At 36.6% G+C, this 72,089-nt stretch overlaps 3 protein-coding genes across 7 annotated transcripts; 2 read left to right on the top strand and 1 right to left on the bottom strand.

Annotated features, from left to right (window-relative positions):
- The first annotated feature begins 12,908 nt into the window (after nt 1-12,908).
- On the top strand, nt 12,909-20,003 carry LOC127419810 (high mobility group protein HMG-I/HMG-Y-like). Of its 4 annotated transcripts, none has more exons than XM_051661565.1 (5): nt 12,909-13,063; nt 14,129-14,236; nt 15,834-15,923; nt 16,697-16,756; nt 18,010-20,003. In XM_051661565.1, exons 2-5 carry the CDS (start codon nt 14,147-14,149, stop codon nt 18,067-18,069), a joined length of 300 nt encoding a protein of 99 aa, XP_051517525.1. In that variant the 5' UTR covers nt 12,909-13,063; nt 14,129-14,146; the 3' UTR covers nt 18,070-20,003. The 4 variants fall into 4 exon arrangements, with proteins under 4 accessions (XP_051517525.1, XP_051517522.1, XP_051517524.1 ...); XM_051661562.1 differs by having other exon boundaries at nt 12,910-13,063; nt 15,831-15,923; XM_051661564.1 differs by lacking the exon at nt 12,909-13,063 and adding an exon at nt 13,692-13,846.
- Nucleotides 20,004-23,014: 3,011 nt separating this feature from the next.
- Nucleotides 23,015-43,374, bottom strand: LOC127419809 (small integral membrane protein 29-like). Its single transcript, XM_051661560.1, has 7 exons — nt 43,253-43,374; nt 40,242-40,450; nt 39,858-39,883; nt 38,925-39,030; nt 30,543-30,625; nt 30,038-30,165; nt 23,015-29,825 (listed from the first exon to the last, which is right to left on the bottom strand). The coding sequence occupies exons 2-5, from the start codon at nt 40,347-40,349 to the stop codon at nt 30,551-30,553; spliced, it is 315 nt and encodes a 104-aa protein (XP_051517520.1). The 5' UTR covers nt 40,350-40,450; nt 43,253-43,374; the 3' UTR covers nt 23,015-29,825; nt 30,038-30,165; nt 30,543-30,550.
- A 921-nt stretch (nt 43,375-44,295) lies between these two features.
- LOC127419805 (diphosphoinositol polyphosphate phosphohydrolase 1-like) lies at nt 44,296-62,455 on the top strand. Of its 2 annotated transcripts, none has more exons than XM_051661557.1 (5): nt 44,296-44,564; nt 51,791-51,901; nt 55,508-55,552; nt 55,735-55,819; nt 60,884-62,455. In XM_051661557.1, exons 1-5 carry the CDS (start codon nt 44,466-44,468, stop codon nt 61,039-61,041), a joined length of 498 nt encoding a protein of 165 aa, XP_051517517.1. In that variant the 5' UTR covers nt 44,296-44,465; the 3' UTR covers nt 61,042-62,455. The 2 variants fall into 2 exon arrangements, with proteins under 2 accessions (XP_051517517.1, XP_051517516.1); XM_051661556.1 differs by having other exon boundaries at nt 55,735-55,843.
- Nucleotides 62,456-72,089: the final 9,634 nt, after the last annotated feature.

The following is a 72,089-nucleotide window of genomic DNA, read 5'->3' as shown; positions in this document are numbered from 1 at the left end:
GTTTTCAGCTAACGACCCTGCATCAGTGTGGAGTGGCATGAAACAATTCACAAATTACAGGACTCCTACCCCCAACCCTGTAGGGAACCAACAACTGGCTGACGACCTGAATGTGTTCTACTGCATATCTGAAAGGCCCAATCTCACACCCCACACCCACTCTGACCTTCACTTCACACAAACACCAACACCTCCTGCAACCCCCCTCCTCCCCCCTCCTGCTACTCAACCTACACTTAAGATCTGTGAAGATGATGTGAGCCGCGTCTTTCGGAAACAAAAGACGAGGAAAGCTTCAGGCCCAGATGGCGTCTCACAAGCGTGTCTTCAATCCTGTGCTAACCAGCTGGCCACCATCTTCACACAGATCTTCAATAGATCACTGGATCAGTGTGAAGTCCCATGCTGCTTCAAACACTCAATCATTATTCCTGTCCCAAAGAAACCAAAAATCACAGGACTTAATGACTATAGACTTGTCGCCCTGACATCTGTGGTCATGAAGTCATTTGAGAGACTGGTGTTGGCCCAAGTGAAGAACATCACTGGACCCTTTCTAGATCCCCTTCAATTTGCTTATCGAGCAAACAGGTCTGTGGATGATGCAGTCAACATGGGATTGCATCATATCCTGCAACATCTGCACAGACCATGGACATATGCAAGGATCCTTTTTGTGGACTTCAGTTCGGCTTTCAACACCCTCATCCCAGCTATTCTCCGGACTAAATTATACCAACTCTCTGTTCCCATGTCTATCTGTCAGTGGATTACCAGCTTTTTGACGGACAGGCAGCAGCTTGTGAGACAGGGGAAACTCACTTCTAGCACCTGTACAATCAGCACTGGTGCCCCCCAGGGATGTGTGCTCTCCCCACTACTCTTCTCCCTCTACACCAATGACTGCATTGCCAAGGACCCCTCTTTCAAGCTCCTGAAGTTTGCAGATGACACCACTGTCATCGGCCTCATGCGAGATGACAATGAGTCTGCATACAGAAGGGAGATTGAACAGCTGGCTGTCTGATGCAGTCGAAACAGCCTTGAGCTGAACATGCTCAAAATGGTGGAGATCATTGTGGACTTGAGGAGGAACACCCCAACACTGACCCCCCTCACTATTCTAAACAGCACTGTGGCAGCAGTGGAGTCATTCAGGTTTCTGGGCACTACCATCTCAATTACCTTTTTGAACTGTTGCCTTCTGGCCGACGCTTCAGAGTTCTGAGCACCAGAACCATCAGGCACAGGAACAGTTTTTTTCCCTCAGGCTATCCATCTCATGAACAGTTAAATTGCCCCATTGAGCAATAACTATGTGCAATACACAGTTTAGTCTTTTTTATATTTATCGAACACATCCAACCTCTTCTGCCATTTCATTCCTCTGGAAAAAACAAACAAACATTTGCACTGTACATAACAGATTTGTATTTGCACTGTACACAACAGATAACAGATTGTATTAGATTTGCACTACCCATGTATATGTGTGTATGTATGTATGTGTGTGTCTGTACGTATGTGTATAATTATTTTTTATTTTTTATTTTTTATTATTATCTATGTCTTGCTGCTGTTTTTGTATTGTTTTTGTATTGTTGTACACTGGAAGCTGCTGTCACCAAGACAAATTCCTTGTATGTGTAAGCATACTTGGCAATAAAGATGATTCTGATTCTGATTTATATTTAGAGCCAAATAATATTGATTCAGTTTTGCCTAAATGTAGTAAAAGTTTATTTTCTGAAAGCCAATCTCTTACCTTATTTAGTTCTAACCTAACTACTTCTGAATCTTACAAGCATACTTATTTCAAACAAATAGCACAGATTCATCAGCATATAAAAAAGGTTACAGTCGCAAACACCTTGCATATCATTTATATAATAAAAACAAAACAGGATCCATTAAAATTCCCTGGGGAACACCATTATTTACAGGTTTCACCTCAGAAAGGATACCACAAACATGGAAATAAAAGCTAGTATTTCGTAAATAAATTTAGGTTTTATTCAACAATATTTATTTTTAAAAACATAAAGGTAAACACACCTTTAGTGTCATGACCTTAAGCACAGTTCTCATCAATGAAATCACGGACCACATTTACATGCACTTCTGAAAACGGTTTATTCCAGGGTTTTTGCAGAAATCAACATTCTGAAACGTCATGTATGTGGGCTTATGTGGCCATGTAAACACATAAGTGGCGTTCTAACAGGTTTTTGAAAAGTGCTCATGTGCGTGAACAGACCAGATAACAAACATCATAGGATGGAGCCCAACAGCAAGTCGACACAGCAGAAAGAATTAAATATTTATGGGAGTACAGTGGGAAAAGCACATACACTATAATCTATACCCATTTATACACACCAATGTAAAATATAGATGGTCCATCACGTTTGCCTATATGCATTGAGGGAATCCCTCAGGGCATAAGAGGGAAACCCCACTATTGAAGCACAAATCAGCTGCAGGTCGCGATAGAAAGTTAAGGAAACAAACACAGCAACAACTCTGGAATATCTGGGAATAAAGAGAAGCAAAGCAGATAAAGACGAATGCTTTTTTGATTTCGTCAACGAATTACTCACGTAATTACCAAAACAATGTTCCTCCACAAGTAACCTGCAGTTTTATGTTTCAAACGCTAGAGGGCCAAAAGTTACATAGTAACTTACGTGGCTTTAAAATGGGTACATTTAGTGACCTTTCTTAAACTCATCTTATTTATACATGAGATTAATTACTATATCCACCACATATACGTAATATTACAACTCACATCTGCACAGACAATGAAGCGAAAGAACTGAAACTGTCAACCCTGTTACCATCAACTCGGTTACTTTTTTTGAAGGCATAGCTAAATCCCAACAGATTTATCTTGAGATAGCAGTTCATTAACACTTAAAGAGATTTTTTGTCTGATAGAATGCTTAAAATCTTACAGAAATGTACTTTAAAAATCACCTTTTTGAAATGGAAAAGGCAATGATTTTATGGAATGACCCTGTTACAGATTTTTATCTGTGACCCTGTTACGATCAGATGTTTATTTCCTTTTAAAGCCGCACGTAATTTGCAATAGCTCAATGGATGATTGAAAGATGACCCTGATAGCACACGTTCATCACCCAGACGTCTATTTGATGTGTGTGTTTCTATCTGGAAGACATGTTCCTGGGTCTTAATGTTAAATGGGTAATTTTTCAAAATGGATACAATTTGTGTCCCTCATATACACATATAAAAATGACTTTTACAATGAAAAGCTGAAGCCAAATGATTTTCTAAAGACAAATAACTTTCTTTAATTTTTTATTTTCCCTGATAGCACACGTACATCTCCCAGACGTCTATTTGATGTGTGATGTTCCAGATACATCTGGAAGACATAGTTTTTTAGGTTGTTTGTTCATCTGCAATACATCTAAGACATTCCCTCTCGGATATCAAATAAACATTCAGCAGATGTCTTTGAGAGATGTTTATGATTTAAAATGTTTGTAAATATGATCTTTTTAAGATGTTTAGCAGATTTTAATTACACAGGACACAGGATTTTGTAACTGCAGTGAGAAGCAAGAAGACATTGTGAAAAGACATGCGGTATGCATGAAGGAACTAGGTGAAATATAATATTTTGCAGAATGTTTATTTTAATATGGAAGTCCTAAGATTGTGAAAGAGACTGAAAATGCAGTGATGTGTGCAAACATAACTAATGTACTGGAAAAAGCAATGCTAATGCTAATGCTACAGTATAGAAAGGGCAACTTCTTACTCTTTTGGAAGAGTGCAGGTAATTAATGGAAACAACATAGGATGTATATTTATTTAATTACTCTTAGTTGATCCTGTAAAAGTTGCCAAACTGATTTTTTTGTTGCTTATAATAATCTACAATTTATAGTACATATAGGCTAGGATAAGGTAATAATGAAGATGTAGCATATATGCATATGCATGTGATGCAGAAGTTTTCTATGTTGAGTGTTAATATTAATGAATACATGTTATACTTTTTATTTGCTTTATGCAAAGTTCAGAATTGCTTCATGTTCATGAGACTATATTACATGAAGTATGTTAATTTATGAATATAATAGTATGTATGATAAATTATGTAATCTCGAAGCATTAAAAATCACTCAATAAATGGAGTGCTTACGTTGGAAACTTGTTTAATAAAGGATCTTTATTATGCACTTTACAATAAGTTTCACTCTCAGAGGTTACTAATGTTGGAAAGTCATTAATAAATGGTTCACATGTGTTCACTTTACATTAAGGTACACATTTTCATTTACTAACGTTTGTAACTCATTAATAAATGGTTCACAGGTGTTCACTTTACATTAAAGGTGCAGTATGTAAGATTCAGAAACCCTTGTTATTAATGACACCTGTGACCGTTAAGTGAACTGCAGCCAGCTACCTGTTGCTCATGCTCACGCTCGTGCACACACTCTATAGGGACGCGAGCGAGCGAGCATCGACTAAAACAATGACGTAACGTACAAAGAGACAACGTGATTCACCGGCATCATGCTAACAGATGAGGTAGCATAATTAAAAGTACACAGTTATGATTGTTTTACTACAAACTTTGAGACTGTATATTATATTTGACTCTGTTATATTGAAGTGTGGATATAGGTCTGACTATGCAAGACTGAAGTTTGAAGTTATCACTTTTCTTTGAATGATACATTGACTGCATTTATACGATAGCCTAAGTCAGTGTTAGCTAGCTAGCCAGCTTTATCAATAGCTGTTAGCTAAATTTAGTGGATGATGACAGTAGCTGTTTATAAAATAGACTGTACATTATAAATATGTTGAGACAATTCAGTATTGATGTGATTCCATCACAACTGTCATTTTATATATCAATGCGCTATTGTTTTATAATAATATATTGTATATATTTTCTGTATAACCAAGTCAATCCTGAGTTGATATTTTGTGTGAACAAAAAGACACAAATCCGCCCGTTTTCTCATTGGAAATAGGTACATTTCAAAATATCACTGTCCTGGTCACAAAAGCAAAGTTTGTGGGGAATAATAGCCATTTTCTATACTTTTCAGGCATAAGCAATTAGGAAATAACACTTACTACCCAGAAGAAAAAGGAAAAAAAAAAGAAAAAAAAATTGTTACACAGTGTTATTATTATTATTAGGCTATTATTATGAAAAGGCATATACAAGGCATATTTTATTAATAGAAACTATATATGTAAGAGTAACATTTAAAAATGGGCATTTCATTTAGTTTTGACGCACTTTCGGTTTAAGCCCCACCCACAGCCGGTTCTATCTGAATACAGAGACAGATACAGATAATTTTGTCATATGAACATACAGATACAAATACAGATAATGGCTTCGCTGCACACCTCTCCATCCGTTAAAACCTCATGCTGCTCTCACTTTCTGTCCGTGTGCCAGGCCACCGTGTTTATGTATGAATGTTAATGTGTGACTCACGTCAAGATCCAGCGGGACTCAAAAAACACAGAGCTGGACTGGATAGTTTGCCCTACATCTGTTTGCTGGTTAGCCTGCAGACGTCTGTGATTAGCATTGAGCCTAAGCAGAAACAAAGCCAACAAAGGACAAGAGAAAATAGCTGTGGTGATCTTAACTAAACCAGCTTAAGCTTACTCTACAGATACATCTCTTATGAATGGATATATCACTTGTTCTGTGCTTGAGACAAATTATTTAGCATGATGTATTTTCAAAATGTGTGCATTAGCTTTACAATCTCCTGCAGCCTAGGGACTTTGTTTCAGTGTGCAGTTCTCTTACTTTCAACATTGGATGCAAGATCAAGCAAATGCTAATAAATGCAAAGTTAATTATACATTTTCGGCTGAATTTTATACTTTTATTTTTTGCAAATAACTGTAACAAATTCTAAATATGAGTGTTTTTCTTTTCAAGGTAGTATATGCAAGTTAAAGTTCCAGTCCACCCAATGGGTCAAGGTTTAGCTGGTCAGCATGGGCAGCCTCTGTTATGCTGTAACCATGCCATTATTCAAGCAAAATGCACATTCTTACAGCTATTGAAAACTAGGAGGTTTTAGATAGTTCTTTTGTGTGACCAGAGACTGTTCAGCTAGACGGAGCACTTGTATTAAAATGAATGGGAGAAATTGGAACTCTAATAGCCAAAGACCTTTCAGATACAGACATCGCCTGACAGTTAACTTGAGAATGTGCATTTGCATTAGCTAGACCAACCGGGAAAATAGTGTTTTTTGCATGATATGAGCTAAAGAAGCACAATATATGATAACATTGTTGTCATATTTTACTACTGATTTAAAATATGTGATTTGCTCATAATCTTGACCAACTGTTTTGGAGATTTCAGTCTGTCCCTATTCAAGAGCTACCTTGTATCCATAGAAAACTTTTGCCTGGGAATGTTCACAAGATGGCCGCCGACTGTACTGACTTGCCTTGAAATGCACTTTGGTGTAAGGCCCTGTTGCAATACCCACATTTGCGGTCTTGATACTGAAGTGTGTGTGCACGCGACACCGAGTAAGTGTTCAAGACTGTCCCAGGTCTAAAACATGCCAAAGCTTAGTGCACTTAACCCACACTAAATCTACACTAGCCCGAATACCACTTCAGAGCAGTCTTTCAGGCTAAGCGTATCATAGAGTTCATCATGTCCAGGAGCCGACACCCTACCTACCCAATCAGTCTGGGTATTTTCTCCATGATGACATGAAGGAAAGCTTTTCAATATAAGTTATTTATTATAAGCAGATAGTAAAACGTAAGTGAAGCATATGTTATTGTTTTATGTATGAATATATTAAGCATAAAGCACAATACAACATTCACAATTGGTTGGGATGACTTAACAGTATTATCTTTATTACTAGATATTTATAAGTATCTACAGTGTATACCTCTTTGTTATCCTTCTCGCCTAATTAACACCTTATTTTTTTAATCTCGCCTAATACTGCTGGTGATTTTGGTCATAATATGCTACGGTTACCCTCTGATATTGTATTCTCGGATTAATTTTGTGAAAAGAATTTATGTAAGATCATGAAATATGCTTTTTATATATCAGCCAGTGTGGCATACAGTATACGATTTAGTAAATGTTGTTTTTAAAATGTTATTAACTACTACCACTATTTCTGTCTCATTTGTACATGCATTTATGTATGTAAAGTATACGTTTTAATGCTTTTTATTTGTTGTATGAAACCACATACTGATAAGTTGTTTAAAGTAGTCTTTCCTCCACCAAAGTGCCCTCAACAAAGATGGACGATATACTTCTAGGGAAAACAAAGAATGGGTGTAATGTCATTCTGAGTCAAATCTGGCCAGAAATATGGTGTTTTTTAGTCTGAAACATCTCGCCAAAACAAACTTTCAGAAAAACCTTCTGCCAGTTGTTAAACTACCATCCATGTCATTGGTGAGTGTGACCCACTGAAATTTTTTTTATAATTAAGCATATTTCATGATCTTACGTGGATTCTTTTCACAAAATTCATCCAAAAATATGGCCACATATAGTGAGTTAGCATTAGCATCATGAATACAGAACATAAACATAACTACTGCATATCTAACTTTAAATCATCATTGAGTACTCAAAACAGCTTCTTTTACTGATCTCGTGTGTATTCTATTTATAAAATGAGGCATGTATTCATTGATAACACATTTTAATGTCACATTGGTTTAACATTGTTGTCAGCACAATGTGTGACTCATATTAAAATGCTTTTCTAAACACTGACCCCTCTACAAACTTTAGCTTTGAAAAGATAGATAAAAGAAAGTGAATATCTGACAAATGTGTTGATTTGAAAGTTTTGACAACCTGAATAGATTAAGAAATGTCTTTCATTATGGAGAGATGAATATTGTTTAAATAAAAAATGCATTTATTTAAAAATATATATTTTTTATACGTGTTACCATTTGAAGGTTTAACAGAAACAAAATGCAAGAGAATGAATATATCTAAATTGTGTGCAGTGTGGTTTAATGGGGCGTAGGGGGATGGAGTACAGGAAGAGAATGTGAGGAAATGTGTGAAAAACATAAGTGAGTAGTTAGTGTGCCAGAGGAGCACATGCTGAGCAGAGTGTCCACTGAGGGAACAGTACAGCTGTTCATTCATGCCTCTTCCTTTTGCCAGAGGTATAGATGTTTGTACGGATGACAAATGCCTTGGAAAGAAGAGCTGTTTATATTTAGTTGTACAGGAAGCTGGTGAAAAACAGTGCAAATATGAGTCAACAGGAATCAAGTCATTTGTCATCAAGACTCCCTCTTTAACTTATAAAATTCCTCCAGTTTCAAATTCCAAAACAGCTCCTTTGTAGTTCATACTGAAAAAACGTAATAAATGATTTGAATAATAGATACAGAATGACTCACAAGCTATGTTTTGAACAGCATACTACCACACTATTCATACTATTTCTGCAGTGTATAGTATGCATACTGTGCACATTATAAAAAAAAATGTTTTTCATGGAATACCCAGATGACCTACTACTGTATTTTCCAGTAATAAGGAGTATATAATGTGCACACTGTACTGACTACAGTATCCCATAAACTTTCTTAGCTTATTATTTGATCAAACTGCCAAATGTAAACATATTTTTATGGAGCCCTTAGAGGACAGGGAGAGAATTTATTTACTGAAATAGTTTTACTGTCACTGTTCTGGTAGGCCTGCAGGTTTATTTTGTTTGTTTTGTCATTTTCTCTCCCCTCGTGTTTCGCAGGTGCACTTGACTGGCATGATCGGCATTTCCATGGGAATGTTCATTGTTCTCAGGGCGGCGCCGATCATGCCACTGATTGCTTGTCGAGCAACACCTGTTCCATCCTGATTGCACTCCCTAAGTATGCCCTCATGTTTCTTTGTCAGATTATTATGCTAAGTTGAGTACTAACCTTGCTCTCCTTGTCTAGTTGGTCCTGTCTTGTCACTCTGTTGGTTTGCCCACGTTTTTCGGGTTTTGGTTTGCCTTCCAGTTTTCAGCCTGGCAATCCACAAAGAATTCCGCTCTATGCCCACTTGCCGGGGATCTACTCTTGTTGTTGCTCACATTGTCCACTGGACATCTCTCTCATCGCCAAGCTTCTACGGAGGATTCTGCCAAGCTCCTCCTGACTTCCACAATGCACACACTCCACTGACAAACACACTACTCTCTACTCTGCACGGTGGCGCATTACTGACATTATTAATAAATATTTTTGGAACTGTTACCTCTGCTCCTGGGTCATTCAGTCCAGCACCTACAAGTTACATTTACATTTCCTCACAATACCTTTATCTAACCTTTACAAAAATTAACTACAGTTTTACTACAGTAACAATAGTTGAACTATGGTATTTGTAGTAAAATCATGGTGCCACAAAATTTAACATGGTTTTACTACAGTAATCATATTTCAGCCATGTTATTTGCAGTAAAACTGTAGTAATAGTACAGGAAATTGTAACCAAAGTTATGGAAATAAAAAATCATTCAATTTGCAAAAAAATAAATAAAAAATAACATGGCTTGTTTTAAAATAGTAACACCTTGCTTAATTTGTGGCACATGTACCATGGTTTTTAAAAACATGCATCTTACCATAAAAAATGGTTACATTTGGTGGTAAAATTTTAAAATCCATGCTTGTACCACATAGTACAATGGCGTTACTTTAGTAAATCTTTAGTAACTATTATTATTATTATTTTAATTAAATTTTTTTGTAGAATCATTTTTTTGTTTTTTTTTACACTTTTGTTTCCCTTTATTATTAGATTAATTTGTTTGTTTGTTTTTTACTATGGATACAATAGTTGAACTATAGTTTCCGTAATAACCATGGTTAATTAAGTGATGGATAAAGGTATTGCGAGGGAACTCAACATAATTGCAAGGGAACGCAAAAATATCACAGAAAGTTACTCCGTCTCAAGGAGGTTTAATCGAAAGTAAAAAACTCACACCAGTGCTGCTACATTCATTAAATACTGTGTATTTCATGTACATCGTCTAAAGGTCATGTCTATATGTATTATATATTTAATTTTAGACGTGTATATTTGTGTATATTTTTCTATACATTTCTTTTTCTCTTAGTGTACATTTACTTCGTACTACAAGTTGTGGAGCGAACACATACGATTTTCACACACTTTTAAAACTGTACAATGTAATGTATGTAAAATATTGTAATGTATGTGATATATAAATGTGATTTTATTTTATTTGAATAACTTTTTATTTCTGAGATGAAAACAATGTCACTGACTGAATTAAAAACACAACACGATGAGGTAATGTAACAACAAAGTTGCAACAAAGTAAGCTCCATTTTGTACATAGACTTGTCTGTAAACAGCATGAGGGAATTAGTCAAACATGTAGGAAATGCATACTCTTACTTTGCATGGGATATAGTAAGGATGGTAAGTATGAGATTTTGCATTTAAAACATGTCTCAATTGACCAAATAGCCCATTGTAAAGAGACTGGTCATTAATTTGCTCCAGAGGCACTAAATGATGCTGTGCTTATACATGTATTTGCAACACAATATGCCTATAGACTCAAGCAGGGGAGCCAATTGCAGCAGCATCACACCTTGCTTTGTCCTGTAAATGTAAAGAAAGTCTAGCCTATTGCCTTCCTGCCTCTCAGACAGTCACAGGATTTTTCTCTTTATCTGATTTTAGTTTGAGTTGCATATATAATAAGACCCCTTCAGACTGAATTTGCAACCATATCTGCCAATGGTGTGAATTCTGTGAACACCAACATTAAAGTACCTTTAAATTTACTTGACAACCTGGCTACAACACTGTGGTGAAATATTGCACTTCCAGATAAAAAAGTCTATAATGCTTTAATGTATGAAGGAGACGAAAATAATGCTTAACTCTGGATTTCCCATTATAAAGTTACGAGATGTTCTGCTGTGTAGTAATAGAAGGCATTTGAATCCATCCAGATGTTCATGTAACCATTGTTGAATTTGCGTAGAATTGTGTTTGAGGTGTATTTGTACTTTAAGGTTGCCACACTTCTTGACCAATGAATTTCCATGACTTTTCCAGTCGTTTGTGATTATTGAATTAGGATTTAAAAAATGATTTTTGTAAAGATTTCACCCACAAAAAGCAATTTCTAGATAATGAAATATTTAGAGATGAGCATAAATAGAACTTTATATGCACTATAGAAATTTCTGAGATTAATATATATATATATATATATATATATATATATATATATATATATATATATATATATATATATATATATATATATTATTACTTTTTGTGACTTTTCAAGGCATGGAAATTACAATTGACATTTTTCCTAATATTTCCAGTCTTTCTATGACCATGGGAACCCTGATTATACCATAATAAAGACATTATAAGACCGAAGCTCAAGTAAACTGAACTTAATTTTTAAGTAATGTTAACTAGTTACAGAAGTAAATGTAACTCATCTGTGATTAAAGTATTGTTGTTTTTATTAAATTTAAACTGGGTTATAGCACATCTTATACAGTATAAGGGAAGTTATGACTGGACTCTAAGTTAGCTTTATGGTATATTGGATTCTTCTCAGTACTTCTTGGTGCACATAAATCCACACTTTTGTGATGTACAACTGAGTGAAGAAGAATGGCTCAAATTTAACAGGCTCCAACTTCACTAGGTATCAGCCTAATGGTGACTTCACACAAATCACAACTATCAACCAGCTACAACAAAACAAGAACAATAGTAATAGGAATTAATACTATATATACATTTTTAAGTAAAAATTATTATTTTTCTACATAAGTTCCCATGTTTAGACATACATACATTGTTTATTCAAGCACAAAGGCATATGGGTATTGTACTTGATAATTTTGAGGTAGTAGTACTCAAAGCCAAAGTTTAAAGAACGTATATATTTGAGTTCTGATTCCAAAATTTGACATTTCAAGTACTGTTTAATTAGGACCACTTAAATGATTTTATTAATGACAACTTTAGGATTTGGAGAGATACGGAAACTTAATTAAAACTAGTAAGATTAGTAAAAACTTAAGCTTAAATTGATTAAACTATTTATTATTATTATTTTACTACCATACAGATAGCATACAGATCCCCCCAAAATAACAACTGACAACAGGCATAATAAAATAAACCTGTGGAAACGAAAGAAAATGGAAGATGATTTGTCAGATTAAATAAATGTGCTTTGGAGCTTTGGCTTTTCACACAGGTAGTTTTCAAATGGTTAACCAGTAACCCACACACAGCTTTGTAATAAGTATAGTTTTACACCTGTAGTTATATACTTAGAAATAGTTCAATAAATATTCTACATAAAAAAAATAAAAATAAATAAATAATAAAAAAAAACTGCATAAGCATGCATTCATATAAAACAGATTTTATGGGGATACAAAAGCAAATTGTAGTAGGGCCTACCTTAAAAAATGTGGAAGATTAAAAACGTTTTCAAAAGAAAAATCTAGACATTTTGCTTTTGAATACAAAATGTAGTTAACAAAATAAAGATGTTAAAAATACATTAAATCATTGTTTTTATTTTTTAATATATATATATATATATATATATATATATATATATATATATATATATATATATATATATTTCAGTTAAAAGTCATAATTAACTTCCACAGGGCTAAATATGTAATTTTCAAGTTTTGCCCTTAAAATCTTTGTATAAATATTGTTTAATTATTATTATTTTTCATAAATCTATTTATTCCAATCAAAGAACGCAACGCTATGTTGCGTCATCCTGATTGAGAGGAAAATCCACTAATGACGTTTGTGGGGTATTGAATATTCAAACACATATAGTCTCCGCCCACCGCCCGTGTATTTCCCTATTGGAAGAGCCCGTGAAACTCCCGAAAGCGATTGTTGTCTTTCTTTCATTCGCAGCATTCACACCGCATCGTGTTTTTACACGCATTGGAGCTCTTCTTTTCTAAAGGGGTAAGAGTTCAATCTTGCTTTCGATTTAAAGCTCTGTTTAGTATTTTTGTCTCCTCTGCAAAAAAAAAAAAAAAAACAACTCACAAAAATAAATGAAAGAGGAATAATAGTTTCAGTTTTAAAGGCGAGATTAGGTCACGTTTTTCAAATTGGCGGGCTCGTGGGGCTCCTGTTTATTGTTTACGCGACGAGATACTTCACAAAGAAACTTTCCTCTGCATAGAAAAGCACAAACACTTTTTTAATTATTATTTATACAAATTATCCATTGTTTCTGTTTTAGACCATTTTCAAAGTAATTGATCGCATTATTTTTTTATCCAAAAGTATACAAATTCTGGCTCAGTATAGTATTTTTTAAATTGAAGAAAAATTAAGCATAAACTAAGTACATCATTATTATACTAATACTAATGTAAATGGGTTACCGTTTAAGAGAGAAAAACTAAGCAATCCAATAATGAGTTCTTCGTATTCAGAAACTTCGTATTTATAACATCTTCGACTATAAAAAACAACAATAGTTTCTTTATGAAGACTTTTTGAAACTGTGTTTTGGTTCCAGTTTTCTTGCCATTTGTAATATTGTAAAGGATTACAGGTCTTCACGGCGTTCTCACGCGCTCGGGGATTTAAAAGGGCGCGAATCTCGCGCTGCGTGTTCGTGTTCCGGTTCGTGCTGGAGCTGCGGGGTTTCCGTAGAAACCGCCGTTCGCCTTTTCGCTTTCTAAGCTCCGCCGCAGCGCTGCGAACTTCCGAGGGATCGCCTTTCTGCCGTTGAAGGTATTATAAATCCGATTATTTAAACGGATCCACGGCGATTGAACTTTGCCATTTCTAAATGAACACACGACGAGTTCTCTGTGAGCGCGAGTTCGGGCCTAACGCGTGTTGTAAACAAACGAGAAGCCGGTCGGTCCGCGCGCTCTTCCGTTATCCTTAATGTAAAGTTTTATTTTTCACTCGATAACTACGGACTCGTCGCGTATTATTGATCCTTTTGTATTAAAAACAAAATCAGTTATCACGTTATATTGTATGTTAATCGATTGACTCTTCATGCAGGTTTCCCAATAAAACAACATGAGTGATTCTGGCAAGGACACTGTGGCTCAAAAAGAGAAAGATGGAGCAGAGAAAAGAGGACGTGGAAGACCCCGAAAAACCCCACAGGTACTGCAGTGCTTTCTGAAAGCATTCTGGCCTTTAATGAACTACTATTTTGCATATTGGTGCAATAAAAACACTGCTGTTTTGGTTCAAATGAGGCATATGTGTGGTGGTTTTTGTGTTCTTGCACATGGGCTGATGAGGAAACCTAAACCTGCTTTCATAGTCATGGACAACCTGGCAATATCAGGGAGTTTTAAAAATGGATGATTTTTATAAGTCCTGGAAATTTCTACAGAAATAATATAGGTCTTTTTTTGTTATTCATGGTTTGTGATCTTAAATATTTTTTATGTGCCATAAATTGCTCTGAGTACAATCTCTATAAAATTATTTTTTAAAAATTCTAATCCCAAGTTTTGCAGGAGAGAGAGACTGAAAAAAAAAAAAAAAGACCTAATGAAAATGAATTGGTTACAGGGTGTAGGAAGCCTGAAACCTGCATTTCTTTCTGTTGTAATACTAGAAATATTGTATGCATAATACAGAATATATGTTGCAGAATATTTTCTCTTGTGATTCATTCAGCATTGCACATACATATCCTCCAGAGCTTCATGTGTGTAATGGTCATTTGGAGTGGCAGGATGACCAAGGCCTGAAACATGATCTCTTTAAACCAGAAGTAACCCACTTGCACTGTTTCAGATGCTCCCCGATTGGCTGCTGGGAAATGCCAGCGCCTGATTGGCCCACCAGCCGTCACTCATGGGGGCTCACAAGGGCATTGGGTTTAAGGTTTCTATTGCTCACCAGTGTAATCAGAGTTTGTGAGTAGTAATCCTTGGTCACCATCAGACAACTAGATATATGACTCCTAGTTAACACTAACCAAACTAGTTTATTTTTGCCAAATTTTTCTTGTTGAGCTCCAACATGCAGTATTAAAGCTAATGAGTAGTTTGATTTTATATCTGTGGGCAATGTCCCACACTTCACAAGCTAAAATATTGTTTAATTGCACTATTTCTGAGGACATTCTACTATTTGAGGAGAAAGCACTCGCTCTTCCACTGAAAGCATGCAAGATTAAAGCTTTACTGTAAACAACTAGTAATATAAAACAAGACAAACATTTGATATTGCCTATCATCTCTTACTGGCTTAAAAAGAACGGTAGATGCAGGTAAAAAATGTAAAAACACTGAAGTTGGAGCAGCTGAAATGTGGTTCAGGATACAAACCGTGCTGCAGTTTAGAAAATAAAAAATGAGACTGTTGTGCAACAGCTAACATTTTTCCTCCCACACTTTAGAATGGTAGGCTTGAAGTTCATTGTTAATGTGTGCAATTCTTTCACAAACTGAATGAAATGTCTTAAATTATATTCTTTTCTCTCACTGATGTAAACTTGGTTTCCTGTTCTTGAGGTAACACGGGTTTGAAAAAACTGTTTCAGTTTTTATCATGTCTTAGAGGACATTCTTTACACAGTGTCTGGGTTGCCCACTTAACTTGTAAAACTGATCATCTGAGAATTGTTTGTGAACTCCATTTCACCTGTAAATGGTTACTGATGACTGTTAGTTATCCTTTAATATCAGGAGTTATTTGTTCAGTGTTTGGATCTCAATTTACATGTGATGTCTTCTCGCAGCAGGAACCAAGTGGATCTCCAACACCGAAGAGACCCAGAGGAAGACCAAAGGGCAGCAAAAACAAGCCAAGCGGCGCTGTAAGCAAGAGCAAAGTGAGTAGACATGTTTCTCAGCTGCCATCTGATAGTACAGCAGCTACATGGATCTAAAGACAACAAAGCAACTGGCATACATTTGTTTAACTTGGTTGCCGGCCCTCAACTTACAAAAAACCCCAATAAAAATTCTGCTTCAAGTTAGTCAAATGCAGGCTGTTTTTTTTTTTTAATATTCTAAATTCGTTGCTTTAAAATGTAAGTTATTGGTATTTACAAGCAAATGTTGGCATCTAGATGTTTTGTCGCTCCCAATTAGAATTTTGGTTTTCTCTTTAAAACCACTATAATAAGATCAGTCTTGTTTTTGTAAAAGCCCACAAATAAAACCCACTTCTCTGTTCCGGTTGACTCTCCTGACTGCATGCTAGTTTCCTGTGGCGTATCAAGCGCTGTGCATTGCAGGTGCACAGGCAGCAGAGCAGTCTTCAAGATGATAACCCCACCCCCACTTCCACTCTTCCTTCCCCTCCATCTATTTTCATGATAACAGCTGACCCACCAACCCTTCCCCCCCATATGCACAGTGCCTTTTGCTATTGTGTGTGCGTGTGTTGGTGTCTCACCCGGTTGTACCAGCTGTCTCTCAGCTCCGGACCAGGTGGCCAGCAAACTGGAGTGTACTGCGTGCTGCTCATGTCCGTTTCCAATATAATGGCCAATGAACCCGCTGCCCTCGGGCCACCTGCCAAAAGGAGCTCAGCAGCGGCCTCTTGTGCTCGTCTGCAAGTTCAGCACTCTTACATGTTTATTCTATCGTTCTCTCTCAGAGAGCAGCGGCAGCTTCGGCACCTGCAGGGACGAAACGCCGTGGAAGACCCAAGAAAGTGGTGAGTATCTTGCTTGTGCTCCACCCAATGCACTTTTTATAATTGTGTGGGTTTTTAGTGTGACAACCTCCCTTTTGGAAACATTTGGGTGAACTGTAAAATGTGTGTATTTGTGAGATGGGAGGTTGCTGAGGCCAACAAAAGCATTTAGCTCCTTATCACAAGGGATTTCTTGAAGCAGTTAATCATCCTCCGTATCTCTTGTAGGTTTTGTTTGAGGACACATCAAATGTCTCTAACTTTATTTTGATGTTTAGTCAGTTTGGCATGTAATCAGGCAGAACCCAGTACCGCCCCCTGTTTCCTAGACTGCTCTGTATGTAGTCATCGGCCCTGCATTCCTGTCACATGAGGCACAATCCTGGCACTGGTTTTCCTCATTCAGACATAGTCCACAGGAATCCTGCGAGTTGAGTCACAGAAACCACTCGCTTTGAGTCTAACTGCTCATCATGGCCACCTTTTTAAAAGCCAGAATGTTTTCTATAATCATCCAAACAGCTCACCTTTTAGATTTATGAAGTTTTAGCACAAGTCTTTTGGGCATTTCCACAATGTTTAGCATAGTTGTTTGGAGATTAAGGGAAACATGAGAACGTCAAGTCAGTGACTAATTCATTCATGAAGGGTGATTTCCATGGGGTTATTTATTTTTTTTGTGCATGTTAAAATTATTAGGGGTGGGGTGAAATCAGTACTTGAAAGATGTACAATTATTTATTTTACCTCAATACTGTCAAAATATTTTCACTCCAAGATTGAATTTTTTTTGTTGTTGTTGAATTTCACATTAAATTTAAGTAAATGGATCGCTTGACCACTGCTTGGAGCAAGTCCAAACCAGAAACAAAATCCGAATGAGCTAAGAATATAATTGCACAAAGCGCCAAAATCCAATGCGGATGAAGGAGAAACGGGATTGTGATCAGTTTTGAATCAAAATACACTGGTCGTAAAGAATCACAATATTATCTATCATGACCAAGATATCAGTACATTACTGTATATTGCCAGGTTTGTCTATTTCTGCCCCTAAGAGTTTTGGTAAATTGTCAAATCATGGGATTTCCATAATCACCAATTAGATTATTTAATGGTCTTAACCTTCATCTCTAAACATTAAGATCAGAAAAAGGTTTAAATTAAAAATGAATTGCACATTGATTAATTATATCCTGTGTTGTATGGCTTTTGCATGTTGTAATGCAGATATAGATGTTTTCTCATTTTATTGTGTTTTGCTCTTTTTCCAGGAGGAGGAGCAGCCATCTAAGTCCTCAGAGGAAGAGGAGGAGGAGGAAGAGGAACAGTAAATAGCAACTCACGCTACCTCACAATCCAACGTTATTTCTTCCTGTTGACCAGAGCTGGACTGAATCCCTCCCCCTTACACTAGTGCAAACCCTCCCTCTCAAATTCACCTGTACGCTCTAGTGCCCCCAAGTGTCAGGGAGGCCAGCACACTTCCTGCGCCTTCTGTGTAACACCACTGGAAAAAAGACTCAAAATACTGTATGTTCATTCATGGATGCATGCAAACGTGTATGCATATGTCTCGCACTCACTGGGTAATTGGTTGAAAGCATCTGTCATTTTATACTGGACAAAGATATGCTCCGTTGGCAACCTGACATAAAACGATTGCGAAATACTGAACGTTTTTTTTTTTTTTCCTCCTGTACAAAATTTCCAGGCATCGTAAGAATTCAAGTTCGTTATTTTTACGAGATCTGGTAGGCTGTGTGAAATTCATGTCATTGTATACTGGACAAAGGTGAATTGACCTACTCGTTTGTTTTTACTTGGGTTGTGTGTGCGTGTGCGATTTTTAACTCTGTCTCCAGATATACTTTTTAGCTACTCTGTGAATTGAGCTAGAAATAAAATTGAGTGTACTTCTGTGTGAGCATAATCTCTAGAGGACTTTAAACTCGTTGTAATCAACATATCATTAAATGTTTTCTGTTTTGATTTTCATATCACCCTCTGCTGACCAGTCACCATGAAGATTTCACAGATTTCCATAATTCCTGAAATTTTGGGGGTGTGCAAATACTATTTAGTTCCCCTTCATTCTCGACACAATCAGATTTTGCCTAATGGATATGCTAGGAAACCGTTTGCTTGTCTCAACATTTTTGGAAATGTTGAATTTGGCAACAACGATCGATTTAGGAAGAGATTAATGGCAGATTAATCTTTAAAAAAAAAAAAAGGCATCAAGTGATTTTAGACACCAGCAATACTTTTAATTGTACATCGGTCCCTAATTTAAGAAGCGACAAACCAAGAAACATAAAAAAAAAAAAAATAGATAATTTCATTTGCTCTCAAGTTCCTTATAAACCTCCCAGCTACATTACTCCTGTCCTCTTACAGTCCACTCCGAGACCTTTGATCATTTAGCTTTCGCCCAATTTTTTTTTTTTTTGTGCTTGTTTGACGTGTTAAATTCCATGTCAGGGAACGCTGATCGGTCCAGTGACTGGGTCTTCTCTCAGAACTTTGCTGCTACAAACATGGTTAATTAAACCCGGAATACTGCAACCAGGTCAGTTCTACTCTGGACTTGACCGTCATGTTCATACCTCACTGTACAACAGCCTATGACGGATTAACTCCTCTCTTCTTACCTGACTATGTTCAACTGGTCTCAGTGCAGCCTTTGGCAAGAGTGTTTGTTTCTTTCCAAGTGCAGTGTCTGATCCATTCTCTTTAGTGTGGTTTTCAGTTTGTCTTTAAGTTATAACTGGTTTTGCTTACAGTGGTGTACACATCGATGAACAGAAACTTTGTTTTTCATATATATCCATCTGGACATGCCACAGGAATTACTGCATTGAGTCAAAGAGATGCAAAACATGTTCACAGACTGTGGTATAGATATAGGTTTTTAGTTTGTGTTTTGTATACGTTACTCGTTTGGTGCACTGAATTAATTTCTTAATTTGATGTATTATGGACAAAATGATTTTGTGTTGCACCTAAAGGTTAGGGCTCCTCATTTTGTAATAAACTACATCCTGCTAGTTGCTTAGCTCTGAGCCACCATTTAATAGATTATGGTACTTCAGCTGTTAGACACAATAGTTTTTAACATACCCCCTCAATACTGATGTCTTTTTAATGTGCCCATGCACAGAAATGGTTTGGGATCAGTCTTTTCAATGTATGCACTCTGCATTTTCTATTGTGGACTGCAGGAATTTATATTCAAAATGGTAATAAAGTTAAGGATTCGTACATATTTTGGTGTGTGATGTCCTGTAACATTTTCTTCTGTGGACTCCTGGGGGTCCATTTAGGTACTGCAGGGGTCCTGATAAACTTTGTCTACATGTGTATTTAAGGTTGAAAGAAACAACCTCTTAAATCATGGTTTACTCTACCATGATTATAAATTTAAGAGTAATAAAGATATCATAGAAAGCATTCTTAATGGTTACAATAACATGTGAAATTGTACTGCAGTTCTATCAAATGACTTTTTACTAGTTGAAATTCCATTTTTAGATGTCAAGAATGTGTATTCTTCAGAGAATGATCAGTGTTGGGTAATCTGCAAGGTCTGGCAGCCCATCAACTTTGAAAACCTGTTTAAATACGCTTGAATATGTGGACCCCACAGCTGTCAGCTTATACAAGGCCCCCTCAATAGGGCCCTGTGACCAGTGTTGGGGAGTAACGGGATTACATATTTAAATTAAGTAACTTCCACTACAGTTACAATTTAAATCACTGGTAATTAGAATATTTACATTCAAAAAGTATTTTGATTACTGAAGAGATTACTTTGCATTTTATTGTCATTTGATTCATTTAATATTTAGTCCTTTCAGATGGAAAACATTTATACATATAAATGATGTGATCCAAAGTGCATTTGAACAGTGGTGAAACACTTTCTTATGATGTGTTACATTCATACGAGCAGAGAGAGAAGTAAGTTTGAAGTAAGTTTGGAGCAGAAGAAATAGAAATAAACCTTGTGTAAATTGTCATCTTTACGCTAAGCTAAAATGCTATTTCTAGCCATTTTACATGCACGTTACCAGGCAGGATCATATTTTTTTTATTCACATTGGATCATAATTTCTTTTTTTCTAGTAAGACCTTTGATATTAGGGCAAAAATCCTATTCTTGATGATAATTTTTGTATTGTTTTCCTGTAAAAAATATCTAAAAATCCTTAAAACAAGATCAATTTGATTAATCTTGTTTTAGAAACAACTCTGCATAAGATATTTAGATTTTTCAGAGAATGTATTTTTAACATGTGTATTTTGTCTTACTGTACTGGCAGAGTTTTTATAGTCAAAACAAGTGAAAAAATCTACCAGTGCTGAAGAAGTAATCCAAAGTATTTAGAATACATTACTGACCTTGAGTAATCTAACGGAATACGTTACAAATTACATTACTCTTTAAAAATTTGAATTTTCTGACTATTATTTCATATAGGCTTTATAGGGTTAAGCTTTGTGCTTTGTATGAAAAGTACTGTTGAACAAAAACATTTAATATACTATTCCTTGCTATAACTGCATTTCTTCCAATATTACAAAAAACTGGGTTAGGTGGTTGGGAAAATGATGATATTGATATTTTATTTTGTGTGGTACAAAAATACTGACCTAGAAATGTAAAGTTTGTCAAGACGACCTGTAATGTTGGTTTAATAAAACCTTGTCTGAAAGTTTAAAGTAGTTTTAAATGCTTGAAGTTAAAATTTTACAGGTCTTACAGTAAGAGAAAGAAAGAGAGCATCTTAAAGCAGATTAAAGGGCTTGTAAGTTTTGACCTCAAGAACATTCAAAAACAGACTCTTAGATCATTTAAAAATTCTGTTAATATAATCTACCCTAAGGGATTTTGGCTTACATGTTGCCTTCACAAGGCTTTTCGATGGGAGAATAATAATGGTAGCCAAGCTGTAGGGTCATTGTTAACAGATTGCTAACATTGCAAATGACTTTTGAGCCCCAGACCTTTCAGCCCTTTGAAGCTCTCACAATGGAGGGTAAAGTCTTTAAAGTAAATAGGGAATAGGGATGATCACTTCTGAATGGAACGCACCCCATCTTTCAGATAAGTTAGAAAAGATATAGCAGCGTGAGCCAGAACTGCCTGAACTCTTTGCCAAGTTTCACCAAACACAAATGTACATGCTGTAGGAGTCTATTGTTAAATTCTTTATATTTAAAGTGTCTGATGATGTTAAAATATGTCATAATGTATTACTGCCCCTTTAAATATATGCATGTTTACATATTTATTACACAAGTATTTACATTATGTATAACAGGGGTATTCAATCCGGTCTCTACATTTCCTTCCCAGCAAAGGTCCGGACAATAGCTTCCATGGTGTCAGTAGTCAGTATACTGTAGATATGAAATGACATATGGAATGCTTAATCAATTTTATGAAATAGTTATTATAAATATGCAAGTTGGCAGCAATAGTACTTTGTAAAAGAAAAAATCATAAAGTCAAAACAGTCTCTTCAAAATTAGGCAAGGATTATGACATTGGGGCCCCAGAGACAAAGTAATGGGGTTTGGGGAATATTCTACCAAAAGATTACAATATCGTCACGAGACTAATTTGCATAAAAGAAAATTGGGCCCGGGGGCCCTTGCTAGTCATAATCCGCCCCTGGCTCTGAGGCACGTTTCGTTGCCTGTGGTTCTTTGATTGGTGGATCTTTCTCTGCTGCATCATGGGTATTGTAGTTGTTTTAAAAAAAAAAAAAGTTTCAGCAGACAAAAAAACTCCAGTAACACTGAATTTTCAAGTTGTGGAAAAATAGATGATCTAGGAGCTTTATAAAGTGCATGTCATTGAAGAGACTGCAAGTCCATCCCTCACAGCCTCATTTTCATTCCTGTCAAAAATAAAATATGGCGCTACTGTGAATAAGGTCTATAATGCCCCCTTACACTGACAGTGATGCAATTGCTAGAGCGCCTCCAAGTCTGTTCTGTTGGTTGTCATTAGGTTATTATCAGGTAGCAGATCACTGTCTGCACTCATCTACTCCGCTTTGTCACATCGCCCAATGGTCGCTGTCACTCAAGTCTCCTCAAATTGTCAGCTTGCAATGAAAATGAATGACTTCTGTGCACTGTCCCTTCAGACTAACTAAATAAGAAATATGATATAATAAAGCGTCAACTTTAATAATAGAGATTCAACAAAAAATACACAAATAGGCTTGTAAAAATAAACATTTTGTCATTACATGGGTGGTAGCTTAAAAGATGGAATGGTGACACACAGTTTGCATATTTTAAGCTGACACTTGAACTAGAGGATCTCACAACTGTGGTCATGAAAACATTTCAGCATTTAGCTTTCTGACATAAGTTTTGCCTGTCCTGCAGATGGACCCATATAGTTTGCCTAACAAGTCTGTTCAAATGGGTTAAACCTGGTACAGCATTACAAAATCAGGACTCGTTTTACACCCGCCTGCATCCACTTTATCGACTTCAACTCGACTTTGACTTTCCATACAGTCAACCAACTCCAACAATTTTAGAAACTCCTGAATATAAACATCCATCCTTACATGTGCCACTGACACACTCACAATTGTAAAAATAATTGTTTTATGGGAATACAAGAACCACAATACTTCTGTGATCATTAAGAAACAATAAAACACCCCATTACAAAAAAATGGTTGACGTCAGCTCATTTCAACAGGACTTAAATTACATACTTAAAAAGGCCAGTAAAGACAGCACTTCCTTAAAATATTGACAAAGTTTAACAATTCCTTCTGATTCATTTCTTCAGACCAGGCATCATTCACAGTACCTTCAACACTGCATTGTATTTAAAAAGAAACTGGAATATTTAATCATTTTAGTGTAATACTTTTGGAAAAAGGAACTAACCTCAAAAATGAGTTTAAGGAGGAGAGTCCTTCACAATCCAGTGACTCCATTCTGGTATGAAATGCTCACTTTTTATCATCCAATCAATTCCAGATGGATAAAATCCACACACACAAACACACACAAAAAAGGCCTAAATTTTCAACTATGTCTATGTCACATTACGGAAGTAAAATGGCTTGTGAGTGCTGTATCAGTTTGACTTTTAAAGCATGCTGTGGATTCAATAAAAGTTTAGCATATTTGACAGCATTTGTGGCATAATGTTGATTACCACAAAAATAATTTAAACCTGTCTCTCATTTATTTAAAATAGAAAAAGCAAAGTAAGGCACTTGGAAGTGAATGGGGCCAGTCCATAAATGTGAAAATACACAAAAGTGTATTTTGCACAAAAGTTTCAAAAGTATGTCCACAAGATGTAAACAATATATGCTTAGTAACCTTATCTGTGTAAAGTCAACACGATTACATGGGAAGTCCAGATGTTGCTGCAGAATATTCCAGTACCCTGACATCGGCCCCATTCTGCAGAGTTACTAACAAGCGTCATCTCCAATCAGACATTTTATTTAGCATCAATTCAAATGTATTAACCTTTTCATGTGGCACTACCGATAGCATGTTGCTCGAGCATTCTCAGAGACATGGGTAAACCGGGAAGTAATCGTATTCACATAATCAGTGACAAGCTCAATTCGGAGCTTGCATTTTCTCTCTAAGATTACATTTTTACTCCACTGATGGTTAGGTTTAGGGTTGGGGGCAGAACTGATAAAACCAAATAAAAACAACTCACTTTTGGTGCCACTCTGTGGACATTTCACCAAAAACTAGAGCTCACATGTGCCCATACTTTCAAAAAACATTTCCAGCTTCGGCCACTGGGGGCAGTGGTTTAAATTTCGGTTAGCACAGACCGATTTCAGCAGCTGAAGAACTTTTGACCTACTGTCACCAAATTCACAGTGAGATCATGGTGCGTTCAAGTCCTTTCTCTCTTTTTCACATAGTGTTGGCAGAAAGCTTTTTTAGCACCAATGCAACAAAATAAAAGGAAAGCCACGCATTAGGTGTGTAATTGATGCTTTATCTACCTATTTTATCATTCTTGTGCGACCACATTTAATGATGGGAAATGTAGTTTTGTTGAAAATGCTTGTCGCTGCATAAACCAGCTTAATGAGTCGTACGTTTTGGCAAGTTTTATCGTTATTCTACCGTTAACAGTTATTCTAAACTGCTGTCAAAATCCTCAAGTAAAACTGAATTATTACCAAAAACAATTTACTTCCACCATGATTCTTAAATTGACACTCCCAACTCAACTTTTATGACTTTGTGGTGCCGTTTATGTGCGCTCGTAAATAGGATCTTTCTGACATGAATGCACCATCAGTCTGGTAAAGTTGTATCCAATATTACAACTTCGTAGTCATGACGAGGCAACACTGGTAAACCCTTTAAGCAGGTACATGTAACGGCAGTATATTTTATCCCACACAATCATGTTAATACGTAAAATGTTTATGTATTAAACATTTTACTATTTTAACATTTATGGACTGGCCCCATTCACTTCCATTGTAAGTGCCTTACTGTAAAAAATACATTTTGTTGTAATTATACCACAAATGCTGTCAATTGAGCTTAACTTGTATTGAAGCCGGAACATTCCTTTAATGAATACAAATAAACAGTACTTAGTGCAGCAGTTTAATCAATAACAGTACATTAAACAGTAGGTTTTCATTCAGGGGCAATAATCAATAGTGCTCAACTCTGAACATACACTACATGGCCAAAAGTATGTAGACACCTGAACACCACCCCATATGTGCTTGTTGAACATTTAATTTCAAAACCATTGGCATTAATATGGAGTTTGTCCTCTTTTGGCTGCTATAAAAGCTTCCACTCTTCTAAATGATTTGCTCCCATTCAGACACAAGAGTATCAGTGAGGTCAGACACTGATTTTGGGTGATGGGATCTGACTCACAGTCGCTGTTTCAAAGGTGTTCAATTGGGTTCAGGTCTGGACTTTGTGCAGGCCAGTCAAGTTCTTCCACACCAGACTCATTTAACTGGTGGCATCCTATGACAGTGCCATGTTGAAAGTCACTGAACTGTTCAGTACTCCTCATTCTACTTTTTGCTTGGCTGTATACCTCATTGCATGTACCTGTTAGTAGGGTGTAGCTAAAAATAGCCAAACATGTAAAATGAGAAGGGGTTGCCCATATACTTTGGCCAAGTAGCATTCATTGGCTTCGCTTTGGTTTGAACTCCTACCATCAGGTGTGGAACACATTTGCACATGATGGGCTGGAGGTTTCTAAATGTGGAACGTATCTTCAGTATGTTCGAATTATCCAAACAATCCAACCACTATTTTCACTCAGTAACACATCTTTAACAGCAAGTACACTCTAGCTACTGTAAAACAAGTCACTAAACACATTTCATTTTATCCAAATAAATAAAAAACAGCAAATAAATATTGCTCAATCATTTTGTACCATCCCATTGTGGTAAAAATCTCAATCACATGCAGGCATTCTCCTGACATTCCCAGGGCATGAGTTTGTCCAGGGTTAAGGGAATGGAAGGCAACAGCAGCTTTAAACACAAAGAGTCATTTGACTGACTAGTTCTGGTGTTTTTATGGAGAATGAAAAAGAAAATAAATTTTTCAGAGAGCTGTGACAGTTTAAAGCAGTGGTTCTCAACTGGTGGGTCATAAGTCACGGCCAAAAAATGGGTTGCAGGTCCTTTAGGGTCGCAATGCTAAATGCAAATAATAAAATGCAACTAACCATAAAAACTTAAATAATTATAGTATGTGTCCACTGGTGCGGAGAGTGAGCAGGCATTTTAAATTCATTCTCAATGGGAGCTGAGCGACACGCTCGTGCGAGGGATTGCAACCAGTGAGGGACGAACGGTAAGAGCGTCAAAAGTTGAGAAATGCTCAACTTTATGCAAATGACAGTGAAAAATGCCTGTGTGGTAAAGGCAGCGACGTCTGTTAAAAGAGTTAAAAAATTGGATGATACTGCTTGAGTTCTTGCTGTATTCAGTTCTTAAATCACATTTGCTGCTTTTTATTCATGTATTTTTATGCAAATGTTGGGATATAACATAAAAATGCTGGATGGAAACACCAAGATCCAAAAATGCACATAAAACACATATACATTTGCTGGTGGATACATTTTATTTTCTCGAAAAGAAGACGTGCATAAACTGGAAACACATTTACCACATAAATTCCTAGATGCACGTCAGAAAAGTTACATAACTTTGCCTCAAGTCATGTGACTGAACAATTCACTCAGAACTAAACTAGCCAGCAGACTAATATCATAAAAGCCTGCCATCAAAATGATTGGTTAATATTACTTACCAGAACTGTGTGGCGCGCTTTCGCTCAAGATATAAGACATCGGCCGCTGAACGCTAGCAAACATGAAGTTTGTCAGTGCATTTTGTCTGCACGCTCTAATCCACAATTAATTCATTACATTTAATAAAAGAGCCACATTTTGGGAATATTTCCCCTGAAGCGATGATGATCTCTTGAACAAATGGGATGGAAATGCTGCTTTATTCGCAAATTGTTTTTGAGGTATTCCGATTTTTTGCATAAATTATATTCTTAACTTGGATGGAAACATGATTATTCTTACATATTACTACATTACTATATTTAATTTAGATTTCAAATGCAGTTAGTATGCTCTCACAGGGATTAGACTATTTAGACTAGTTAACCAAAGTTACATTGGTTAATATAAGTTTAATATTTATATGTTGGACATTCAGAGACAAAGTTAATTTTTTCCACTGTAAACATGCATATATGGTGATTTGATTGACTGTACTGAAACAATCTTATGCCACGTTCCATTCAAAGTTGGATGTGTTATATTCCTACTTGATATTTCCGATTTCCGAACAAGCATTCCATTGCCCAAGATGACAAATAGGGAAACATAACTGCAATGCTTCCGTTAGCTTAGCAGGTGGAGACAGTGTTGTGCTGACGCCGGCTTCACCCCACGTACCTTTAAAAGCTTCTCCTTGGCTCATACATGTAAACACTATCATGAGCATCGAGCGCTCTGTTTGTAGCAGATGACAGTGAACAGAGCACAAATTCACTTTGTAGCACGAGGCACATACAGAGTACATACTTATTTAATTCAGTAGCAGGCTTTTGCAGTTTAATTATCACTGAGTAATGTAATGGACTGGCTTTTTCGGACTGAAAAGCTACCATCATCACACAGAAACACTTCAAAATAAAAGCTCTGTCAAAATAAAAGCTCAATTTAAATGAAAAATGTATGACAGAAATATATCACAATTGTAAAGTTATGTAATATTCACTGTATTACTACTACTATTACTACTAATAATAAATCAATGGTAATTGTATTATATTTACGCAATATATTACATCTGTGATGCTCTGTTATGCAGCACTTTATTTGACAAAGTACAACTCCAGTGTTGTATTTTGGATTGTGCTGTGAGGTTCTGTATATAAGCACTTTATCTGATAAAAAATAATACAACATTATGATGAAAATTTATTGTTATATTTTAAATTGATTAAAGTTTTATTAAATTCATTAATTTAAACATCATTTTGATGATAAAATTGAAATAATCTGTTGATATGAAGTTCCGAAAAAATAAAACAAAAAAACTTGGTATCGGCAAGTATCAGAAAGAAAGTATCGGTACTCGTACTCATTCTCAAAAAAAATGGTATTGGGACATCCCTAGTACATAACACACCCATCTCTGCAAATGTGTGCTAAACAAGATTTATTATCATATAATGTAGGAACTTTGACTCATTTATGTTTTGTTTTTTTGCTTAAAAGTGAATGCTTATCATTAACTTTGTTGAGGATTTTCGCACGAGTTTCCAAGTTGGCCATTCGGCTTCAATTGCCATTCCTTTGCACTTATACTAGAAGGGGTTGGAAGTGACGTAGACACTTTTTTTATACCTATACCTCTGCACACTATGCAGAGGCCAATTGTGGTCCGATTAACGTGTTTACATGCTGGATGAAGCCGAGCTACAATCGCATTTTCAAATGATTGTTTTAGTTCGACTGAAATCGAACTTTTAAAGTACATGAAAAGTACTGACTAAACATAACCACACAACTTTTTACCGACACACCCCCAGTGACCGACCTCTAGCATTTTGAGTGGTATTGAGCGAAATTCTTTAACACCAGTGGGCACATAGGGTAAGAATAGAAAAATAAATAGGCTTATCATTAACATTTAAAAAGGGAGAAGGAAATGCTTTCCATATCTTTTGATGACTTGTAAAGCAGTGCATCAAATAAAACTGTTCAGTATTTTAAAATCACGTCATTTGGTGGAAGCTAGTGAAATTTTGCAGATGCCAAAATGATGTGCCCTCAATCAAAATCAGGTTCGGTCCAAACAATCTATCCAAGTGTGAAAACAGCTTTAGATAAAACACAACCAAGACTACATTAAATACGGGTTACTTGCATGGTTTGAGCCGACCACAATGTGTTTTGCGCAGTGAATTACTGTCTGCAAAGTGCATGGAACCATCAAAATTGTTTGATTTAAGGGACATATGTTTACATTTGTAAGATAAACAATTTTGGCACTATAATATTTGGGTCCTGCAGCTAAACTAGTTGAGAACAACTGGATTAAAGGATCGGCTAGCCACTGTAACCCAGCATGGTTTTGGTTTACACACCAAGAACACATTACATTCATGCATACTCAATATGGCTAATATGAAATGGCTCGGACAGGGATTTAATAGCACAGAACATCAGCAGAATTCATAAAACTAGAATAAATAAAGAATCATAACAGTGAAAGTCCTTCTTGGGTCTTAGTAAACCGAGAGTTGTTCAAACAACAAATTTGCTGCTCTTCAGAGGTGAAATTGTGGCTCTATATTGGACCATATTTGCAGGAAAAGACCTGAGGTGAAAAAGTACCATCCCAATGCTGTGTGAGGAGTCACCAGCGCCCTGAAGACTTCTCATGACACAGAGGTGCTGAAAAGCTCTTCGAGACTCATCACTTCAAATGGCCAAAGGTAAATCAGTAGTTTATTGCTCAAAATTCTCCATCTTCTGAATCTGCAATACAGGCAAATGCCATGAGATAATTATGTTATTAGACATTATATTATAGTTATAGCAGTGTTGGGGATTAACTAACTTAAAGTAGCGATGCTATTAACAATTTTCAGTAGCATGACTGGCTATTTTCACAATAGCTTTTCCAGAAACAGCCTACATATTCCTACGAGTAGCACTGTAGCCTTGAGGGAGTAATCAAACACACTCACCTAAACCGTCCTATAAGGGACTTTGACTCCACATGTAGCAGATCTAGACAAGTGAAGCTGGGGTGGAGGTGGGTTTTTAGTGAAAAACACTCGCAGCATGCTGCAGTGAAACCAGCTTATCTGCAAAACTGAACAATTTAAATGTAAGACAAAGAGAGACCAAGTTGATTGATTACCCGATTACATGTCAAAGGACCAATCAGCTTACACAATGCAAGCCGATTGGCTTAACATGTCACATGTTAGTGAGCCATTGCCTAACAGATAACAAGTTCAAAGAACCTATCAGCTTACGCCACAAAGTTTCCTGGCGGAACATTGGTCATTTAGCTACTTTTTTGTTAGTAGCTTGACTGATGTTAAACTACTTTAATAGCTGCTTTCCTAACATTTAATTATAGTTAAAGACTAATTATTAACAAGGCTCCCAGACTGTGTGCAAAATCACAAAAACGTGAATATAGAGAAATTTGTTACATGGAAATGGGTCTTTCATGCAGCAAACCTTAATTTTCATGCATCAGGATCCTTTGACAGCGGGTCAAGGGGTCGCCGCTGCTGATATGTCCTCATCCAACCCTTTACCACCTAGAAAGAGAAAAAAGAAATAACTCTGATCTATGTTCACATTCATGAACTGTAAACGATTATAGAGCATACAGTAGCTACCCATCACAATTTATGCACAGAATTACATACAAATAAAAAGAAAATTCCCCTTTTTAAACTTGATGTAATGAGAAATGACATACTGCAGAAAATGTTCATTACTGCTGGCAGTGTGTAATTGCAATAAATCATTGCTTTTTAAAAAAAATTTTAGTCACTTTATATTGTGTATGTTTATAAACGAGGAAAAGATTCAAATCAGATTTTTTATTTAAAATATTAAAAACATGCATTCGTAAATCAGTGTTGGGTAACTCAAAAAGGTAATCCATTATAAATGACTTCTGATTAAGTAATCGGATTACTTTAATGACTACTTCGTTGGAAAGTAATCACATTACTAATTACTTTTTAGTTCCTTTTCTAAAACATTTTTCACAGAAAATATTATTTAAGAAATATAGTATGTGTACTAAAGTAATATACTTAAACGTAATTCAGTTAAGTGAAGGACAGTCACTGATTATAAGAATTAAAAAATGTAATGCATTACACTACTTTTGACTAAAAAGTTATAACAGATTACAGTTACTAATTATTTTGTAATCAGATTACACCCAACACTGGTCGTAATATCACACTTTAGCACTGGAATGTGCATTTTGTCACTTTCTATATTGCAATAAGCAGTGAAATAAAATATCCTATAGTAATTAGGACAAAATATATACTTTAATATAAATAATGCTAAACACATGGCAGTTTCAGGGCCATTAAGAAATATTTATGGCCGGTAATCTTCTCAATTCTCTTGCCATTGGCACGTGTGATTAAAAAGTACCTTTTGAAACATGAATAAATAGTTATAAAAGGTAACAAGCAAATTAAAAAAGAAAATCACAATTTCCACTTCCTGGTTTTACAGAGTAAATGCATTATGGCACATAGAGATTCAGCTTGTTCTAAAAACTTGACGTACAATACCAGTCAAAATGTTGGACACACTTGACTGAATGTTTCTCATGATCTTGTTACAGTTACAGTAAATAGAAGTTGTGCCTACATATGAATTTCTTAATAATAATAATAATAATAATAATTTTTGAGAAGCAAAAAATATAAGATGTTCTTGGTCACTACATAATTCCCATTTGTGTTATTGCATAGTTTTTTGTTATTACAATTTTTTACTGATTCCATTTATAAAACAAACAAACACAACATAAAAAAGTATACTTTTAAAAAACAACAAGAATGCACATACACATCTAAACTACAAATCCCTCTAAGATGTAAAATCTTAAATTTAATCAGACGCACCCTTGCATCTCTAGATGTAGACTTGACGTTTTTTAGAATCCTACCCCACACTCCCTCCTCCAATACCAAATTTAAATCTTTCTACCATAATCTCTTGAGGGAAGTTGAAGCTCCATCTCCCAGACTCTGAATTAACAGGGAGTAATACACTGATGCCTCATGTCCTTTTCCAAAAGCAGTAATCACCAATCCCAGAGTATCTGCCGCTTTAGGGGGGTGTATGCTACTCCCAAACACAATACAGAGCTGGTGGCGCAGCTGTAAATACCTATAGAACTGAAATCTGGGAATCCCAAAATGCTGAACCAAATTCTCAAAAGATCTCAACACTCCACTCTCATACAGGTTGCCGAGTGTATAAACCTCCCTCACAATCCACTCTGACCAACAGAAAGGGGACTTATTAATACATAATTTTGGGTTCAGCCATATACTCGAAGCACATTTAAATAAATGTCGGAATTAAACTTTTGTCCATACCGTGTGCAAATGCAAGATAACAGGGTGTTACTTAACTTCTCTGATTTATTTGATAGAAAGGCTTTGCAATTTCGAAATAGGGGCAAGAACTTCCTGTTCAATACAAAACCAGGGAGGGGCTCTCTCAGGTGGAAGTGACCAATGAGCCAAATGTCTGAGACTGAACGCATAATAATAAAACAAAATCTTAGGAAGGCCTAGCCCACCTTTATGAATCAGCCTATGCAATTTACTGAAATATAATCTGGGACATTTACCATTCCAAATGAAGGACTTCGCTGTGCTATCAAATTGCTTGAAATAAGAGAGGGGGACATCTACAGGGAGAGATTGTAGCAGGTAGTTGAATTTTGGAATAAAATTCATTTTAATAACATTAACCTTCCCAATCATAGATAAATGTAATGAAGCCCACCTGCCCATATCGCTTGAAAACCTTTTTATTAAGGGGTCAAAATGAACTCTAACTAAATCACACAGATTTGCTGGGAATAAAATGCCCAAATACTTAATGCCCTGTTTGGGGCACTGGAAGGCGCCCAGCTGAAAAGCCATTACCGGGCAGCACGCTGTCAGAGCCAAAGCTTCAGATTTTGACCAACTGACTCTGTATCCTGAGAATTTAGAAAAGGAATTAATAATTCTGTGGAGGCAAGGCATAGATCTAGTGGGGTCAGAGACGAATAATAAAATATCATCTGCATAAAGCAAAAGCTTATGCGGCACACCTCCCGCCACCACCCCTGGAAAATCATCTTCCTTTCTTATTGTGGCTGCTAATGGTTCCACGGCAAGACAGAACAATAATGGGGAAAGAGGGCAACCCTACCAGGTGCCCCTACCCAGAGTAAAATAATCTGAAATTAATCCATTTGTTTGTACCGCCACTACCGGGTGTCTATAAAGTAACTTAATCCATCCAATAAAAGTATTCCCGAACCCGTATATTTCCAAAATCTTAAAAAGACAATCCCATTCTACCATATCAAACGCCTTTTCGGCATCAAGTGAGATGGCAGCGACCGGAGTCTGATCATTCGCCATTCACGAATAAACCCCACCTGATCTATATGTATAAGAGATGTCATAACTTTACTTAATCGGTTAGCCAAAATTTTTGACAGTATTTTTACGTCTAGCTGGATCAGGGAAATTGGACGGTAACTCTTACACTCACTTGGATCTTGGTCCTTTTTAAGAATCAGACAGATCCGGGCTTGTGTAATGGTTGGTGGAAGCTTTCCAGTCTTTTTTTTTTTTTTTTTTTTGGATTTTCACCCAATATGCCCAATCCCCAATGTGCTTTTAAGTCCTCGAGGTCGCGTAGTGATTCGCCACAATCCGGGTGGCGGAGGAAGAATCCCAGCTACCTCCGCGTCTGAGACCGTCAACCCGCGCATCTTATCACGTGGCTTGTTGAGCCACGGAGACATAGCACGTGTGGAGGCTTCACGCCATCCAATGCGGCATCTACGCTCAACTCACTACGTGCCCCACATTATAGCGACCACGAGGAGGTTACCCCATGTGACTCTACCCTCCCTTGCAACCGGGCCAATTTGGTTGCTTAGGAGACCTGGCTGGAGTCACTAAGCACGCCCTGGGATTTGAACTAGAGAACTCCAGGGGTGGTAGCCAGCATCTTTATCACTGAGCTACCCAGGCCCCGAAGCTTTCCATTCTTTAAATGATTCCGTATAAACTTCTAACAAAAGTGGAGCCAATTCTGTAGCATAAGATCTAAAAAATTCTGTGGCAAAGCCGTCTGGCCCCGCAGCCTTGCCAGTAGGCAAGGCCTTAATTACCTCGCCAAGCTCCTCCAAGGTTATCTCAGATCAAGTTAGAATTCTTTAAAAGCATTATTAATATCAATGGCCGAGGTAAATATTTCACCACCAGCAGATTTCACTGAGGGAATGGTAGAAAAAGACTCTCTCTGCTTTATATATCTAGCCAAAAGCTTCCCTGCTTTGTCTCCTGACTCAAAGTATGACTGTCTTGCCCTGATGAATAGCCAAAACTCCACCTTCCACAACAAAATAGTATTTGTATCTTTATTTCAATCGGGTAAATTCTCTGAGGCCATCAGATTACATTCGGTGCTTCATCTCTTCTTCGGCACTTTTAATATTCCCTTCCAACTCCACAAGTTCTCGTGCTTTGGATTTTTTGGTGGATGAGGCATACTGTATGATCCAACCCCTAAGAAACGCCTTAAGTGCCTCCCAAGCCGTGCCCACAGAGGATACTGAGGACCAGTTGGTCTCCATATAAACATTGATTTCAGCCTTTAAAATTTGTTGGAATTCAGGATTTTGCAAAAGGGATACATTAAAGCGGCAACTACATGATTTCTTTTTCTCCGTATGTGGCAACACCTCTAAACTCAAAAGGGCATGATCTGAGACTAAAATGTTTCCAATTGAGCAATCAACAACAGATGAAATGAGGGACTTAGATATAAAAAAAAAATCAAATCTATTCTAGAATAAATCTTATGGACTGATGAAAAAAATGTATGGGTTCAAAAGTCTCCAAATATCTGTAAGACCAAGATTTTTATGGCTTACACACTTTTGCTTCACTGTGATCAAGGACTGAGTCCATCAAAAGATTAAAGTTTCCTCCCAATATTATATCATGAGGGGTGCCAGCGGCTTGCAACATCCATTCAAGATCTATAAAAAAGCCCTGATCATCCACGTTAGGTGCGTACATATTAGCCAAAATCAACCTTTGCCCCTGAAGTTCTGCTAAAACAATAATGACTCTTCCTAATTTATCTTTAATCTGTTTGAGACATTTGAATTGTAGATGCTTACTTATCAGTGTAATGACTCCACTGCTCTTACTTGAGCCAGCACTAAAGAAAACATGTCCACCTCATATCTTCCCAAAATTTTCAGCTTCCTGCGGGGAAAGATGCATTTCTTGAAGAAACACTATATCATATTTCTACATTTAAGAAAATAAATAAATTTCCTTCTTTTTATGGGGTGCCCCAACCCATTCACATTCCACATGGAGAGAGACAATCCACTCATATTAACATTTGACATTTTGACATATTAGAAAAAATAGATTGTGTGTCAAAAATAAAATTATAAAGACCACATTCCACATTAGTGCAACAATCAAACCCCAAACTTCCCCCAGAACCAAACAAACAAAATGTGTGCAATAACCCCGCACACCACAGTGCCAACCGGCATCCATCCTTCTAAACTCAAACAGTCCATGTACACCTACGAAAGCCCCCGCAACAACTTTGCTGTCGGATTGCTCAAGTCCGGTGTTTCTATACAAATTTTGTGAGACAGAATTACACAACAAAAGATAATCTATATAACAAACTCCAGCCAATAGGTGGAATAAACGCAAAGAACGTGGAGATTCATCCACATAACTGTCCCGAAGATGTGTTCCTCCACAAAACAAACTCCAGCCGCTAGCGGAACCAGCACACACACACAAAAAAAGCCTTTCAGTTTCCTCAGACAGTCAAACGAATGTTCAGTGAGCCGGCCCATTCAACTGCTACATGAGTGCAACAAATGACCAATCACTCCAATGTCCTGCAAGAAATACTCCACAAAACAAACTCCAACCAACAGGAGGCATAAGCGCAAAGAACGTGCAGATTCATCCACAACACTGTCCTGAAGGAATGCTGCTACACAAAACAAACTCCAGCCACTAGGCCGAACCAGCACAAAAAGAAACAAAAAAGGCACTCCGCTCAGCTTCCTCGGACAGTCAAGTGGATGTTCAGTGAGTTGGTCCACTTGGCTGCAACGTGAGTACCACAAAATAACTTACTCAGTCCACTGACTTTATGAAGGACATTGCTTGCTGTGGGCATGTGAATGTTTTACGGCCATCCTTAGCATCTATTCTCAATTTTCTGGGAACATCAGTGCAAAAGCGATTTTCCGTTGATGTAAGAGTTTCTTGCATTCCTTGAATCGATCACATTTCTCTCTTGTCAAATTCGCAAAGTCTGGGAACAAGAAAATGCTGTGGTTCTTCCAAGAAAGCTTTCCTTTACTCCTCGCCTTGCGTAACACAAGATCTTTATTGGATGATCTCAGAAATTTGGCTAGAATTGTCTCTGTCTCCCTCAGTGGATCGCCGAGCCGGAACCCTGTGAGCTCGCTCGATTTCCAACTTATGGCCTGTTATGTCGAGCAGACTTGAAAAGAGCCCATCCAGGAATTTCACCATATCCCGACCTTCTTTGTCCTCAGGAATTCCAACAATTTGGACGTTATTCCGCTGGTTACGGTTCTCCAAGTCCTCCAGCTTCTCCCAGACGTGCTCCAAATCCACCTTGGTCGCTAGTGGATTAACAGCTAATTCCCTCTCCGATGACTCCAGATAATCGATCCGTTTCTCAACATCCCCCACTGTTGTAACCAACTCCAAGTCAGCAACGACCTTCATCAGCATTGCCGACACGTTCAACAATTCTCGCTGAATTTCCTTCATTTCTCCATCCAAATCAGCTCCCGGGCTTGCTGCCTGCTGCTCGGGGGCGTCAGCTTGAGCACGTAAGTGTCTTTTAATGTCTCCAGAGCCTGAGGATTTTTAATTCTTTGACATGTTGTCTTCCTAGAACAGTTAAGGATCAGGGTGTATCGAATCTCACCGGTTTATAAAATAAAAAGTGTTAAAACTAGCAAAGTGTGCAGAGCTCGCCGTTCACAAGTCCGGACCTCACATGGCATCACGTGACTCCTGTTATTTCATAGTTTTAATGACTTTACTATTTTTCTAAAATGTGATAAAAGTCATAATGAAGAATAAGTCAACTTTTGACTGGTACTGTAGGTCTAGTAATGCTGATATATAAGCAACAAACCCCAAAGGCAACCTATTCAGACTAAAACCTTGAGCACCAGTGCTGACATAAAGGTGCATAGCCTATATGTACTGTTAGTTCAGAAAGGGCGGAGGTCCAATTCACCACCATAGTGACAGAAAACTGCTGAAGCAGACTGACTGATGCATGATGGGAGAAGGTACTGCACTGTTTCGACTGGTAACACAGGTTGTAGGTTCTCACCCCAGTATGTGTGACATAAACAGTTAGTGAAATCCTCATCACCACTAAGCAAAGCATGGAACCTCAGGATATTCCCGGGAAAAGAAAAAGACTGAAGTGACAAATAACTGAAATTTAAAATAATGCTCTTTGTTTGAAAGCCAGCTCTCTTTTCAAACAATGTCATGTTGTCAAAAGATGTTAGTGCTCCCAAGGAGCTACAAGAAATTATTTTTGCCTGGAGCACTGAAAATGTTGTTGATATAGATTTTAGGCCCAAGTGTCTTGTCATTGTTTTGTTGAGCCTTTAACTGGCCTACCGACAATGGTGAAAGCTGTAAGTAAAAGTTTTTAATGAGTTTGATGAGGAAGAGTTTGTTTTGGTATTTTATATAGTTGAAAACATTTTGACAATTAGATGTAAGCTCTTTGTAACAGAAAATATAAAAGTTACGGGTCATATTGACTGGTCATATTGTTGATACTGGCAGGCTATTGGGTAGGGATGGGAATCATAAGGAATTCTACAATTCCGGAACCGATTCCTCTTAACGATTCCCGTTCCTTAAAGGTTACATTAACGATTCTTTTAGTACTTTAGAAGAAGAATTATTTGTAAATTATTATTGCAATTGTTTTACATTCACTGCTTCAGCAGTCTGTTGTTAACTATTGATATCATTTCAGATTTATACAGAAATAACACATCAGAGATCAATTTAATACAACCATATGTTAATTAAAAAATCTAAATCAACAAAACATTTGATAACATTCATTAATTTATTCTTTTATAAAATTCTACTGATTACAACAAAACTCATGTGTATCTTTACATTTCACGCTGTAGATTCAAAAGAACCGGCTCATAAGAGTAATTTGTTCGGGAATCGGTCTACACTGGTTGCACAGTACGTGTTGCACATTATATTCAAAGAACCACCTCATTAGAGTCATTTGTTCAGGAATTGGACTACACTGGTTGCGCTTTAGATTCAAAGAACCGCCTCATACGAGTAATTTGTTTGAGAATCAGACTACACTGGTTGCACTGTATGTTTCGTGCTGTAGATTTATGTAGATAGTGCAGCAGGAAACACTGACAGATTATTTCAATACAGTGTTACATTCGCTTCAGCAGAATGCGTGATTGGGAATGGTTAATGGAACGGTCATGAAAATCAAACTAAAATTTTCTGAACAAGAACCAATTCTTGGTTGCCAGTCCTACTGCTGGTGCACCTTCAGTTTAGACAGTTTATTGCTTGGAATATCCTCTCGCAAGCTCTCGGATGCACTTAATGTATTCAATCAGTTTCTTCTAAAGGTAAGGTGTACAGTATGCACACATCTGCACTCTATAATAAGATGTCAGCATTAGACATTAGTGTTTTTCATTTTATGCAATAGGATGAAAGTAATTTGATGGAGTACCTTTGTGTCTTCCTCTTTCCAAAGAATTTCCTGTTCTGCCTCGTTCAGCTCTTCAGTTGGGTCATATGTGTACACCGGTAGCAACTGATGCCGAAGTCTATCAATCCTAAACACACACACACACACACACACAAGCTGTTTAAATCGTATTTTGTTATGGACAAACAACTACTTTGACCTTTTCAAGGCAGTAAACAGTAATGTTTCAAATAATAATGTAAAGTCCAGACTTTGGACAGTTATTCTACATGCAGTTTTTATGGGTTTATATTAATAGAGAGACTTCATGAAATATGGTTAATTTGCTAATTAATTTGTCACACTGCAAGGCCATTTAACTGAATTGCAAAAAGGGGATTAAATAGAGAAAAACTTAAAATGATGATGAGTTACAGCATAACATTTTTTTACACTCCCTTATACTGTACTTAGGGCAGGGTATCAGCAAATACCTCATGATACGATACGTATCACAATACATATGTCACAATTTGATATTTTGCAATACATCGATATAACACAATATCAGGATTCGATACGATTCTGATTAAACTTCAATTCGTTTGGGTATATTTCAGTTATAATGTCCATTTTTCTCACATTGTTTACATGCATAACTTGTACTATTTACAATTATTTACACTGATATGTACAACAAGTGCTAAAACGGCACTGTCTCTTTAAGAATAGGAAAATCCCATGTAGTCTCTCAAAAAAGGAGGTCATAAAAACATGATTGAATTCTAATTCTAAAAAAATTTGCTAATGCTGTTAAAAATAGATTTAGATGGAGTATACCGCATGTCACACCACATAATACAAGCTTGATGTTGAAAAAGATGTTCATGATGTCAGCTACCAATGTGAAGCAAGGTTGAAGAGTTGTTGACATCTCTTGACATGTTTTAAAAGGGGTGTAGAATATTTATTTACCTTCGTTTCCGTCTTATGTACGTCACCTGTAACAAAAAAGATACTTTATCATTTTACTATATATTCATAATATACTAAATTATAAATGAATGCCTGTAACACCCTTTAACACGCTATACAAGATAATAATGATAACTCTGCAGCTGTCGAAGCATGCATCTATTTTTTGCCAAGGGAATATGCAGCAGACAAACACTGGCATATACCCAATACACCATATCCACAGCATAATAAAGACCTTATGCCTTGCACATACTCCTCAATCAAATTACACCATCATGCGACTTCACATTCCTCCCGTCACACTAGCACACAGTGAAACAGTTTTACAAATGAAGAGGCTATATCATGCACGCCTATATGTGCATCATATACGGCACCTACCACTGCAGCGACAATCCCGATCACAATGATGAGGAAGAACGGGACAAGCACATAGCTAACGGCCACATCTCCATTGATAATGTGAGGGGGCTGTGTGGTGCTGTTCATAGTGTAGAGCGCTCAGAGGCGGGCTGTGCTCCAATCGTCTGTTTACCGCTCATCTTCTGCCTGCATGTGACTCCCAAATGCTCTCTCTGCCTCACTAATGGCTGTGAAATCCAAGAGAACACAGTCATTTATGGATGAGGACACAGGCAGGAATGCAAGAGAAAAGAGTGTTAATGATTTTCCATCAGATTGGTCTGAAATAAATAAGATAATTAAGTTTGTTAATAATCATTAAGATTTGTTTTGCACTGTGACATTATTTTCATCACAATTGAGTTTTTTCTGTTAGTCTCATTGGTGATTCAGTGGTGTATTGCAGCAAACAAATGACTGTATTCAGGGTTCCCACCCTTTTAGAACAATTAATTTTCATCACTTTTTCAGTCGTTTGTGATTTCAAGAAATATTTGTGATCGACATTGGACATCAATATGGCTAGAATGTATATTCACTATAGAAATTTCCATGACGTTTAAGATTTTGTTAATGTTTTTTCATTGAGAATACTATTAAACATCTCTGTACAGTGTGCTGACATTATGTGTTTGATATTGGTAAACATTTTCAGTATCAGTTGTTTTTGGAATTGGATTTTTAATTTATTTTTAATTTTTTTAGACTCAGCTTGTCACTAACAAAAAATGGTTATGCTATGGTTTTTGGGCATATATCATATAATACCATCATATTCTTTGAAGGACCTTGAAGTACCATGTGAGCGTGTCAATGAGGGAATGCAAATTTTTTCATCTAAATCTAAATCATTTAAATTATTTAAAATGCATTATAAAAGCAATTCACACAAAACAATTACATGAATACACCTCTTCTATAATAAGCATGTTTCAATTACTAAGTTCATAGTCATTTTTATATTTTTTCTGGGCCTTAAAGTAAACCAATGTCATGTGGTGCAACCGTCCGGAGATGGTAAAAATCAAAGTCTCATTAAAAGCTGAAATTCTTGAAAAAATCAGTGTTTTGGCATATGTCTTTTGGAATAATCTTAAATTATTATTTCTTAAAAAAATACGGTGACTTTTTTTAATGTGAATAATATTTTAAAAACTTTTGTCCACCAAATCAAAGTCATGTGGTGTACAACATGTAGGTAGCCATTTTGTTGTCATGTAAACATGTTGTTGTCCTCCCCCCCCAAATAAAACCAGAGAGGACCCCTTTAGTCCTCATGACTGTGTTTGATTAAAAAAAAATAAAAAATTTGTCATATAATTAAGTATCAATATTTTTAAAATTTATATTAAAATGCACATTTTGGTCATTTGGAGCAATCCTGAGAAAACACAAAAATGTATATTTGTAATATAAATATATTTATATATATACTAGCAGCCAAAAGTTTGGAATAGTTTACAGATTTTGCTGTTTCGGAAGGAAATTTGGTCCTTTAATTCACCAAAGTGGCATTCAACTGATCACAAAGTATAGTCAGGACATTACTGATGTGAAAAACAGCACCATCACTATTTGAAAAAAGTCATTGGCTTTGTGTTTATTTTTGAGTTGCCACATTATGCAATAGACTGGCATGTCTTAAGGTCAATATTAGATCAAAAATGGCAAAACAGAAACAGCTTTCTCTAGAAACTCATCAGTCAATCATTGTTTTGAGGAATGAAGGCTATACAATGCTTGAAATTGGCAAAAAAAAAAAAAAAAACTGAAGATTTCATACAAAGGTGTACACTACAGTCTTCAAAGACAAAGGACAACTGGCTCTAACAAGGACAGAAAGAGATGTGGAAGACCAGATGTACAACTAAACAAGAGGATAAGTACATCAGAGTCTCTAGTTTGAGAAATAGACACCTCACATTTCCTCAGCTGACAGCTTCATTGAATTCTACCCACTCAACACCAGTTTCATGTACAACAGTAAAGAGAAGACTCAGAGGTGCAGGCCTTATGGGAACAACTGCAAAGAAAAGCCACTTTTGAAACAGAAAAACAAAAAGAAAAGGTTAGAGTGGGCAAAGAAACACAGACATTGGACAACTGATAATTGGAAAAGAGTGTTATGGATCTTAACCTCATTGAGCTTTTGTGGGATCAGCTAGACTGTAAGGTGGCAAAATCTGTACATTATTCCAAACTTTTAGCTGCCAGTGTAGCCTATATATTTTCCTTGAAAATATATTTGAAAACTTAAAAAAGAAAAAAAAAAAAAAAAATGATTAAGCTATGCACATTCCATGTGCTCAAGGTGCAAGGAAAGTATTTTAATACATTTTACTTGAAGGTTACAACAATTTGAGAAACCAGTTTTTTTTTCCTTGTCAATGACCCAAATCTCATGATAAAGTTATATTGTTATCATACAGTACCATGGTATATCCAAGTATACTACGGTAGGCATATTACTATATGCAAAAATAAAGCTCTGTATCCAAAATAAATCCACTGACGATGACAAACTTATGCAGAAGAACAAGACTATCAACAATCTTTTAAAGACATTTATTCTGCAAAATAAAGGTATTTTCTTCTTATTATGGAAACATATAATCTTACTGTATTCAATGCAAACCCATGCAATAAATCCCATAAAAGACAGTCCCCATTCAATAAACATTTTATAACGACCAAAGCGTCTGTTATATATTACTATGATACATTCGATGACATTATTATTATTATTATTATTATTATTATTATTTGCGCTATCGGCTGCAGCTGTCATTTGTTTACACTGTTAAATTACTATGGTGACCAGCATATATAAGATACCATTAGTGTCATGGTAATTATAAACGTTATATTGAGCACTGCGATGTCTGCTGCTGACTCAGGTGAAAGCATCATGACCAGTCAAACTTCATCGACAACGCATTCAAATAAACCTTCCAGATTCACGCAAAACAGCAGAATGACTTGCACTTAACTGTAAGATGAGTCCTGATCCTGTTAATAAAACACAAGTCATGAGCTTGTCTGTCATTAAACTCCACGATCAGTGTTTACGTAAAGAAAGTCCATTAATGAAAACGAAATGGTGACGGTTGTGTCGCTGGAAGGAGTTACGACACTGTCAATGAACACTATTGACCACCAGATGTCGCCAAACACATTAAATATACTGCTACTGGCGGATCAGATCACATCGATAGTACCAGTCTTGCTTATTTATTATACATTTGGTCAGAATTATAATTAGAAGAATTACAAATAGTTTTCACCTTCTTTTGGATAATCATTAAAGCCAAAAAAGTAAAATTTCTCACAAAAGAAAAAAAAGGCCTTGAACATTGAATGTTGAATTAATCTAAACTAATTTAATTACATATTTAATGCCGAAATAAAAGCAAACCAAAGCTTTTCTGAAAAAAAAAAAAAAAAAAGAGTAGGTAACTGAACTGCGGTTATCTGTGAGAACAGCGCCTCCTAGTGGAGAAGCGGCGGCACAGAAAGGCCAATACCCCATTGAACTCTTTAAATTGATTTTTTCCCCCCTTAAATATAATGTGATGACGTTCTAAAGCCACAAATGTTGTCTTCATTACAATAAAGATAAATTTGCGAATGTCAGTTAATATACATATATATATTTATTACACATTTGCAGTGATTTTTTTTTTCCTTTTCTTTCACATATCCCAGCTAAGCTGGGGTCAGAGTGCAGGGACAGCCATGATATGGCACCCCTGGAGCAGACAGGGTCAAGGGCCTTGCTCAAAGGCCCAACAGTGGCATCTTGGCAGTGCTGGGGCTTGAACCCACAACCTTCTAATCAGCAACCCAGAGCCTTAAACGCTGAGCCACCATTGCTAGAACAGATCAAATACCAGAGAGAATATATTAAAAGATATTTCACACTAATAAAGATGTGTAAAATATGGCGCACCAGTTCTGCCTCTGCTGCGCAACGTCATATTCACAGAAGGAAACTCGCTTGTGGGCAGTGTAAAACGCTACGCAATTTGCGCAAAGCTCAGAGTAATGGCGCCTGTTCGAGACAGGCTCACTAGACTCTCAAAATGAAGCGACGGAGGTTGTATTTATGATAGCAAAAGGCTTGTAGAAGGGTTTGTGGGTGCGGGATTGGAGTGAGAGGCAGCAGAGTTGACAGCAGTTGAGATCTTTCATCTGTCCAGCGCGATGATCAAGCTTAAGTCGAACCAGACGCGCACGTATGACAGAGACGGATATAAAAAGCGCGCGGCCTGCCTGTGCTTCAGGAGCGAGCGCGAGGAGGAGGTCAGACAGCTTTCATTAATCTATTATATGCTTTAAATACAGTTATTGTAAATATATGAGGAAAGTTATGTTTGAGTCCAGCGTGTATTTGAGGTAGAAGGGTGTTGTATCGGCTCAAATGCGTTTTGTTTTGGAGTGGATAAAGACTCACCCTTTAGTAAAATGTACCATGGTAACTGTTGTTTACGTCTCAAACAGTCACTAAAATAATCTAAAGTTACATGATACTATCATGTTATATCACATGTACTATGTTTGTACCATGGTATTCTTGGAAGTACCTGGAGGATGTAAATACCTTGATACATACAACATTTATAGCCGTTTTCTACACAAACTTAGATTTAATTACTTTATAATGTAATGTGGTGTCAATTAAAAGATATTAACATACTTCCCTTGCATCATAAACATTTACATGAGAGTATACACAATTTCTTTACATATTGTTACACTGGCGGCCAAAAGTTTGGAATAATGTACAGATTTTGCTGTTTCGGAAGGAAATTGGTACTTGAATTCACCAAAGTGGCATTCAACTGATCACAAAGTATAGTCAGGACATTACTGATGTGAAAAAAACAGCACCATCACTATTTGAAAAAAGTCATTTTTGATCAAATCTAGTCAGACCCCATTTCCAGCAGCCATCACTCCAACACCTTATCCTTGAGTACTCATGCTAAATTGATCATTTGATACTAGAAAATCACTTGACATTATATCAAACACAGTTGAAAGATATTTGGTTTGTTAAATGAAGCTTAACATTGTCTTTACGTTTGTTTTTAAGTTGCCACAGTATGCAATAGACTGACATGTCTTAAGGTCAATATTAGGTCAAAAATGGCAAAAAAGAAACAGCTTTCTCTAGAAACTCATCAGTCAATCATTGTTTTGAGGAATGAATGCTATACAATGCTTGTAATTGCCAAAAAAAAAAAAAAAAAACCCTGAAGATTTCATACAAAGGTGTACACTACAGTCTTCAAAGATAAAGAACAACTGTTCTAACAAGGACAGAAACAGATGTGGAAGGACACACATTGTGATCAGTTGATTGCCACTTTGGTGAATAAAAGTACCAATTTCTTTCCATAAGAGCAAAATCTGTACATTATTCCAAACTTTTGGCAGGCAGTGTATGTATGTGTATATATATATATATATATATTTATTAGGGCTGCACCTAACGATTATTTTTTTATCGATTAATCTAACGATTCTTTTTCCGATTAGTCGATTAATCTAACGACTAATTTGCCGATTATTCGAAAGATTTTTTTATAATTATTACTTGATTAATATAACAATTAATTAACCCAAAATGAATATACAGAACTTGTCTCATTAATATTTCAATATTCTATTAAATCATCTTCTCTCAAACACAAACAAATGTACAAGAAACAAAGTGTGCACAGCAGGGCATTATTCTGCAACAAAAAACAGTGTTACTATGAATGCAAACTTTAATACAGTGAAAAAGACACTCTATTAGCATAGCATATATATATATAAATAAAAATTTTCAACATTCTTTTGAATGTCCATGTACTAAAATAAAATATTTGATGCCATGAGTGTACCTGATGAACTTTCACCTTTTGCTGACCCTTTATGCTTTACAGAGCTAATGTGTGCTTCTAAATCACTTGCACCTTTATTAGCAACTGACACATAAGTGCCAGCTTTACATGTCATACATTCTGCTTCCCATGGATCTCGACCTGGACGAAATCATGGGAATTTTATGTGCAAATCTTCTGTAAATTTGCACTTTCGTTTGGGCATTGTTTCCACTCAGCTGTCATTTGCTGCTGCTGTCAAGCAACTGTTTGATGCCGAACACAACAGCGCTTTGCGTGTTCGCGGAGAGATTGACAGGCAGAAATTTGGCCAGTAGTTGCTGCAAGCCTCTTATAATTGACCAAATGGTGTGCGAGTAGGTGGGACTTACAAAGAGGGGTTAAAGCAATGCAAATATGCGCGCACACACAATGACGTATTAGACCAGATGCACATCATAATGCAACTAAAGCTGAATCCACACATTTTCACAAAAATATATTTATATATATGTGTGTGTGTGTGTGTGTGTGTGAGTGTGTGTGTGTATGTATATATACACATACAGTACTGTGCAAAGTTTTTAGGCACTTGTGAAAAATGTTGCATAGTGAGGATTTCTTCAAAAATAATGACATAATTTGTTTTCATTTATCACTTAATGTCATCCAAAGTCCTGTAAACATAAAAAAGCTAAATCAATATTTGGTGTGACCACCTTTGCTTTTAAAACAGCACCAATTCTCCTAGATACACCTGGATACAGTTTTTCTTGGTTGTTGGCAGATAGGATGTTCCAAGCCTCTTGGAGAATTCATCACAGTTCTTCTGTCTATTTAGGCTGTCTCAATTGCTTCTGTCTCTTTATGTAATCTCAGACTGACACGATGTTCAGTGGGGGGCTTTGTGGGGGCCATGACATCTGTTGCAGGGCTCCCTGTTCTTCTATTCTAATATTTTCTATTTGCAAAAGTAATGTTTGGGAGTCTAACATTTATATTTCCTATTGACACACTAAAGTAGCAGATATAAATAACCATCTGAAGACAAATGCTTTTGTGAAACATCTTATGTGCTTAAGACTTTTGCACAGTGTTTATATATATATTATATTTTACAAATATCATGAATATCTGAGTCAAGAATATCCAGAAGTTTCCTCAGAGTTACACCACATTACCTTTTTTTAAAGTTCACACTCAGTCTTGAGGGTCAAAGAGGTCTTCTGTGTTTTTCAAATATGAATCATATTTTCATACATAATTGTTTCACTGCTTTATTTTTAAACGTTAATAAAATTGTGTTCTGCATTACTCATGCCAACATTTTTTATCGAGAATTTCAGCTTTTAATGAGACTTTTTTTTTTTTTTTACTGTCTCTTGATGGTTACATCACATGACATTGTGTGATACACATGACATGACTCTTATCTCCTCTTCTGTCTACAAAAACCTGCTGTGTGAAGCTTATTTTAGATTTGTATAGTAGGGTTGCGTGATAAACTGGTACAATATCATTTTGTTGCTAATTTCAGTACCATACTGCAATTTGGTGCTATTAGCAAAATTTTACTGGATGTGACATTTTTTAGATGAAATCAATGACAATTTGGCATTAATCAAATTAAAATAGTAATATGGCGAAGTGTGATCGTTAAACAGCGGAAGGATGTCATTTAATTAAATAATATGCAGTCTACATGCGCTTCACGCTTCAGAATGAACGAGAGGTGCCGCTTTGCTCTCTGTCATAGTTGAAACAAACATACACAGACAAATTGCACGTGACGCACATAATGTGCTGTGTTTAGGCTGTGAACACTCACACAAACTCCTCCGGTGCTGCTCTAAGATCTCAGCTGTGAATATTTCAGCATTTCGTTTAGAATGTGGCCCTTATTGAAAACTACTCAAAAGTCTGTTCAAATAAAAATTTCGCCAAAATAAAAGCTCTGTTTTTACTGAATGTGTGAAATTGAAGACATTATGACAGAAAAATATTACTATTCTATAGAAAAATAGAATATTCAAAGTAATAGCAGTAATACTTATAATAATAATAATTTAATAATAATTGGTTTTATTATTATTATTATTATTATTATGTTATAATTTATATTAACAATAATAATAATTATGATTATTATTGTTACAATTATTATTAAATGTAAGCAATATCACAAAAACAAGTGTACTGCATATCACCACACTGTGATTAACTGTTGCAGCCTTGTGTCACAGGTAATCAGATTTTTTTCATTAATATTTTCATTTATACTGTAAAGCTCTGTTGTGAAGCATTTTATTTGACCAAAAAAAAAATGAAATTTTTGGGGTGAAAATTAATTATTATATTTATTTGATGATGATATTTCATTAAAACCTAAAGCATTGAATCTAGAAAAGATCAAATGGAAAATGCAGAATTTGCAACTGCAAGACTTTATACAGTTCTTTTAAACAAGTCTTTTTCTGTGTGATTTCATCAGTAATCGGAGGTTATTTATTTGTTGCCAAAGTATCGATACCAGGACTGGTATCCTACCAACGGCAACATTTTGGTATTGGAGCAACCCTATTGAGTAGTAACTAGGGATGCACCGGTATGAACATTTTTGGCTGATACTGATATTAACAAAAACCTATTGGCCTTACCTTATTTTGACATCAGTTTTGATGCTGTTTTGCTCAGGAATTTTGTTTTTAAAATGTACAAGGTGCTACAAAAGCTTTTTCTCGGTTCTAACAATAAATAACTTCCATTGAACATGGATTGGATCTGTTGAACACGACAGGCCAAAATTTTGAAGAGAGCCACAATGAAAGATACATTTTTAGTTTTTTTCAGTTCAAAACAATAAAACGTACATTTGACATGTTTTTACTATATATAATAGACCATCACAAATTCATATCATGCGTATGTTGGTCAATTCCAAAGAAATGCCAACTACATCATGGAAAAATAAAAGTTACCTGGAACAAAATGCCCATTTAATGTTTGTGGTGTAATGGATAATGGAAAATGCCATCCAGAATGCTGGAGGGGGCCGCTTGCTTACACAGTGCTGACCATATTGCGAATTCAATTTCAACCCAATCAGTTGTTACAAAGTGTGTTGATAATTAATTATAAATGAACCACCGTTTTTAATATCGGCATTTTCATGCTTAAAACTGATTTGCCGATGGTTTTAATTTGGTCAATAATTGGCCAATAAATATCGCCGGCTGATACATCAGTGCATCCCTAGTAGTAACTTGTAGCGGCCAATTAAAGTGAAATTGGAGCACTGTGAATTAGGGCTGAAATGATTAGTTGACGTCATCGACAACGTCGACAATAAAAAAATTGTCGACAAAAATGTTAATTGTCGAATAGTCGTTTGATGTCATTTAACGTAACATGAGATCATACAAAACTCTAATGATGACGCGTGAGAGCAGCACTGCAGATCACACCTGACTGAGGAGAGGAATTACACAGCTCACAGTCCAGATGCTCTCCAATCTTTCCAAACAGCAAAGTATGAGGGAATTATACAAAAATTCCAAATAAGTAAATACAGAAGCACACTCATTGTGGAATAAGTGGAGCCAGAGCTGCCGCTCCGCTGCGTCTTTAAAGGAAACATCCCGGCGTCACATCTTTAATGTAGTTATATTTAATACGTTATAGCTTTATTAAAGTTCAAATAATAAGCAAGCAGATATGTAAATAACTACAAACTCAGAAACTGGCATTTCTCTGTGCGGACAGCGCCTCTTCTATGAGTTGCGTGAATGTCCCAATCTAAGGGGGAGAGATTGAAACTGCACCCGGCTGATGCACACTCTGTCGCAGGGACGCTCGTCCACCTCACGGGCACTTCATGCAGCTAGATTATAACGTGATGCTCGCGACTTTTTGAATCATAATACATGTGTCATTGTGCATTTCTTATCGTGAAGAAAATTGGCAATACACAGCTTTATTAATAAGAGAGAGTTTGTTTTTTTGTGAGTTAAAGATGGATTGAAGTGAACAGAAAGGTGAGAGAGGGTAAACTTCGCCCCATTATACACAGCAACAAAATACATTTTTGATTTGTTTTTGTTTTGGCTTGTTTTCCAATATAAATATCTAAAACTCCTTTAAAACAATGTACATTTACATTAGCAGCTGTACTGCAGAAGAAAAAATTATCTGAGAATGTTGAATATAATATTAAAAATACTAATATATGAAAATATCTAAAAATCCTTTAAAAATGAAGCATCATATAAGATATTTAGACTTGCTTTTAGAGAATAGATCTTGAATATAAGTATATTTTGTCTTCAATATAACAAAGTGAAAAAATACACTTATATACAAAATACACTTATATTTAAGATACATTCTCTTAAAGCAGTTCTAAATATCTTATATGTTGCTTCTCAAGTAAATTTATTTTTTACTGAATTTTTTTTCCCCCTTTAATTCAGTGAATGTCATTTAAAGGTATTTTTAAAAGATGATTTTGTCCTCGTTATTGTTAGTAAGTACGTTTAATACAACCTTTTAAGTCGGGGCACAAGCTGAATAATCGTTAAGAGCTAATGATTAATCGTTGCAATAATCGCAGAATAGTCGAATAATCGGTAGATTAATCGATTATCAAAATAATCATTAGTTGCAGCCCTACTGTGAATATAACATGCTCAGCGCACGTTATCGAATGCAACATATCTGTTATTCTGTGCACGAGATGAAGTTCATGGAGTGAGCACAGAACCAACTCACGTGTACTCAGAACAGAGTTGTGAACGAGCAGCGCGTGCAGACTGAATAAATCATAGTTCTTTTGCAGTATAATATTCACATAAGGTCATATCTTGATTTCGATTTTATTTTGATTAATTGTTCAGCCAAACATAGTGCAATAGAGCAGTGGTTCTCAACTGGCTATGCTTCACAACCCAGATTTTAGTTTGGACATCAAGTAGCGACCCAATACAGTAAAAAAAGTAACCTTTATTTAATGTAGCGGGGGCCACTTTTTCTTTCATCTTGAGTAGTTTTGTTCATGGTTTTCAAGCATGTATCTAATGATATTATTTTTGTTGTTAATGTCAACAACTGACTTGAAAGAAGAAAGCAAACTGTATTCTGACAAGTACAGAGAGAGAAATGGGCTGCCCAGATGCACAACAACAAAAAGATGAGTACAGCAGAGTCTCTAGTTTGAGAAACAGACTCCTCACAGGTCCTAAACTAGCAGATTCAATGAACAGTACATGCCAAACTCCAGTTTCATCTGTAAAAGTGGAGGAAAAATTCGGGGATGTTGGAATTTTAGATCCCGTTTACGCCTGGTATTAAAGGGGTACTTCACCCAAAAATTGGAGATTAGAGGGTTTCTGCCCTGGCACACCTTCTCCATACCAGTTTATTTCCACCTGCCTTTGGTCACCCCAGGGAACTGCCCTATCTCCCTTCTCATCCTTTTCATAACAGATGTCCAATGCAAGACTAGCTCAGTGGATATGTAGAAGTTCTGAGAAGAACAGTTTCATTGTAGCCTCATGCACAGGTGATATAAGTTACAGTATGGGAAGAATGGGACAGTGAGAGAGCGCTTTGCCCTCCAGTGCCCACCAAAACCCTGATGCATGAGTTTTGTCTGTGTGTTAGGTGTTGTTGGTGAGCAGCAGCAGTCATCCTGATAGATGGATTGTTCCTGGAGGTGGGATGGAGCCAGAGGAAGAGCCCAGTGTCGCTGCTGTCAGGGAGGTGTGCGAAGAGGTAGGCGTTTTTAAAAACATATTTGTGCATATCTATAGAGCATGGACGCACCTTCTCAATATCTTCATATTTGCCACTTTTTGTGTGGATTACAGCTTTGTACTCTCTGATCATTCTCTCAAGCAACTTTGAGATGAATCCTGAGAAGCTTTTTAAACATTATTCCACAGTTCTCTGGAATACTCAATTATGATTGGTCAATCGCGCCATCTAACGATCTGATATTTCTGAATAACAATCATCTTAAGTCACTTTCCTACTTCTATTACCCTGTGATCGTTACATGTAAACTGATAAAATAATTTCAACTCAGATCAATGTTTCATGCCCATTTATTTATTTATTTGGCAAGTAGTCATGCATTAAAGGGGATAATGAGCAGTCAGACAGTTTTGCTAAATAAACCTCGATGTGAAGTAGTCATTATTTTGTTATCTTAAGTATGCTGGATACTTGTTGGCTGCTTTTTCCTCACTATCTGGCAAAAGTCACCCTTTAAAAAACATTTTTGGTAAAACTTTGCAATAAAGTTGGATTGGTTAACATTAGTTACTTATATTAGTTAACACTAACTAACAATAAACTATACGTTTACAGCACTTATTAATCTTGGTTAATGTTATTTTCAACATATATTAATATACACTGCGTGCCCAATTATTAGGCAAATGAGTATTCTGATCTTATCATTATTTCTATGCATATTTTCTAGCTCCAAACCATATAAACTTGAATGCATATCGGATTCAATTATTTTCAGGTGGTATGTATTTGTGTAATGAGGGAGGATGTGGCGAAAGTGACTAACACCTTTTATCAAGGTGTGCATAATTATTAGGTAGCTTCATTACTTCAGGTAAAATGGGCCAAAAAAGAGATTTAACTGACACTGAAAAGTAAAATATTATAAAATGCCTTTCAGACGGATGCAACACTCTTGAAATAGCTAAACTATTGAGGGGTGACCACCGGACAATCAAACGTTTTGTTGCGAATAGTCAATCGGGGTGCAAAAAACGCATGGAGAAGAAAAGGTGCAAATTAACTGCAAAAGACTTGAGAAGAATTAAACATGAAACTACCAGGAAACCATTATCCTCCAATGCTACCATATTCCAGAACTGCAACCTACCTGGATTGTCCAGAAGTACACGGTGTCAAGTGCTCAGAGACATGGCCAAGGTCAAGAAGGCTGAAACATGACCACCACTGAATATATTCACAAGTTGAAGCGTCAAGATTGAGCAAAGAAATACACGAAGACAGATTTTTCAAAGGTTTTATGGACTGATGAAATGAGAGTGACTCTTGATGGACCAGATGGATGGGCCAGTGGCTGGATCACTAATGGACACAGGGCACCACTTCGAGTCAGGTGACAGCAAGGTGGAGGAGGGGTAGTGGTATGGGCTGCTGTCATTAAGGATGAGGTAGTTGGACCTTTTCGAGTTGAAGATGGACTGAAACTCAACTCTCAAACTTACTGCCAGTTTCTGGAAAGTACTTCAAGCAGTGGTACAGGAAGAAGTCCTCAGCATTCAAGAAGGCCATGATCTTTATGCAGGACAGTGCTCCATCACATGCATCCAAGTACTCCACTGCTTGGCTGCCCAGCAAGGGCCTCAAAAATGCCCAAATAATGACTTGGCCCCCTTCCTCACCTGACTTAAATCCTATTGAGAACTTGTGGGCCCTTCTCAAATGTGAGATTTACAGTGAGGGAAGACAGTACACCTCTTTGAACAACATTTGGGAGGCTGTGGTTGCTGCTTCAGTGAAAGTTGATCGTGAACAGATCAAGAAACTGACAGACTCCATGGATGGAAGGCTCATGGCAGTTATTGAAAAGAAGGGTGGCTATATTGGTCACTGAATATTTTTGAAAGGCCAAAAATGTTATTTAATTGTCATTTTGTGTTACTTGTTTGTTGCACCTACTCTAAAAATGGAGAATAAACAATTGAGTTGAGGGAAATTATTTTTGTAATTTAGTTGCCTAATTATTGTGCACACATATTCCCCAGAGAAAGACAAAACTCACTTTTCTTTTGTTAAACGTTCAGGTTTGAGGTTCAATAACATTTTGAATTGACTGAGAGCATTGTGTTTGTTCAACAATAAAATTAATCCTGAGGAATACAGTTTGCCTAATAACTGGGCACGCAGTGTATATTTTTAATTAAATATTAATATTAGTTAATGCACTACGAACTGACGTGAAGTAACAATGAGCAATTGTATTTTCAGAAATTAATTTGATCCAAGATTAATAAATGCTGTAAAAATATAATTATAAAAAATAAAAAATTTTAAATATAAAAAAGGCTTGTTAGTTCTTGAGACCTAATGCATTTACTAATGTTAAGAAATGGAAAGAGTTACAGAAATGTTTTGTTGAAATTCTAGTTTTATAAAGAAATTCATGTGCAGGCACCATTTGCAGTGGTTAGAAAAAGTATGTGAAACCTTTGGAATTACCTCCATTTATGTATAAATTTGTCTTAAAATCAGGATTGATTTGATCTTCATCTAAGTTACAACAACAAACAAACACAATATGTTTTAACTAGTAACACACAAATTATTTTATTGTTCTTGTACATATTGAATAAATAATTCAAACATTCACAGTGTAGGTTGGAAAAATTATGTGAACCCCTAAACTAATGATGTCTACAATAGCTAACTAGAGTCAGGAGTTGGCGAACCTGGCATCCAATTCATGAAACAAGATTGAAGGTGTGGGTTAGAGCTACTTTGACTTATAAAAAAGCAGTCAAACATTTTGAGTTTGCTATTCACAAGAAGTATCTGCTGACATGGACCATGTCTCACAAAAAAGAAAAGATCTCGGATAAAGATGAATTCCCAAGTTTATCAAGGTATCCTACAGGATAATGTCAGGGTAGCTGTGCGCCAGCTGAAGCTCAGTAGATGTTGAGTGATGCAAAGGACAATGACCCTAAATATAGATGTAAATAAACTACAGAATAGCTTCAAAAAAAGAAACCACTTTTGGAGTGGCCCAGTCAGAGCCCAGACCTTAACCCAATAGAGATGCTGTGGATGACCTCAAGAGAGCCGTTCCTTCTGAACGTTGTGCAAGTTTAATCAGCAGCTACAGGACACACTTGATTGAGTTCATTACTGCCAAAGGAGGATCGACCAGTTATTAAATCCAAGGGTTCACTTACTTTTTTACAGCACTGTGAATGTTTAATGGATGTGTTTCAATAAAGACATGAAAGAATATAATTGTTTGTGTGTTGTTAGCTTAGGCACATTGGGTTTGTCTATACTTGTGACTTGAAGATGAGATCACATTTTATGACCAATTCATGCAGAAAACCAGAAAGGGTTCACATACTTTTTCTTGCCACTGTATATCTGTCCTCAAAACAATTTCAGTCATGAAAGTGTAAGCCTTTAGATGGAAAGGTTTTTAAGATCATAAAAAAACAAACACATTTTTGTAAATTGTGTCCAAACTTTGACTGGTAGTGTAAAATTAATCATTTCTCAATATATGCAGAAACAAGAGGACATAATAAAATTCCTAAATTCAGTGTTTCATGGTGTATTATAATTTCTATTTAATTTCCACAGGCAGGAGTAAAAGGCACGTTAGGAAGATTGGTAGGCATTTTTGAGGTGAGTATTTCTGGATTGTAATGTCTGCAAAGGGGGGTAAAAAATAAATTGTCACTGAATACAATGTGAATATTAATTTGCCATTATTAGCACATGATTGAACATTACCTGTGATGCTTTTAAACTACCAGCTGTGTTGATAAAATGTTAGATTAAGTAGTTGTATTTATTTATTTATTCAGAACAGAGATCGAAAGCACAGAACGTATGTCTATGTTCTCATCGTAACTGAAGTGCTGGAAGACTGGGAAGATTCAGTAAATATCGGTAAGAGTACGATAGAAAACATTGGTAAGCTTGTGCTACAGTTTTGTAGCCTTCACAGAATTATAAGTTTCTAAATACTGTAGTATAAACCATTCACATCTTTGTTGAAGTCAAGTTGGAAGCTTGTAAATGTTATGAAAGCTCAGACTCCTCACATTTGACCATTGTGACATCATGTAAAAACAACCGAAATGGCAGTGACCTCATCAGTTGAAAATAGTAGTTAGCAAATAATTATATTTGATAATTCCTAAGTCAGAGAATGTTAACAGCTCACATTTGCCTGTTCACAACTGAGCACGCTTGACAGAATACTTCATCAAACAATGCAATGCACTTGACTTCACCTTCCATTCCAGTGTGATGAATGAAATTGGGAGTAACTACAGCTGTTTTTTTTTTTTACATAAATATGGGTGTTTCTCAAACTTCGGCACTTATGTCCCAGGGGTTGATGTTCTTCACAGATTATTTTTGGTACTTTTCAAATTAGGGATGTGCCAGTGTGGCCGACTAACCGACTTGTAGTCCAACAACCAACTACACAATTAGTGTTGTCGACCGCTAACATTTATATTTTTATTGGGAGACTCAATTCTCAAATTTATTGAGACATGCACTTCTTAGCGTTTTTGCATGAAGATACTGTAACTTGACTTGCTTAACAGTGAATAACAATGGAGCCTTTCTTATTTCTTACTTTTCTTACTTTAATAGTTTTGTTTAAAGTGCACCTATTATGGTTTTTAAACATGCCTAATTTTGTTTCAAAGGTCTCATACAATAGATTTACATGCATTCAAGGTCAAAAAACACTTTAATTTGCTCATAATTTAAATTGCAGCATTACCTTTTATTCCCAGCGTCAAAAATGGCTCGTTCTAAAGGATTCATTCTAAACTCCTCCTTTCAGAGAGCCTACTCTGCTCTGATAGGTCAGATTTCCCAGTCTGTTGTGATTGGTCTACTGCTTAGTGTAGTGTTTGAAGTCGGGTCAAAGCGATTCGCGATCAGCCAATGAAGACCAGAGGCAGGTTTTTGTGACCAAATTACGTAGTTTAGTACAGGAAGTAAGTCTGGAATTACTAACGACTCGTTTCAGGTGTTCAGGATCGGTTCTTTCTTTTGAGAGTCAATAACTCCATTTGTCATGCACTTTGATTTTTGAAACTTTGCAGACTTTTTTACATTCACAAACAGCTATATAACACACTACATGAAAGGTAATATTTGAAAAACCATAATAGGTGCTCTTTAATAGTATTGTGAAATAAGATGTTATAGTTATTTAGCTCTTGTATTTGTTGAATATCCGTTAGTCACTATGTTGAAGTACTGCATCTGTACGTCCCTCTAAAAGGCATTTGATCAGGGTCACGTGAACATAACAGAGCCTAATTATACATTATTATCCTTAACACCGACTAGTTGTTGGTACAGTTGGTAGTTTTGCACATCCCTATTTCAAATTCCTTTTTATATAATGTACTGATTTTATTGTTTTAGCCTTGTCCAGTACTGTTAATATTAAACTATGAAAATCCATTATAAATAGGGATGCACCGATATGAAATTTCTGGGCTGATAACTGATAATTTACAGGTCATTGTGGCTGATATCGATAACCAGTATTTATTTATTTATTCTTTGTGCCTACACTTCAGGGCTGTAGTGTATCAACTACACGACCATTCGTCCCTAACTGAGGCAATGTGTACACTGGTATTAAGATGCATTTTGGGTGATCCGTAAACAAATGTACAAGCGAGACATCGCCGTCTCACCTGGTTGTCTCTTTTGACCATTTGTGTACGGATTTCGAGGAGAGTCTCTGATTTCACAAGGACATACATCAGTTATTACGCCTGTGTTTTACTAAAAGATAATAAGCGCAAAATAACGCTTATGATGTTTAGAGCAGAATTGAGCTTCTAATGTGTGTGCTGCTCATCTGTGTCCTTATACAGTATGTTCATGCATTCGCTTGTTAAATTTTTCTGATCATATGCTTATTTCATTTTAAATCCGCACGTAACTGGTGAAAAGCTGGCCGTTATGACTGCCTTTAGCATCATCCCATTTCAAAAGGATCGCCCAACAAAATGTCAACAAACATGAAAGAATGGCTCTCACCGGATTTCGTGCTTATTGGCACCATTTGCAAAGAGACAAAATATTAAAAACAGCTGATAATAACAAAAACAGCAAGTAAGGAGATATGGGTGAAGTTAGGTGAAGTTTTTTTTTTTTTTTTTTTTGTCTTCTGCTTCCTAATATCTTGCCCTCCTCTTATAATACTCTCTCTATATTTCACTGGCTGTTGCTCATTATCCGCCTTTCGCTCATCAGGACAGTGGGCACACCTGTAGACAAGACGTCTAGACAGCAAGCAGTTTTGAAAACTGTCATAGCGTCTGGGATTCGTCTTGGCCTGTTCCAGGAGTGCGCACACAACAAGACCGTTCGTCGTGAGATTCGAGACTTCTCGTCGCAGACCAGTCATGTAGTGTCCACTAGGCTTAAAGTGCATCCCTAATTATTAAAATACAAATCATTACATGTTTAGAACTATGATCATCTAAACAAATAGTAAAATAAGCAAACTATTTCAATATATGTTGTGAAATGTATTTCTATAATTTTTTATATTATATTTAAAATTATGACTGTCCCACATTTAAGGTGTAATTTCCACCTCACCAAACAATTTTGCTCCTAATAAAGTTTTTTCAAAAGTTAGTGTACTTGTTTACCAAGTCAACTTGAGATGAAATATACACCGATCAGCTACAACATTGAAACCATCTGCCTAATATTGTGTAGGTTCCCCTCGTCCTGCCAGAACAGCCAACTCGCATATCAGAATAGCATGCTGAGATGCTATTCTTCTCACCACAGTTGTACAGAGCAGTTATCTGAGTTACCGTAAACTTTGTCAGTTCAAACCAGTCTGGCCATTCTCTGTTGTCCTCTCTCATCAACAAGGTGTTTCTGTCCACAAAACTGCCGCTCACTGGATGTTTTTTGTTTTTGGCACCATTCTGAGTAAATTCTAGAGAATGTTGTGTGTGAAAATCCCAGGAGATCAGCAGTTACAGAAATACTGAAACCAGCCCATCTGGCACCAACAATCTTGCCATGCTCCAAATCACTGACATCTCATTTTCTCCCCAATCTGATGATTGATGTGAACATTTACTGAAGTTCCTGACCCGTATCTGCATGATTTTATGCACTGCTCTGCTGCCACACGATTGGCTGATTAGATAATCGCATGGATGATTGTTGATGCCAGACAGGCTGGTTTGAGAATTTCTGTAACTGCTGATTTCCTAGGATGCCTTGCCTCCACAGAATTATTAATTCCTTTTCAAAGTTCTCGGAATACAGAGTTAATTGGTCTAAATCCGAAACTTTGTCTCTGACAGCGTATTGCCCTGTAACAGCTTTTCAGCTGGGTGCTTTCCAGTGGCCCAAACAGGGTATTAAGTATTTGGGTATTTTATTCCCAGCAAATTTGTGTGATTTAGAGTTAATTTTGACCCTTTAATAAAAAGGTTTTCGAGTGATGTGGGCAGGTGGGCTTCATTACATTTATCTATGACTGGGAAGGTTAATGTTATTAAAATGAATTGTATTCCAAAATTCAACTCCCTATAGACATTTCCCTCTCTTATTTCAAGCAATTTGATAGCAAAGCGAAGTTCTTCATTTGGAATGGTCCCAGATTACATTTCAGTAAGTTGCATAGGCCGATTGACAAAGGTGGGATAGGCCTACCCAAGATTTTGTTTTATTATTATGCATTCGGTCTCAGATACAGCAGATACTCTGGGAGTGATGATTACTGCTTTTGGAAAAGGTCATGAGGCATCAGTGTATTACTCCCTGCTAATTCAGAGTCTGGGGGACGGAGCTTTAACTTCTATCAACAGATTATGGGAGAGAGATTTAAACTTGGTATTGGAGGAGGGAGTGTAGGCTAGGATTCTAAAAAATGTCAAGTCTGCATCTAGAGAATGCAATTCTCGATTTTACATTGATTCTATTAGACCCCCTCTAGATTGTATAGGTTTGGTCTTAAAGACACTCCCATTGGCGATGCCAATCAGAAGATGGAGACACAACCCATGTTTTTTGGTGATGTGTTAAGATCCAAGAATTTTGGTTGAAGGTTCAGAGTTTTATATGTGACGTATTGGGCACTCAAATTTCATTTTGCCCCAGACTCTGTATTTTAGGCGGTGGGGCGATCATGAAAATAGGGGATAAACACATACAAAATTGGGTCCTGGTCGATGTTATGATCGTCAGACAGATTGTTTTAAGGGGATGGAAGTTGGCTGGAGCGCCCTCATTTCAAGAGTGGTGCACGGAGATGGGGAGGGTGGCTGCTTTCTAGAAGGCTGGGGAATTTGGATACATTTGATGAGAATTGGGGCAGCTATTTGGCTTTTGGCTATTTATTTCTTGGAGGGCTCTCTGGGAGGGGAGGTGGAGAGAGAAGTATAGATTTAAATGTGTGTGATTATTATTATTTGTTATTTTTAAAAAAATTTTTTTTTTTTTGTTGGTGTGTATACTTGTGTGACCACAGGGATGTTTGTTGTGGGTCAGGGTGGGGTTGGGGATTGGGAGGGGGAGGGGTAATAGTGGGGGTTAAATGTTGATTCTGTGAATATATGTTTTGCTTTTCTTTGTTAACTGTTTGAATCAATAAAAAATGTTAATCAGAAAAAAGTGCCCGAAGTTAAAGAAACACCCATAACATCATATTAATGAGCATGTATATTGTACATTTAAATATAACACAAAATTTGATTAAGAAACAAATGTAATATATATTGATAACTAAAATGATAACTTAATGCCACTCACTGAATTAAACGTGCATTGTGATGAAATCATGTGACATCAATGAATGTAGCATACAAATGTTTGAAGTGTTGCGTAATGCCAACTGTAATCCCAATTACGGTAATTCCGACACATTGTGAATGGAGCATTACTGCAAAGCAGTCGTGACATTTTATTTCCTGATTTTCTGATGTCTTTCACCCACAGGTCGGAAGAGGGAGTGGTTTAAGACAGAAGATGCTCGGCATGTGCTGCAGTGTCATAAACCTGTGCAAGCATCTTACTTTGAAGCTCTTCAGCAGGACTGTATGAGCAGTAACGGCACTTATAACATCAATCAAAACTCTCTCTCCAGTATCAGATAACTACAACAACAAACACAGAAACATCAGCAAAATTCTCAACGTTTTTATACCTTTTCTTACTGACTGAACTCCTGCAACCACTATCAGCACTGTGTTTATTTCAGCACTTAAATGGCAACATGTTAGGATGAAAGAAAATAGCCTTACCAACCATTTTAGTGTGCAGATGGAAAATATACACTTGATGTATGAGATAAAAGATCAGAAGACTGTTTCTTTTTTCACAAATCATTGCATGTTATTGTCTTCCCTTAAAGTCAAACACAAGGTTTACTGAATGCAACTACATTTTACTATTGTGTCTTGAAATAATAAGTGGTGTTTAAAGAGAAAGCTGTCAGAAGTGTTTGTAATAATGTTGTGGTAATGTTTGGCCCTTTCATTCTGCAGTGTTTTGCTGTTTATATGCCCGAGTTGGTTGAATTTTTGCATGAGCACGTCTTATTAATGATCTTGAAATACAGGGGAGTCTTAGGTTTACGTGATATAAACTAAAGCTGATGTTGATGTTTTCTTGGCAACAGCGATGGATGGGGCCATTCAACTAATATTAATGTTTGTTTAGTGCTGTGCGTGGTGTTATTGCATATCGATAATCTTTATTTTTGAAACCATGAAACAAAACAAAGGTCTTTAGCTTTTACCAAAAACTGTTCAAATCTGTTATGCCAGTCTTACAGTCTTTCTCAAAATGCAGCTACTATCTGATTAGTTTTCAAGAACTCACTTGTTATTAGTCATCCAGGTCTTAATTTATCATGGAAAGTGATGGGTAGTAAATTATAGTAATGTATTTGGTGTAGTGGGTTTTCTGGGCCTTTAATACCAAATGGTGAAAAAGGTAAAGTGGCTTAATATCATGCTGGTCAGTCCAGTTTACTGAGTGCCCTTGTTTTCTTGTGGTACCAGGTTTATGGTTTTTAAGAGGTAATGGAGAACTGTTTTGAAAGGATATTTTGAAATGAAATTAAAATGGACAACTGTCATTGGTTTAGTTGTACACATGATCTTCTCAGCAGCTGTCTGAGTGTTTGGAGCTAGAACAATGACTAACGTATTTGAATTCTAGACATTTAACAGAATTGAAAATTTTTGTGGCACATTTTATAAAATGTCAAGTAGAATTCAAATGAACAAAATTCAGATTCAAATACTTTAGTCATTTTTTTTTTACCCTGCAAGGTCTTAAGTCAATATGCACAGAACAATATACACACAAATGTTATTTCCATTTTGATCATGTCAGTTGATCATCTGTCCACTCATAGATTACAAGCATAGGTTTTGTGTGTGTGTGTTTCTGTGTATGTGGGTTTGTATGTTTGGAAGTAATGTGAATAGTCAAAAGACATGATGCCAAGGTTAGCTGCCTAATAAATGGCCTCTCACATAAGAGGCTGTAATTCATTTAAAATGTTTACAATGTGATTGTAGTTTCTCATCAGACACTGGATATTCTCTGACCTCTTCTCACTTGTTATCAGTGACTGTTAATAATGGTGTCATTTAGATTTTCTTTGGCACTTTTGTAGTTCTCAGTTCAGTTATGAAAAATGTTGCATATGATGTACACATGATTTTCACAAACATATACTTCAGACAAAAATGCTGTAATTTTGAGATTTTAAATCAGAATCTTAATCGTATCAGTATTTCCAAATGTATTAAATCAGATAGCTCAAGTGAAAATGTATTGTGGATAATTTCTAAAATCCACTCCAAGTATTTTTGTTGCCTTGGGTTAATAATATTAAAACAAAGGTGTAGTTTTCTAGTGGTATGGTTAGCTAAATAAACCCAATCTCATGTGTATGTATATAAACCAATACCTTTCTCAGTAATTACCTTAAAGCTTGTGGCACAACAATATTAAAATGAACAAATATTCAGTTGATTCCTCATTAGATCATATGGTTTGTCATTACAGTCATTATTAGTGTAATATGTACAAACAATGATCAAAACACTCAGTATCATTTTTGTGGCAGTTAAATGTACTGAATGAATTTAGCATTCACGAGTTGTAAATGTTGCATTATTGGAAGACAGTGTTTTCACTCATCAAATTGATTTTGTTGTAGAAAGAATTTTGTTTTACAATATTCATATATGGGGATTCACGCAAAAGAAAATTAGATTCAAGATTGTATAACGGTTGTGTCCACAATTTAATAAAACCTCTCAACAAACAAAAATGCTGGTGCACATCATTTATCAGGTGCCATTGGTTCAGGTTGCCAATTCAGTTCATATCAACTGGTGATTTCCCATCAGAGCAGTAGTTATACACTCACCAGCCACTTTATTAGGTACACCTGTTCATTTACTTATTCATGCGATTATCTAATCAGCCAATCGTGTGGCAGCAGTGTAATGTATAAAATCATGCAGATATGGGTCATGAGCTTCAGTAAATGTTCACATTAACCTTCAGAATGGGGAAAAATGTGATCTCAGTGATTTTGACCGTGGCATGACTGTTGGTGCCAGATGTGCTGGTTTGAGTGTTTCTGTAACTGCTGATCTCCTGGGATTTTCACACACAGCAGTCTCTAGAATTTACTCAGAATGGTGCCAAAAACAAAAACACATCCAGTGAGCAGCAGTTCTGTGGGTGGAAACACCATGTTGATGAGAGAGGTCAACAGAGAATGGCCAGACTGGTTTGAGCTGACAGAAAGGCTACGGTAACTCATATAACCACTACAAAATTGTAGTGAGCAGAATAGCATCTCAGAATGCACAAAACTTCGAACCTTGAGGTGGATGGGCTACAACAGCAGAAGACCACATCTGGCACTTTAATAAGACCATAGTGTTCCTAATACAGTGTTCAGTGAGTGTATAATAACAATTTGTAACAAGGCAAAATAGATTATAGAAGGCTTAAGCAGTTCAACAAGGTAACTAGCTTTGGTGGCTTACCTATAATGAGCAGGGTTGGGCAAAATTCAGAATTTCAGAATTGGCTCCCTTTCATGAGCTGGAATTTGAATAGAACCTTTGCACAGACTGTGATGATGTGTTGTGTTTAGACATATATATTTAACAGTGTAAATCTAGCAAACATTTTTAGTAATTTATATTTATTTATTATTTAGTGTAAATATATAACATGCTTTGCGTTATACAGGATTACCCTGGAGTAAGTTTAAAAATAGTTATCACAGTTGTGATGGGATTCCTAATACAGACGTTGAGGGAGTGACAGTTAATTTGGTATCTTTTCTCTTCTGACTGTTCTATTCCAGCCCTCTCAGGTTTTTTTACCTCTTGTGGGAAGTTATGTAAACGTAATAGTGGATTTTTTATTTTGCTGTTGGAGAAAATGGGTAAACAAAATAATATTTGCTGTGGTCTCCCATTCAATGCTATAGAAGTTTACCCTGCAATAGTTTCCGCATTCCAAACCCCGGAAATGTAAAAAAGGTCTATTGAAATGAAAAGAAGTGGAATTCAACACAGTCACACAACACAATTTTATTAGTCCATTATATTAAATATACTGTAGTAATACAGTATATAGTAGATTCGAGCATTTCAGGAAAAGGACTGTTCTTCCAGCATGATCCATACATTTAAAATGTACTAAATATAGTGAAATAAAGGTGATACAGATATCAATAGATGGCATTTCAAACATATTTTATTATTGATCATTAATACTGCAAAATGTAATGTTTTTGAAGAACAAATAAATTAAGTTAAAATGTTAACATGGCATTTTTTGTAGATCAATTCATTTACTTAAGTAAATGATTGAACTTAAAATGTCAAGCTGACATGACTTAAAATCTGACATCATTGTAACAATTTCCTATTTAGATTAAGTAACTTTATTAAATTCTGATTAATTTGTCTAACTTAAAAGTGTCCTATGACATTCATTTCCTTTATTTGCATAGTGTTAAACTTCAATATTATGAGCATCTCATGTATATTACTATAAGAAATGTTGCTGTCTTAAACCAATGACAACACATTTTTACTCATTACACGGACATATACGAGAAATAAACATACATGAAGCCTCTTTAATCACATATACAGACCTCAACACTTGTTACATGGAACACGACAGGGGTAGCAATGAACAAATTGATTATTTTAACAGAGGAACAGACTCATCCTGACATCATAAGACAATTTGTTACTGACTGTGCAGTAAAATCAACAACAACAATGTAAATAAAACCATGCGAATGGTCCAACAATGCAACCATATAATTCATACCCCAGTGCATGCTGGGAAGAGGGTAAAAGGGACTGAACCATGTAAAAAATTTGTGCTGAATTTCATTCCATTTTAATTGTACTTCTCTAAATTTAAATTTACATAGCAATTATACATCATGTTTGCAACCTCAATTCAAATTCATTTCAGATCCAGGAATTAAAAAATTGGCATTCTCAGCTCAAAGACACGTGTCACCAAAGCACGTGGAACAAGGCAGTTTTGAATGAGGTCTACACACACTGAAAATCAGCCTTTAAGTTATGACAAAGCTTCTCTCCCCTCTTGGAACAAGGCTGCCTGAAGGAAATGACAGAGTGACTCACCCAAACCAGCCAGAAATAACCATTCTCAAGAGCAGCTAGCTACGGGGCTGAACAGCGCTAACTGAGAGCGCATAGTTCCTTGACTGTGACGCCCAGGTTCAAGAGAAAGTTCATGTATCTCAGCTGACAGGTAGTTGACCACCATAAAGTTGGCAGAGAAGTCTGTGTTCTCTTCTAGCTGAGCTTGTATAACTGACCCCAAATGGCTTGATGACAGCAGTTTTCTTTCCTGTGTTGACATATTTACTATTAAAAAACAGAAGGGTGGGACATATTAAAGGTGCTCTAAGTGATTTTTTATTAAATGACACACAAAAGGTTTGTCATGTTTTTTTTTTTTTTTGTTTTTTTTTAAGACAATAACTTTTAGTTTACAACACTGCTGTGAAACATGGTTTGTCACTTGCTATTGTTGTAGGTGGTATTGGGGGATGGATGTTTTCATTCTAGACCATTTTAGTGGACAGAACTTTAGATAGACTTTGTTTTCCCAGAAGAAATGTGTATGTCTGCTAATAATGTATTTTGACAACTTTTAGGAGTACACTAGCATATTTGAGTGTTTCTTCAACTTCAGCCACTTTTAGCACTGTGAAATTTTAAATTTTATCATAAAATAAATCTAAAATGATAAAATACCATAATTGTGGACATTTTGGTACGTGACGTCACTGTTACGTTCAGGCAATATTATGTGTAGTAGAAAGTTACTGCGTTCACGCATGAGGTTCATTAAACCTACGTGTACTGTAATCTGTTTCATTTTGTATATTTTACTCAAAATCCAGGTTGGAAGTTTAATAAAAGTTAAGTGCTTTTCATTTAATTTTAACTATCATTAAAGCTCAGAAAATAAGTGATGAGGAGAATACCTTTACTCGTGTAAGATTATAGAAATGTTCAGCAAACGTTAGCACTATCAACATCTTTTGGAAATTAATGTTGATTACCACAGGAAAAAAATGAATAATTCCTTCAGTGTTTATATGTTTAAGCATGTTTCTGTTTATATTAATTGTTGCAGATTTGCTTTAAATTCAGTGTTTGAATTTACCTTGCCTGTGAGAAATGCAAATATATAGAGAGTTTATAAAATGCTATTTGCTATGTTTGTATGTAATTGGCTGTAGTTGAATTATTATATATATTTTTTTTATTATTATTGTTATTTTTAATGCAGGATCAGTGCAGATTTCATCTTGGAGATACACTGCAAGCACCGTGAGAGCACCGTGAGTTTCGACGAGGTGGTGCAGCAAGTTTTGTCATTAATTCTTCATTTAACAAGCACACCCTAATCAATTCATCAAGCTGAAGCAGAAAAAATGCAGTCAGGCAACTGTTCACTCTCATGCATCTATATACTGGGGTGGACTGGGACTAAAAAGTGGCCTTGAACTTTCTGGCCCAGAGCGGCTCACCAAACCCAGCCCGCAACACACCACACCATAACACACCGGCTCATTGATTTCATTTTCCAGCTCAATTTAAAATTTTTGTGTTGAAAAAATACATTTCTATTGACTGCTAGTCATGACAACGGGCCCCACCAGTGCAAAAATTGTCATAACTTTAAAACATAAGAAACCGTGATGAGTGGATTTGTTAGAGAAAGCACCACAAATAAGATCAGACAAATAACATACAGATGTTAGGTGTAAATGTACATGAAAGTACAAGGGAAAATGTGCATTTTAGGTGACGTGACAAGTCAGCATTTCTTCAAAGTTTTTAAAGATCTTAATCATCTTTCAACTTTTTTTCTAGAAGTGCAAATAAACTATTGTCTTAGTTAATATGAAGTTGTGGAAACAACAGTATAATAATAATATATTATATATGTGTATATATAGCTATACACGATCATAAAATGTTCTTTAAAATAGTTAGATGAAGAAAGTGTCACACAACAGGACACTGAAGACAATGCTTAAAATTTCATGTCAATTTCTCACATAATTATGTGTAAATGTTTATTTTTTTTAAAATCAATGAAAACTAATTTGGCCAGAATACGTACATATACAGTATAAATATACAAATATAAATATATGTAAAAAAATAAATAATAATAATTAATATAAACATACCTCTTAAAATGTAGAACTTTGCAGATATTTTGCAGATTAATTGCTCATAATTTCAGTCTATGTGAGTTTGTTGCATCTTTATATCTGCAGTGTTTTAGTTCCTAACCCAGATTATTCTTGAGAAAAAGTGAAAAGCCCAATGCTTTGACAAGCGCTGTTTCTGCTGTCCTTTAAACAAAGTAAGACTCAAAGACTCAAACAGCTACAAAGTAATATTTTTCATGACTTATTTTCTACATGTTTATCGGGCATGAGCATTATTCAGCAAGCCGCACTTCAGCTCCCACTAATGCTTTGTGTTATGAATAAATTATGTAAATGACTATGTACTGCTCATAGCTTTACTGTTTACCGATTTTTATTTATGCTGCTGTTATTGTATTTGTTGTAACTTGCAGTTATTTGTTTTTTAGTGATTATTCAGAGCTCATCTTATACTTAATATGTTGTTTTTGGTTGTCACAATTACTGTGATTTGTATGTCAAATAATGGGGTCCACATGAGGTAAGGAATTGATGCACTCATACTGATATGCACTCTGATGTGTAAGTAATTTTAAAATAAAAGTCATTACATTATTTCAAAATAAAAATAATTGTATTGACTTGTCTTGCAGAGTTTGTTACATTTTTGTTTGTTATGAGGTCTGCGCAGGCATGTTGGAGACCAGGGTGGCTGTCTGTATCACCTGAAGGATGGGCCGGTACTTTCGCAGCAGCAGGCTGGCCCAAATTACCCAGCGGCCCACTGGGAAAGCGCCCGGTGCTTCCCGATGGCCAGTCTGCCCCTGTCTATATAGACTGTATATGCTCTTTTAGGACTGAACTGTCTCTGAAGAAACACTTGACAAACGATCATATTCTGTTCACATCTGCTCAAAGTTATTTAAAGAAATAGTTTGCCCAAAAGTAAAATAATCAAACAAATCATCATTTACTCACCCTCATGTTGTTCCAAACCCATAAGACTTCAAAACACAAATGGATATAGTTTAAAGAATGTTGTGATTTCCATACAATGGCAGTTGATAAAATTACTCTTTAAAAAGCAATGAGAAACAGAATGATATTTAAGCTATTATCTACTGTCATATCAAATCATTGATCAGCTCCTGTAAACAGAGCACAAATAAAAAATGGGACATGTCAATACCATCAAATCTTATTGTAGGTGTCTTTTGACCAAACATCATGATACATTGAGGTTTGATGTTGACATGTTGCCATATTTAATTTGCATGTTGTCTACAGGAGCTGATCAACGATTTAATCTGAGAGTAAATATCAAATGTTGTCTGTTCATTATACAAAGTGATTGTATGTCTTCAGAAGATTTGGAATATAGTGCTTTAATTGTATTGACTATTTTAACTGTGTGGAGATTTTTTGTCGTCTATGGACTTTACAGCTCAGACCCTGTGTCCATTGGAATGGACATGACATGTTTTTCTCTGTAAACCAATAAAAATGTATGCTTTCATAATTTGAACAATGCCAGGTCACTGATTGGTCCCTAATCAACCAATCACAATGAAGTTATCACCCCTAACTTAATCTGAGAGAGCTTCAGGAATCACACAACACAGCCATGGCTCACCGACTAGACAAGAGGAGGAGTAAGCACATTTTCACCTTTTAAATACTATTTTATGTCCATGGTAGCTTCATCAATTTGCACAGGTTATAATCTTAATACTATCAAGTGATAATATCTAAAGTCAATTTGAAGATAATTCAAAGTTGTAGAGCACAGAATTTTTTTTAAAGATGAATTTCCATCCCAATGGACATAAGGTCTTAAGAGACGTCAGAAGGAACCTCATTATTTAGTATCAGTGTGCCAAGGTTGGGACATTTGTGGACATACTTCATAGCTAAACTCTGATTTGACAATAGGTTTATTGTCATCAATTTAAAATTTATAATATTATGATTAATGTACTTTTAGAGTATACAGTGGTAGACTTCCTTGAACTTCTGGTAAATGGTGAACTATCCGATAATGACTGCTTGGATTCAGAAGATGAGGCAGATGATGAGACAAGGAGTGAGATAGATGGCAAGTTTAGAAGTTAGCAGAATATATTACCTGATATCTTTACGCTATACACTCAACAATGCAGTAAATATAAACAATTTGCCCTTGTCAAAGTTGCTCAGATCCTTACACTTGCCCATTTTTCCTGCTTTCAACACATGAAGTTCAAGAACTGACTGACTGTATCAACTGCAGTTTATCAGCACAGGTACTTCAGAAGTACAAAAAAAAAGATCCTAATTTTAAAAACAAACAAACACATATCACATGCACAAATTAATAAATATATTTAACGAAGTTATGTGGAAATGAATAAGAAATCATTAAATTACCAAATTAAGGTATGGTAGGCTACAGTAGATGATATTTACACTTGCTGTGTAAATAATGCACATAATGGTACCTAGTCACTGCTGTCTTTAAATGCAGAGCACGGCTTTAGAGCTGTCTCTTTAGGTCCAGGAAATGGGTAACTGAATCACCACCATGACCCTCGTTTCAGTTGGCCCGTGAAATGCCATGCAGCTGGAAAAAGCCGCCAACCACACATTTTAGACCGGTAAAGGCATGCGTGCTCCCATCTGACCCCCTTCTCTGCTCTGCCCAACATTTAGCGAGCCCCCCGATCACAACGAGAACACCGCACTCCTGATGGAATGAGCCTTAATACCTATGGGACATTGTATGCCTTGCGAATCATAAGATAGCACAATGGCATCAATGACCCAGTGTGAAATTCTCTGCTTGGAGATGGCCAAACACTTTGAACAGGCTCCAAAGCAAACAAAGAGTTGTTCAGACACCCTGAACTGACTCATTCGGTTGATGTACATGTGCAATGCCCTCACAGGACAGAGAATGTGCAGTCTCTTAGCATTGTCCGACTCAAAAGGAGGAGAGAACACTTGCCGGGTAACAACCTGAGCCCTAAAGGGGGTTGCCAACACTTTTGGTGAAGGTCCCCAACATGTCTGACTGATGCCAAAGCGAGTAGAAGCACAGTCTTTAAAGAGAGTATGTGTGACGAGGAGGAGGGCATGGCCGGGCTGTGATGGAGCACGACTGGCGCTGAATCAGCTGATCAGCAGGAGAGTGAGAAAAGGGGTGGCCGGAGACACCAGTTCGGTAGAAAGAGAGACGCACGCGGCCACGTTGCATGTGTGTCTGTTTTTGTTATGGTTTATGTTAGTTTTATGTTGAGTTTTGCATTAAAACTTTATGTTGACTGTCCAGCTGGTTCCCGTCTCCTCCTTGGCCTTCCTTACACAGTTACAGTGGTGCCGAAACCCGGGAGGGAGGAGGGATGCGCTGTGGTGGTGCCATCCACCAGGGGAGCCAGAGGAACCGCGGCCGTCTGCCGAGAAGGGGAGGAGTGGTTCCATCCACCAGGGGCCGGAGGACTCGCTGCCGTCCACCTAGGGAGGAGCAAGCTGGCGTCCACCAGAGGGTGGAGGAGCGTTTGAGGACCTTGCGATAGCGCGTCCGGGAGACAGCGAGCAAGTTCTTCTCTCTCTCTCTGTGTATGTCTCTGCTTGCCCTTTCCCTCTATCCACGCCTCCCCAATCTCTCCCCCAGGTTTGCAGGAGGCGGGGTGGACCACAGGCTGACAGAACGGTCGGAAGGGCAGTGTCTCCCCCCCAGAGATGGGGGAGGAGTTAGTCAGACTGGTGGCACCCCGGCCTCAATTGGGAGGGGGGAGGAGTGTGACGAGGAGGAGGCTGTGGCCGGGTTGTGATGGAGCATGGCCGGCACTGAATCAGCTGATCAGTGGGAGAGTGAGATAAGGGGCAGCCGGAGATCCTGGTTTGGGAGAGAGAGAGATGCATGCAGCCGTGTTGCATGTGTGTCTGTTTGTATTATGGTTTATGTTTGTTTTATGTTGAATTTTGCATTACAAATTTATGTTGACTGTTCAGCCGGTTCCTGCCTCCTTCTTGCCCATCCTTATACTGTTACAGTACGCTTAAGCTTACTGCCTCTAGTAGTCTGGTACTGTTGCTGGGCGAGAGGGTATTAGCCGTCCCGCACCACACAAAAATTTGCTGACCAAAGGGTGTTTGCCTACAGACAAGCCCTCAAAGTGGTCAAGTACATCCTAGTAGATGGGGTTACCCCTGCCTGACATCCCCTCTCACCATCAAGACCCCCTGCCGTGAGCCTGTTGCCACCCCGTCCATGGCCATGTGCGTGATTGAGAGGGCTTTACACAACATGTACTTTACCACAGATGACATTATTGAAGCAGATGTGGATGTCGATAGTAATGATGTTAGCAACAACGAGGACAATGCTGAACCCAGAGAGGTTGTGTGTGGTGACGTCATGAGGAACCATCTGGCAGCAACAGTTTCCCTACCTGA

This window comes from Myxocyprinus asiaticus, chromosome 29, assembly GCF_019703515.2.
Source record: "Myxocyprinus asiaticus isolate MX2 ecotype Aquarium Trade chromosome 29, UBuf_Myxa_2, whole genome shotgun sequence".
NCBI lineage: Eukaryota > Metazoa > Chordata > Actinopteri > Cypriniformes > Catostomidae > Myxocyprinus > Myxocyprinus asiaticus.
Note: the sequence above shows the minus strand (reverse complement) of the source record. Positions and strands in the feature narration are given on the sequence as shown.

Excerpts from the sequence above, each read along its gene's own strand:
- LOC127419810 (XM_051661562.1), top strand. The coding sequence starts at position 14,147 with ATGAGTGATTCTGGCAAGGACACTGTGGCTCAAAAAGAGAAAGATGGA. Across the intron at positions 14,237-15,830 it reads GACCCCGAAAAACCCCACAG|CAGGAACCAAGTGGATCTCC; the intron begins GTACTGCAGTGC and ends GTCTTCTCGCAG. Across the intron at positions 15,924-16,696 it reads GCGCTGTAAGCAAGAGCAAA|AGAGCAGCGGCAGCTTCGGC; the intron begins GTGAGTAGACAT and ends GTTCTCTCTCAG.
- LOC127419809 (XM_051661560.1), bottom strand. The coding sequence starts at position 40,349 with ATGAACAGCACCACACAGCCCCCTCACATTATCAATGGAGATGTGGCC. Across the intron at positions 39,884-40,241 it reads TCGGGATTGTCGCTGCAGTG|GTGACGTACATAAGACGGAA; the intron begins GTAGGTGCCGTA and ends TTTTTGTTACAG. Across the intron at positions 39,031-39,857 it reads TACATAAGACGGAAACGAAG|GATTGATAGACTTCGGCATC; the intron begins GTAAATAAATAT and ends GTGTGTGTTTAG.
- LOC127419805 (XM_051661556.1), top strand. The coding sequence starts at position 44,466 with ATGATCAAGCTTAAGTCGAACCAGACGCGCACGTATGACAGAGACGGA. Across the intron at positions 44,565-51,790 it reads GGAGCGAGCGCGAGGAGGAG|GTGTTGTTGGTGAGCAGCAG; the intron begins GTCAGACAGCTT and ends TCTGTGTGTTAG. Across the intron at positions 51,902-55,507 it reads TCAGGGAGGTGTGCGAAGAG|GCAGGAGTAAAAGGCACGTT; the intron begins GTAGGCGTTTTT and ends TAATTTCCACAG.